This window comes from Rosa chinensis, chromosome 4 (genome assembly GCF_002994745.2).
Source record: "Rosa chinensis cultivar Old Blush chromosome 4, RchiOBHm-V2, whole genome shotgun sequence".
Classification (NCBI taxonomy): domain Eukaryota; kingdom Viridiplantae; phylum Streptophyta; class Magnoliopsida; order Rosales; family Rosaceae; genus Rosa; species Rosa chinensis.
Genome location: NC_037091.1, coordinates 47,376,329 through 47,448,417, shown reverse-complemented (window position 1 = coordinate 47,448,417; position 72,089 = coordinate 47,376,329). Strand labels below are relative to the sequence as shown.

General features: G+C 39.3%; 1 protein-coding gene, 2 long non-coding RNA genes and 1 pseudogene across 3 annotated transcripts; 2 read left to right on the top strand and 2 right to left on the bottom strand.

Moving 5' to 3' along the window:
* The first annotated feature begins 417 nt into the window (after positions 1–417).
* LOC112199432 lies at positions 418–1,421 on the top strand (annotated as a pseudogene).
* Positions 1,422–21,086: 19,665 nt separating this feature from the next.
* On the top strand, positions 21,087–22,316 carry LOC112200031. Its single transcript, XR_002936131.2, has 3 exons — positions 21,087–21,522; positions 21,785–21,941; positions 22,063–22,316. It is a non-coding gene; the product is annotated as an uncharacterized LOC112200031 (long non-coding RNA).
* Positions 22,317–32,244: 9,928 nt separating this feature from the next.
* On the bottom strand, positions 32,245–34,517 carry LOC112196846. Its single transcript, XR_002935406.2, has 3 exons — positions 34,153–34,517; positions 33,467–33,534; positions 32,245–32,498 (listed from the first exon to the last, which is right to left on the bottom strand). It is a non-coding gene; the product is annotated as an uncharacterized LOC112196846 (long non-coding RNA).
* Positions 34,518–53,976: 19,459 nt separating this feature from the next.
* Positions 53,977–58,621, bottom strand: LOC112200503. Its single transcript, XM_024341541.2, has 7 exons — positions 58,514–58,621; positions 56,789–57,625; positions 55,615–55,741; positions 55,449–55,526; positions 55,129–55,361; positions 54,621–55,054; positions 53,977–54,457 (listed from the first exon to the last, which is right to left on the bottom strand). The coding sequence occupies exons 1-6, from the start codon at positions 58,517–58,519 to the stop codon at positions 54,629–54,631; spliced, it is 1,707 nt and encodes a 568-aa protein (XP_024197309.1). The 5' UTR covers positions 58,520–58,621; the 3' UTR covers positions 53,977–54,457; positions 54,621–54,628.
* Between the last annotated feature and the right edge of the window lie 13,468 nt (positions 58,622–72,089).

Sequence of the window (72,089 nt, the reverse complement as noted above, 5' to 3'; positions counted from 1 at the left end):
TCTTGACCAGGATCCGTACCGGAGAACCTTTTTTTTAGGGAAAAAAGACACACAGCTTTTTGATATGGAATGGCAGACAATAACTTGGTCTATGTTGGTTGAGTTCTTATTGCATGAGATCATGAAGCAATGATGGCTCAAATCTTTTTGCATGAGATCATGAAGTAGAGAAATAAGTTTCCTCTTTAGAAAGAGAAGGCCGTGTTTTTACTTATATATAATTGACTCCGACGGATTATATTACCAACCATATTCCATATTCTATATTGCTTTTGATTCCAATTTCCATGTTGAAACCTAATCAAACTTCTTCACCCCAACTTGAAAAACATCGACTAAAATAAAAGAACAAACTTTTCCTGCTAATTATATATAGAAGCGCATTCTATGGACCAATCTCACCAAAATCTAACAAAGATGGCTGTCTTGATTACCAAGCCTGCGTTTAATCAATTTGATGTCGTTTCTAACCATTCAGACCACCACTTCAGCTGCGTGGAAAAGCAGGGAAAGGGGAAGAATAATAACATCGGAGATGAAGATTGTTTCACCAACATCGGCAGTACCATCTACAAGACGATCATGCGTGAATGGAAAATTCTAGAGAAGGACCTTCCGGACACTATCTACGTGCGGGTGTACGATACACGCATTGACCTCCTCAGGGCTGTGATTATCGGAGCTGCCGGCACACCTTACCACGATGGTCTCTTTTTCTTCGACATTAAATTCCCACCTGACTACCCAAAGCACCCCCCAAAGGTCCATTACCGGTCACATGGGTTATGTCTCAACCCAAACCTCGGCGCTGGTGGACACGTCTGCTTAAGCATTCTCAATACATGGATTGGCTGGAGATATGAGCGGTGGAACCCAGCTCAGTCGACAATCCTCCAAGTTTTGGTGTCTATACAGGCGCTCGTTCTCAACGAGAAGCCCTATTAATCTATTATAACGAACCGGGTAAGAGTTTCTTTGGCCTGAACCTTCACTCCGAATTTTACAACGAAGTTGTGTTTATATCAACATGCAAGTCCACCTTGTATTTGCTCCGAAATCCACCAGAGAATTTTGAGGCCTTCACTACTGAGCATTTTCGTGGGAGAGCAAGCGGTATAATGAGAGCGTGCAGCACTTATGCAGGTGGGCGCGTGGCAGTCGGTAGCATCAATGAGAATGAGGCTGCATGCCCACCTTTGTATTCTGTTTCCAAGAGGTTCAAGGGGTCGATGAAGCAGCTGTACCCACTACTCGGGGAGGCTTTTAGAAGGATTGGGGTTTCTCCTCAACATTGGGTAGAGGAGGACTTGATGGTGGAGAGGAGTTTGATGATGACGACTTCGGTGGAGAAGAAAGCTGTGCTACCCCTTTCGTGGCTGTTTCGTTTATTACATTGTTTACCCTGGGTGCGCCGCTTATGATCAGCTGAAACAACGGTGAGATTGATTAATTCAATTAGCGCGCAAGTTTAGCTGACCGCAGAGGTGTTTTACAATTGTTTGTGTGGTATCAAGAACGTTGAACTTGGGTTTTGTATCCTAAGACCTGGCTTCCTTACTCCATTAATTTTCCGTTAGTCTGTCTCCACAGTGTTCCAGGCGCGCCGGTTTCATTCTAAAATATAATCCTATGTAAATGTACTTTTTTATTTCATTTTAGACTTAATACTTATTAAAGGAGGTCCATCTTGATCTCTCTGTGTTCCTTGAGAATTGCCTACATTTGATGCACGAATGAGTGGAAAAGGAGGTGCTAGCTGCTATCTGAGAGGTCATGGAAGGTGATGCAAGAGCTTCTTGTACTCTGACAGACTTGAGGTGACGATTGGTTCAAATTTCTCTGAGAGGTCATGAAAAATCATTTTTTCGCAGTTCAGATAAAATAGTTTCCCATTATAATCTGATCATGAAGAAAGATGTGGAGAACCCTCATGAGAATTCTCCTTGAGAATAATCCAACATTTAAATTTTGCCTCTTATCCCCATTTATTAGTTGCCCTTAATAATTACTTTCAAGTTTCAACTTACCCTCTTGATAAAGATAAAAAATAAAAATAAAAAAACATTAAAGAAAAAGTTTCACGTACGCAACGTTATGTACATGGTTGTTGAAATTTTTCTGCGACTATCGTTGTATAATGTTGCAAACTGGTAAAAGATTTTCCGAACAATTTTCAGTGAATATAGAGGGCTATCTACTTACATGTTTGTTTGTTTGTTTTCCATAGCCGACGCTGAATAATTACTTAATGAAAAGAAATAAGAAAACACAGATGCCTTCAGTTCTCGAGAAACAGATGTTACATGAGCTAGCTAGTAAGAAAAATTACGACAGTTAATTGGTCTATAATCTCAAGTTCTCAACTAATTGAGTAGAGTAGAGTTGCTTGAGATTGATGGTCTTTTCTTATTTGATTCGGTTTCTTGTGCCCCAAACTAGCTGCTCTGTCAGTGACGACGTAACCGAGTGCATCACCTGTTTTCCTTCCATACTCTTTGTACGATAACACAAGTATTTTCTGATCACATTAAACTTTTGAGAAAACCTTTTATTTCGGGTTTCAATAGTTCAACACTTGGAATAATTTAAGATTGGATCCCAAATTTTGGACGTGTTAGTCTTTGAATTTAGGAATGTCATTTGACCTAGATATCATGGAGCTAGAAGGGCTACTCATATTCATGCATGTATGGGTCTAAAAAATAAAACTAGTTAGGTGGGAGGAAGTCAGATTGCTATTTCCATATCCCTGACCATTTTCTTCAGCATTAATGCCGTCAGTTGAAGTTCTTGCATCTTCCTGATCATGAACTCAGATTTAAATTGGCTTCAAGTCGCAGTGGCCCAAATTAAAGAAATTAATCTTGCTTCTGAACGTCTTTGATGATGTGATCTTGTTCAGTCTCCGGTCAACGTACTCTTCTGTGAGTTCTGTCCCAAATCCTATCCATACCTCCCCACCAAAAACACCAGTACCCTGAAAGGCAGAAGTGGAATAAAGTAAGTGAAAGTTGTACATTAGTATAAAAGGAATTCAGAAGCAGAATAAGTATGAATTAAACTAAAACTTAGAGATTTAAGGTTAAGTAAATAGAATGGTGAGTCAAAAGGTATGAAACCACAAAAAAGTCAAAATTAAAACTAATTTTTTTCAGTTTCTCTCACCACCTAGGCTAACCCCAAAAGACTAGCTCTTTATAATTAGCAAATGGGTCAAATGAAAACGAAAGAAAGCACAATTGTGCATGTGGTCTCAACAGAAATGGGTTCAGGCTAACTAGTTCTTATTCATAGGAATTTCACTTCAATATGTTGGGAAGACATCCTACATTGAAGTCCCCCTCGTTAAAAAAAAGGAAACAAACAGAAAAACAATGTTGCTTGTTAGAGCTAGTTTGTTCTGTTTGTGGCTATGTACTAATCTAGCTAAGGACGCTTGGTACCTCTACACTTGATCTAATTGGCAATAAAAGCGATTAGTAAAATCAATCGTTTTCTTTATAATCCACAAAATATCTTTGCAAAGCCACTTATGTCTGTCTTAAAAAAAATGCAACGTTTTAGTGATTTCATATATATATGTGTGTGTGTGTGTGTGTGTGTGTATTTTCAAATTGTGCAAATTAAAAGTTTCACTAACCTTGTGGCTGATGATAATTTGAAATTTCTTCACTGCAAAACAAAAGAGACATACAAATTAGCATATAAATTTCTCAGCAACAAAAAAGTAGTCAATAAGGTTTCTGAAAATTAAGAAGCACAAGTGAATGGAAGTACCAATGGACGGGAGAGACGAGAACGAGAGCTCGCTTCTGTGATTGGGAAGCGAGCCTTTTCCGTTGACTGTGGATGCTCCATCTCGCCATCTCTAAGGTGGGTCCCAGGCATCTCCTTCTCCTTCTTCTTCTTGCTCTGATCAGAATGGTGACCTACGGTTTACGTGGCCTTGGCTCTAATCGGAGAGAGATGAGGGAAATCGAAGTATCGAACTGCTCTATACGACGTCGTGGCACTGTTATCGGGTCATCCGGTTTGCCCACAGATACAGCCCAAGTCACAGACGGGTTTGGCGGGAACAAATCCACGAGATCCACTACGACGCGGACGCATAAAAGCCAATCGGTTTTCCCAACATTTTTTTTTTTTTTTATACTTCTTTTAGCACTAGCAGTCCATAATTAGAGCCATTTTGATTCCAATCAAAACGTCTCAAGTTGAAATTTGAGGACCCTCTTATTTTTAACAAGTATTTCGACTTCTTTTGTTTACCTTGAATATAATTTTGAATTTTAGAAGCTGCTTCATAAATCTATGACTTTAATACATGTAATTATTAGACTTAGCTTCACGAGAATTTGTCAAGATGTTAAATGGATTTTAGTCTTTGGTCTAAGGAGAAGACAGAGATCTGCAACATGATTAATGAGTGTTTTAAGAAAGTACGTTTAAAGAGGAATTTGTTGAAGACTTTGATAAAAATACTCCGAACTTGGAGTGTGAAATAATTGCGTAGTGGCTATTATATCCATCTTTCTCATTTGATGTCGAAAGAAAATTAAAAAAATCTTTTCTCTCTATTTTTTTTTATTTAAAAAAGGAAGCTTATTGAAACAATTAACGATTAATCGTTCTGAATGACATCCCTTATAATTTTGACAGCTGTGACAAACTTTATAGCTAAGATATAACAAACAAGAAGGTATACTAAACCATTCAATTTTCCATGTACACTAGAACACTGCTCTAAAGCACTAACAAAGTGGCTAGCAAAAATTGAAGTTATATCGTCAATCTCCTCAAGATATTACCAACAACAACAACATTTCCACAACCTTGAAATTTGTAAATCAAACCATCGGAATCTGCAATTTGGGCGTGCAAGAAAATGACAAACCAACCACATGTAGACTTGTCCCAGCCTACAACACACTGCTCGACAAGACACACAATTGTGATACTCATAGTGTGATTACACTGCGATTCTTCATAGAATGTAGAAAGGATCCTTTCACCCAAAATTAAGAACAACAACCCTAAAGAGTGAATTACACAAAGTATTTAGCACAACACCTCATGGGTCCCAAACAGGAGCGGATCCAAGATTCAATTGTTGTCTAAGCTAATCACAACATAATCAGAAGCCAAATAAAGCATCAAGAAATCCCAAAGCTAGCCCAACAAAATTACAAAAGCTCATTCAGTCATTCACTTATTGTTACTTGATTTTTTCTTATTTTTTTAGCCAGTAATTTATCATCAAAGACATGACTCATTCCATTCAGTCGGTAATTCTAACTAAAAATAGTTAAACTACAATCATCAATTCATCAAAGCATTCATTATCCACCGACTGACCGAGACCGACCATGATAAGAATTCAAGATCCTCAGTTCGGCAGTTCCAATCCTCACTCCTCAGCAGGCAGCGGCTCATCTAACATGGAATCTCTGTCTCTGTCTTTCTCCGCCACTGGCAGCACCGTAGCAAACAGAATCTGCGAGACTCTCGATCTGGGCAGACTGGGCATCTGGGCGAGAGGAGATCTGGGAATCTAGGATTTCTTTGAGAAAGTCAGAAAACCCCAGTTCGGCAAAAATAGAGCAGGAAGATCCGAAGAAGAACCGGGGAAATGGGAGATCGATAGAGCACGTACCTCGTTACGAGAAGGAGAAAGGTGTGAGCTTCAGCTGCTGTGACTCAGTGAGTGTGAGTGGGTGGCTGTGTGAGGGTAGTGACTCCCAGTGAGGCACTAAGGCTGCGACTCTACGAGCGGTGAGAGTGATACTGATGGGTAATTTTTTTTTCTACATACCTAAGGGTTTTTAGCCCAAAATCTTGTCTAGGCTTGAGCCCATATAGCCTTCCATGTCGGTCCGCCCCTGGTCCCAAAGACGATGGAAATAAAGCTTTTTTATTTTTTTTGTATTATAATCAATTACAACCATTAGCCAAGAGCATATGGCCATATGGGTGTGTTTCATCTTTATTGGATTGTGAGGATATCCAAGTCTGGTTGCATTAAAGTTAGTTTTGCCAAAATTTGAAGGAAGCAGAAGTGGCCTTTTAGCCAAATTGAAACTTAGGAGGATATAGGTAGCAGAACGCAGATGAAATTCAATTCCTAATAAAAGAATTCGAATTTGTAGCCAAAAATGAGAGATGTAGAACTACTGAACTAGTACGGTAGCCAGAGATTCGAAGGTATGCCTCATTCTTAGCACCAACTCATCTTTCGGTAAATTTTGTAGAAACCCATTTGATGGACTTCGGCTCTAGGTTGATAGCAGGTACCAATGAAATTCAACCTTAGAAACATCTACTATATCTTTTCCTATATTTTTCACATACTTATTAACTTGAGACATACATCCTTGAGAAATTTTATTATTCACAAAAATTTGACGGTACTTCCAAAGTTAATAACATAGTTAAAGTTAAGTGACTAAAACAATTAAATCAATGACCAAAGTGTCGAGCAAGTCATAATGCAGTGATGATTTATAAAATTCTTCTAAAGAAGAAATATTAATAAGTCGAACAAGATACTATTTGGTTAAACTTTGTGATTTTTTTTTTGGCAATAGAACAACTTAAATGTTTGACAATAGCGAAGTGGGGAATAGCCTTAGCGTTGACCGTCTCTGCTCCCGCTGAACTTGACAACTTGTAGTCTTGTGCAATAAATAAATTTTTTTTTTTAAAGGAAATAAATTTATTCTTTATTGGGAAAATGATTGGTTGTGTATAAGAGCATCTCCAACAGTAAAAGCTATTTTTTTAGCTAAATCATCTAAAAGTTAAATTTAGGTAGTAAATTTCTAGCTTTTCCTCCAGCAGTGTTAGCTAAACTAAAAAAATTGAACGTGGAGTGTTTAGCTTTTTGTTATTTTCTCTCTCCTCCCTAGCTAAATTTAGCTAGAGATTTTAGCAAAAGCCAAATTTGACTTTCATATAGCTATTCTGCTGGAGTGCTAAAATATCTCAAATTAGCCAAATTTATAACTTTTTGTTGAAATAGCTAGTCTGTTGGAGATGCCCTAAGACCAAAAAGAAACTGAAAGGAGTCAAGGAGAGAATAATTCGGTTAGAAAGAGAAATAGGTACGGACTCCGGGACCCACCAAATTTTTCGGGGATCCGTTGTTAGAAAATGTATTGAATTAATTACTATGGGAGTATGGGGCGTGATCTGCACGGTGCCTAGCAATAAGAGCTGTTAATTCCAAAGTGCGTTGGTGGTTTATTACTTTATTACATAGGGGAGGATTCAGTGCACCGTTGCACCGGCATAAATGGATGGTTAAATTATATTAAATAGACTCTTAAGTTATTAATAAAAATATTAATTATAATTAAATATTAAGGGTTGAGATCATTTTATAAGTGTTGAGTCATTTGCACCGTCAGTGCATAGAATAATTTTCATTATTTTTAATTTTTATGTTCAATCATATGTGTATTAAAAATAAAATAAAGATTCTTTTGAAAAAATAAAAAATAAATAAAAGATCATCGGATTATTTAGCCACTAGTCTTGTAAAGACCTCTTCATATGTCTTTTCAAGGCCTGATGGTTGACATTTTAGAAATATTGGTCTATTGTTAACGGTGATATTTGTCTAACAGTGCGCACTATCTTAAAAACTGGTCATTTATTATTAAAATTCAATCATTCTCATTTGGTTATGATTCCTAAAGTGATAGAACCAAATATAGCTTCTGATTTGAGGCCTATTACTTTATGCAATGTTGTCTACAAAATTGCAGCAAAGGTAATAGCCAATAGATTGAAAGCTATTTTACTTCAGATTATATCCCCTCTGCAAAGCGCCTTTGTACCAGTAGGGCTCAATTTACCTCATTTGGTTCGAGCCGTTACTAATCATGATTATGATCTCTCTATGTTGAGCAATATATCTTGTGGAGGACTTTCAAGACTTGATCAAGTGTTTCATTCACTTCTATTGAAATTTTACATGTAATAGGCTGACAAACAATGTTGCTCATAGGCTAGCCAATCTCAACTTTGAGTCTCACATCCAAGCTAAGTGGTTCACCTTATAGGCCTAGGACGGTTCGGGTTTAAAAAATAAATAAAAAACAGGAACTGAAACCGAACCTCTGGAGATGTTTTTGGTTCAGGTTTGTCAAAATTTAAGGCTGGAACCGACAACAAATCGAACCGGTTTCATTCGAGTCGGTTTTGTCGGTTATTGGTTCCTAAACAGCAAATTGCCAAAGTGCAAAACTGAAACATATTTCTTCCAAATTGGGCAACTAAAACTCACTGTTTTTTACCATCAAAAGTACAGAAATGTATGAAACTGAAATCCACCTTTCTCTAGCTCATGAATGCCATCAATTGATCAAAGAATGAGATTAAACTAAAGCACTGTGCTTATGTGCTACCCTTCTCTAGCAGCATATTTGCCATATCAAGTAATTATAGACTTATAGTATTACACAATCAAGCAGCATATCAAGCAATAATCAAGCTAGAACAACAACAAACTGTCAAACTATGAAACTGAAATAAAATGAGTAGTAGAGTACAGCAACATTATTAAAGGCTGAAACAGAAATGAAATAAAGATAGCAAGCATTCAAGTGATTCAACAAGTTCAACAAACAATTAGATAATCAAGTTCTAAAATAACAATGACAAAAATTTAAAAAATGCAGCAAACAATCAAACTATCAAACATCTTCTAGACTTCCACAATTCCACTTTCAAATTACATTCTTGATTCTTCCATAGTTCCAACTTCCAAACACAACCTGCTGCAACTCAAACAAAAAATAAAATAAAAAACTAGTAAGTTCACCAACTCACCAAGTCCAGAACTGATCAAACTCATCAAGGAATGCAAAGTGAGAAACAGCAACTCAGCAAGTGAGAAAACCTGAGTTTTTTTTTTTTTTTCACACTCCTAGTCTTTGACACTGATTTGGAAGATTTTGATGCATCACTACTCTTTGAAAGTTTGGAAGACTTTGTAGCCTTTCGGCTTTGTTGAGGGGCATGAGTTTCTTCAACTTCTACTGCTGCACCTGCATTGGCCTTCTCCAATCTCTTTCTCTCTTCTTCTGCTTGTTCTACATAAGTGCAAACAAACAAAGAACAGTTCACATTATTAAAGACTTAAAGTTGCAAATGAGTGGAGCAGTATTTACACTGAGCTCTCTTTGTACAGCCAACTATAGTCTCCTATCCATCCACAACCTCCAGTAATGGCTTGTCGAATTTGGTGAAATGTTCCCACACTTCGGACCTCTCCTTCTTGGCCTTCTTATCCCTCTTTCTCTTCGTGTTCTTTGCATGCTCAAACTTCTTCTTCCTTTTAGTTTTTGAAGCTCGAGTTGCTGGAGAAGGAGATGATGTTTAATTCTGTTCATCTCCATTTTGTGGAGCAGCCATGACCTCATTGTCAGTTACTGAATTAGTGGAGTGACTGGATTGAGCTGCTGACTTAGAGCCTTCAGAGGCCATTACTTTGGACTGGAATCAGAAGAATTAGGGATTTGGGGATTTTCGAATTGTTTAGACTTTGGACTTTTCGAATGGGGGATCGGTCGATTGGGTGAAGGCATTAAGGAATGGCATTTGTAGTGTTAACTATACATACCAAATTCCAATAATTTTCTAGCTACCAGACCAAAGATTTGTTTTTTTTTTTTTTAAATCTATCAAAATTTTCTCTGTGCGCAAAAAGGTTTTTTTTATCTATCATCTCTCTTTCTTGTTTCTTCTTATCTTTTCTCTAATCTTTCATGATATAAATATTTTTTTGATACCCAACATGTTCATTGCAGTTGTTGAATGTGATTTTTTTTTTGTTCAATTGTGATACATGGAACCCTAGTAGCAATAAAAAATTATTTATGAAACCATAAGACCCAAATATTGTGGTCTACCCCTAAAATCTTGAATAGTGTTGCTATGAAATATTGAGTTTTGTCTTATTAATTATTCTCATCGATTTGAATTTATATCATGGTTCAAGGAAAGCTTGAACAATTTAATTTCAATTGATTGATTATAGATCAAGACATTGATCAATATTTTTATGATATATATATATATATATATATGTTAATAGGTGAAAACAAAATTGATGAGAATAATTAACCATAAACATCAAGTGATCTATATTGTATCTTTAAGTTGATTGGGAGATTAGAAATGAGAACAAACTAGCTAGACAGAGTAATAATTATTCATTTGAGTCAAGTTCTACTAGAAGATACTTGACTATTGAAGAGACAACGAGTTATTATCGTGCTTTGCATTTGCACTGCATTGGTTGTGTTTTTTGTTTTTTATTTATTTTTATTTACTAGAAAATCTATAGAAGTCATTTATAATAAAGTATATAGATTTTCAAGAATCAATAGAAAGTCTATTGCTAAAATCAATGGTTTTAAGAAATCATTAGTAGTCTATCAACTTTTTAAAGAGTCTGTGGACTTTTCAAAAAGTTTGTCATTTAAAAAAAATCTGCACAAATCCAAATACAATACCCCCCCCCCCCCCCCGCAAAAAAAAATTTAAGTGAAACTTTAAGAAATGTTTATTCAACTATATTATCTACTCTATTTGAAAAGAATATATTGAACAAGCTTCATTTCATAGTGATTTGTAGTGATTAAGGGTTGAATTGGTATATATATAGGATCACTGACAAACAACAATTATAGAATTTGACTTAATACATCCTAAATATTTATTATTAATTATGAAAATAAATTATAAAAAGTAAATACTTAGTAACCTTGAGTAACTAATTTTTTATTCGAAAACAAAAAAATGTGAGTGAGGAAGTAGAAATAGAAAGAGTGACATAAATATGTTGAAATTTTTATATTTATAGAGTTAGAATTTCAAAAGGTAAGTTGAAAAATATTGAAGTGAAGTAAAGTGAATTTTGATAGTTGAATTAAAAATTTGCTGGTATTGTGCTTTGTTCTTGTTTTATAACAAAAAAAAAAAAGACGGATAATTCATCAATTTTATATGTCCAGAACATACTATATTAATAAAAAGATGTTAAGAACGAGGACAAGAGCATCCCAGCAGAGTTGGTCTTGGTGTTGGCTCTATTCCAAGAGGGCAGAGATTCAAAACCATCATCTGCTCAATTGTTGAGAATTTTTTGTTTGAGAGCAACTCATGAAAATTTCAAAATGTCGCTATATTTTCTATAATATCCAATATTTCGCAAAATATTGATATATTTAAAAATTTTCGGATGAAATAATCATGATATGTGGAGAAAATATCTCAGGTTCAAAAAAAATATTTTCGGCAATGTTTCACCGATTTTATCGAATTTTTAGTCCTTGGACTCTCTCTAACCCTCCTCTCACTTGTGCCTCCCAAAATGAAATTGGTTTAGGAATTCACTCTTTGTGGTTTTATATTATCAGTTGGGTGGAATTAGGGTTCAAGTTCTAGTGGTATTGAGAAGAACCCAATTCAAATCTTCTCAAGCAGGGGCTCCAAGGAAGATCATTAAAGCAGAGAGGGGTATTGTAATTGGTTTCAAATTTTGGAAATTTTAAAGAGTTCTTTACAGATTTTTTTAGAGTTAGAGTTCATATTCTCAGTTTCGATTTGCTGTCAGTGATTTTGAGTTCAAATATTTGAAATACATAGTACCCATCTTATTTATTTTGATTGTGAGTTTTCTTTATGTGCATATTATGTAGTATGTGGTTGGAGTGGATTTGGTGTGTTGTTGGATCCTGGTTCTGTTAAACAATTAAGAGGTAAGAGTTTTGACTCTTCCCTTTTTTGAACTCTTTTTACTGGTACAAGGGGAAGTTCTTCACAATGTCTTTCACCCGGTTGCTGTAAATAAATATTCTTAGGATTGTGAGGATTGTTGTGTGTTCTTTGTGTCTTTTTTCAAGTTTGGAATGTAACTTTTCATATTGGTAAAAAGAATGAAACTCATAATGATTTTATAATTTGATCAGTTCATATTGTTACTGACTTTGGGAACCCATTCATTTTCCTGACTCTCGTCTATTCTCATGTCTTTTCAGATCACACCAAAAGTGTTGCAAGTTTGGGCAAGATTTCTCATACCAAATACTTGCCTTGTAGTAATTGTAAGTATTTTGTTGTAGTATAACCTATTCTGAATTGAGAGATTGTGAATATTTTTGTTTTTTTTTGTTGTTATTAGAAGTCATGGATTGTGTTATTATGCAGAAGTTGAAATTTGGGGACTCGTTGGGAGAGGCCCAAAGGAGGTGCAAGATTCATATAAGAATAGGGAATACTTTTAACTGAGCAAAGATGAAAGGTAATCCACCTACATCAGACTTGGTCAATATATTGCATCGTCAGAGTTAATTTACATTCTTCACATATTGGACACAACAGATACCACAACGAAAAAACGTTGGGTATATGGGTGAATCATACTAATAGCACCCAGGGGAGGGAAAGCCTTCCATTCAACATACACTTCCGATGGGGTTTCTCATATGCATTTCATGTATGAGTTTGTTAGTCGTTTCTGTGAAAATCCGAGGATATTAACGTCATATTCGAGAACGAGGTAAAAGGCTGGTTAAACTTGCGGTGAAGGAGAAGCAGCCACACAGTAAGCTCTTTAGAGGGAAGAGGGAATACGGTGCTACATAGCAAAGTAGTAGCCGTCATCGATAAAGCATGGTGTAGATATGCAAAGCCGCAATGGTGTAGATATGCATAGCCGCATAGGAAATCGACGAAGTTAATGGTTCCAAAGTTAAACCTCCGACAGCATTGGTGGTTTGCATGAACTGGACTTGTAGTCCCAAAACACGAATCAAAATACGTTATAGTAAGGAATCGATCAAGAACAAAGATGAACGCATACAAAGTCTTTTTTACTTCCCTTAATTAAATTAACTAGATGAACGCATCATAGTTAACCTTATTAAGCATGCAATTATTAGTGGTAGGTAATCACTAACAAGAATGCGATAAACGCATTAAGTGCATATGGAAGTTTGATCAATTCAAGCAAAGATAATAAGTTGGAACGTTAATCTTATCATGCAAAAATCATTGTTGATTTACCTAAGGAATTATAGGTTTTTCACTTTAATTATTAAGACGTAGAACGCTAGCAATCTTAACATAGATTCAATCACATGCTCATCAATCAAAGTATATATGCATCCAAAGATCAATAAATAAGTAAATGATGAGATTGAAATACAAAATCAACAAACATGCATAATACATATGAAATCGCAAATCATACTTTGAAAACCTAAAACATGCTATAGTATTCAAAAAATAAACATCTAAAACCAACAATTCAATCTAACATGAAATCGCAAATTCCAATTCATTGAAAGAAAATCAAAACCTGAAATTGTTTTACAAAGTAACAAAACGGAAAACAAAATAAAGGTGGTCATTGTTACACTTCTGAATTCTTCACAAACGCAAGAAGCTTCAATTTATAGATTCAAAAGTATCTAAGAACACAAAACTAAGTTAGAAATGATAATGTTAAGGAGATAACTAAATAAAATGTAGAGAGAATAACATTAAAAACATAGCAAATATTGCTCTCATCAACCCAACACAAACACTATAGTAGCTTGGCCAAAAAGTCAGTTAATTTGTCTCGAGTTAACTTGACTCGAATTAACTCTCCTAGTTAAGTAGCTAGGACTACTTATTTTCTACTGAAGACAAACGGATCATATGCACTGTTCACACGCCTATTAAAAATTTGCTGAAGTATCCCAATGGTTTGTTCTCGTGCTCGTACTTACTTCACAGTCCTTTTAGAGTATATTGGATTGAAAGAAAGATTCAACAGGCACAGAAGAGTGTGCTTGAGGGGCTGAGGCACAAGAAAAGTAACTGGGCATTCTTGGTTCGAGCCACGTGGAGCTGGTTCTTTTTTTTATTTTAATGATTCATTTTTATAGTTTTTTTTTTGCTTACACTACGTGTCTACGTCACTTCCTTTTTATTCCAAATTACACTACAGGTTTTATTTTTAAAATAAATTATATAAAATTGAATGGAAAATATTTTCAAGTTCATAGACATTATATTTAATTTTTTAAATAAATATGATCACTTTAATTTTTAAAGTGAAGTTTTGATTTACTCCAGGTTGCTCCTTTTAATTTTTTTACAAGCGTAAACAAAACTTGAATACATTATAGTGCGTGATCGAATGACATGCCAACAAGAGTAGTGAGAAAGTGAGTACAGATATTTTAATAGTAGAGGTAACTAGGGCAATATATATTATTGATTGAGATCAAATCAAATGTAAGTGGATAATACTTTTAGCATCAACATTTTGACTCACAATCATCTTATCCGACGATTAGTGGATCAATTTATTTTTTCTCCATATTATTAGTTTTCAAATGTGTATATTTCTTCATATCCGATTAACAAGTTAAACCACACTGATAAAAAGTCAAGGAAAAAGTAAAAACTTAGAAAAAGAATAATGAGAGTATTGCTCGCGTCCATCTACAGAGGCCTCAAGAATTTAGAATTTCCTGAAAATTTTAACCAAATTTTAAGTGGCTCTTTAATTAAAAGCGGCAAAATATTCAGCTCAACTTAAAATTTACGCTATCTACTTTCATATTCCCTCCATTTTATTGAATTAAAGAAAAAAAAAATCAAAATGCGCGATCCCTAGCTTTCCTCTTTTGCTCAATTATCTTTCTCCCATTATACATCTTCTTCACACCCAGATTGCTAGGAGATTCTCTCTATCTTGTTGCGAATCCAAGGCACTAAGATTCCCATTATATTCAGGCCTAGCCAGGGCTTGTCTTTCTTGTTCTAGCCTTCTAGGAGTTACTGCCCCGGCCTAACCCAAATTCCATAATAAGTCCGTGTCCATATGTGCCACGGATCGAGTACACGTACAAGGAAGATTAGGCATGGTTCTCCTACATATAAAGTCCCTACTACAATTCTCGTTCTTGGTTGATTAAAACTTGTTCAAACTTTTTCATCATCACAATAAGCATTGCTTTGTATCTTGAGAGAGCACTGAAATCAAATTCCAAGTCATATGCGACACAAAACAAAAAACTTAACTTGGTACTTGATCTTGATCACACGCTACTGCATTCCACTTCACTCAAAAATTGACGCCCCTAGAAGAATACTTGACTAAACCAGATGATCCATCTCTGCAAGGTGATGTTTTCATGAATTCCATCATAATAACCAAGCTGAGGCCATTCGTGAGGACATTTCTAAAGGAAGCCGGTCAAATGTTTGAGATGCACATATACACAATGGGCTGTCAAGCCTACGCGATGCAAATGGCTGAGCTGCTTGACCCCGGAAAAGAGTACTTCTCCACCTCCACCTCCAGTTCTAAAATAACATCGCGTGATGATCATAGCTCCCCAGGACAAAAGAAGTGTCTAAATCTTGTGCGCGGCTGCCAAAATTCTAATTAATGTTTTGATCCTCAACGATATAAGAAACGCATGGACAAAGAAAAATCAGGACAATTTGATAGTAATGCAAAAGTACTATTTCTTCAAATCCACTTGTCATCTCAATAATGTTACCGGTCAATCTCATGCCGAGTTAAGGACCGATGAAAGCGGTTATCTTGAACACATTCTTCGGTGTCTTAAGCGAATCCATGGTATCTGGACCAACAATCCTATCGACATTGATGTAAGGCAGGCGTTAAAAATTCATCGGAAGCGGGTGTTGAAGGGGTGTGTGATTGTTTTTAACTCTCATAACACTAATCTGTGGAAAATGGCAGAGGACTTGGGAGCAACTTGTTCATCACGAGCGGATGCATCATCAGTCGCGCATGTGGTTGCAATAAATGCTCGAACGAAGAATGATCTTCTGGCACTGAAGAACAAGTTTTTGGTCTGCCCAGAGTGGATTGAAGCTGCGAGTTACTTGTGGGAAAAACAACCTGAACACAAGTTCTCCATCTTCAATTAAATAGTTATTGGTTATGTTGACATAATCACTTTTAATTATTTATTGTTAGATGAGTTAAATAGATTGTTTCTTTCTGATTAAATTTCATCTTCTTGCGTGTCTTCAAAATTTCATCTTCTTGCGTGTCTTCGAAGTTCGCAAAAAAAAATAAATAAATAAATAAAAATAATTTATTAAAAAAAAAAATCTCTCCACACGTTCCTCTTTGCTACCATCACTGACTGGGCGGTTTGGGCCTACTGCATGCATGCAAGCAAAGAATTAATGAAGGAAAAGAAAATGCCTATATGAGAACCAAAACAGTAAAATCGAGCCGGCCGAAAAAGGATGATATTAAAGAAAATAATTAGGGTGAACATATGCTTAAAGAGACCAGACTTACAAGGGATGCCCGAAAATTTTTAAAATGCAGGCTTCATTTTCCTCGGCCATTATGCAACCATTCCTATGATCAAAAGCTTTTTTTCTCTATGATTGATTGATTATATGCATGAAATATCTTTGCAGTAAATTTATCCAAGTTAGATTTTATTCAAGGAGGCAGATCAATGGCCACCTATTTTATAGTTAAAATTATACTGAAATTTTAATACATCGGTTTACATACTTGCCACCATGCAGCTATTTTTATGATTGATTAAATTTAAAATGATAACATGCACTACTACAAAAATTGAATCAGACGACGGCTAAAAACCGTCGTCTGATATGGAGGCAAACCGTCGTATATCGAGGCGCAGTTTAATGAAGGTTGATTGTAGGGAACCGTCGTGTGAAGGGCTCGGCAGCCTGTCGACAGCATTAGCTGTTGCGTGCTATTCTTCAGACGACGGGCGACTTTAGAAACTGTTGTGTGATTACAATTCAGAGGTCGCTTTATTTTATGCCCATTGTGTGACTTTCATTCAGACAACAGTTTTTCAAAGTATCCATTATCTATTTTAAATTCAGACGACAGTTTTTATTTTTGGGTCATTGGGACTACTGTGCACATACGACAGTTTTTTTGTGGGTATTGTTGTCCTAATAGAATGATTCAATGCATTATATTTGCTGGATATGGAATCAAAAATGACCAAATTAACAATAACTTATCAATATAGATATATATAGAAGAAATTGTTATAATCCACATCATGCACCAAAATGGATTGTGCAAATATAATCTTTTGTCCACAAAAGGAGTACATCTAATAATACATCGAGAAATTTACTTAAGAGTGTCTACCTTTGCAAGCTTTGCTGCTCTCATGGCCTCATTGGAGTCTAAGGAGCTTGAAGTTTGAGGAGCTCTACACCCTCAATGTCTTCTGGAGTTTCTTCAATGGCATCAGAACTAAGATAGGAGGCTCATTTGTACATTTGTCTTCTCTCTCTTTCTGTCAACTTTGGCTGTTTTCTATATCATACAGTGGTGTCATGCCCCGGACCCGGCGTTGGTGGATTCTAAGCACCTAACCCCGAATCTGAGGTGTGAGTGTTACAAAGCAGAATGTAAATAAAATCTTCCTTCTAGGCTCGTCCAACCCACTTCGGCTCGTCAAAACCTAAGTACTTCTCTGCAAAAAGTATTAGAGATGGGTGGGTAAGCAAAACCACGTGCTCAGTGAGTAGATCATGTAATATGCTAGTTAAACCATGTCATTTTACACACGCTAGAAAGTAGTATATTGTATACACATCAATTCACATCAATTCATCACATCGCATCATCCCTTCTTATTGATTATCCTTCAATTTAGTGACCACCACAGGCACCCTAATGGCCTTCTCTAGCCCTATACCACCGTGTGACACATCCTTACTTTGGCATAATCAATCAAGAAGTTCTCATGTTCCATTACTAATCAAACAATGGATCCAGCACATAATATATATAAACTCCGCATATTTCGCAAATAGACATGCTTCACTTGAAAATAGAGAGATATTTCGTAAATAGATAAAATCATGCTTTTCCACAATTTTTTTAGAAATAAGAATATTTGAAATATATTACACAAACCCACTCACCTCGATAATACAAATCGCCTCCTAGAATACCAATCGTAAACTGAGCCTCCCAAAAACGAGCCTTCCAGAAATCACCGTTCACTACTAGAATAATGCTAATAGACATCATGTCTTTAAAATCAGTTAGGATTTCAACTGATGTAAATTGTGTTTATAACATCGGTTCTAAAAAATCTGATTTCTATAAAATAATTAACATCGATTCTTATGCTGAACTGATGTCTATACTTTTCAAACAAAATTTAAAAAAAACGCGGAAATGTACTAAGTCAAAAATTAAGGAAGCGGGAGCAAAATTTTAACTCCCTCCCAACACTTAGTCTTTCCACGACTAATTGACTAGCTAGGTTTTCCTCTATTTTTCCCCACACCGGCCGCGATACAGAAACACCGTGACCGATCGTCCTCTTTCACCCACACCGCGACCGATCGTCCTCTTTCCCTACACCGCGACCGATCGTCCTCTTTCCCCCGTCCAGTAACCGACGACCTCTTTCGCCTTCTCTGGCTCCGATGGCTTGATTTCCTCCTCCTTGGCCGCCTCCTTCTCTCTCATCTCTCGTCTGAAATCCAGCGAATCTCCCAATTGCTGAGATCGAGAAGCCGAAGCCGGAGCTGCAGTGGCCGTCTGTCCTTTCTCTTTCCACGGGCCTCCCCTTCTCAGCCCCTCTCTTCGACCGTCGAGGCGGCGACTGCCATCGCTCTCATCGACGGTAATTTGCTTGAATCTATAGTTTTCTGGGTTTGTGATTTCGTAAATTTGATTCATGCTTGTGCTCTCTTTAATTCTGATTCAATTTTCGTTACCCATATAACGGTTGGAAATAAGATTAGACTTTTGTATTTTTCTGAATGTGATTTTAGGCACTTCTGAGGCAATCACGGCTATTAAGAAGCAAGAGAAGCAAATTAACGATTTTAGACAACATTGGTGGGATTATAAGACCTTCAAGGTACTTATCTAAGCTTCGACTAGTACTGAGTTGCTGGATTTTCAGTCCAGTGAACTTTAATAAGATATTTGGTGCTGTGTTTCAGATTGACGTTGTTATTGGGTCCACCGAGCTCCGGCAAGACGACGCTACTATTGGGAGTATTGGCTCTCGCCGGACGCCTTGGAACTGGTCTTCAGGTAGTGGTTTATCTTGCATACTCATGACCAAGGGATCTTACTGGTTGGCCCTTCCGTTTTTAATTCATTGTATGAAAAAGTTTATGGGGAAGCTTGAATATGAAAGCTCCATCTTACTCAATCAAAGTTTAGTTTCTCTGCAAATGTACGGGGCAGGATCTTACTGATCTTTGTACCACTTTCTTTTCCTTCTATTGTTGTTTTGGTTGCCGAAAATGTTGAAATCAGATATTATGTCGAAAGAAAATTTATCAATTTTCAAGAAACTACTAATATCCTAACTTGGTTCTTTGGACAGCTCTGAGAGGATTGGATCTGTGGACTGGCTTTTTTCACCTTGAGGCAAATTAAAGCTCCCACTAATAACTTTGATCCTGTAAACAACATTGGGGAAGGCAGTTTTGGTTGTGTCGACAAGGTACTGTAGTTTTCATTTACCATCTCTGATTATACGCCTTGATTTCATAATGATTGAAAATTGAATAACCTGTTTAATGCAGGGCATCTTATTGGATGGCATTACAATTGTAGTTATAAAGAGAAAATCATTTAATTAAACAGTAATTTTCTATCTTTACTTAGAAATCAAGCAAATTAGAGAAAATGAGAAAGAGAGTGGTTTTGGTTTTTGATTGATTAGTCAAACACAAGATTGGCACTCGGCCTTTGAAAACATAAATTTTGATATTGTCAGCTTTGTTGTTTCTAATTCAGCTAAGCAACTAGAAATGATTTGAATTAAGGTGTTTATATATGTATGGGGGATTTTGTGTTTGAGAATCCAGAGGATACTTTGCAGTCATGGCACATTGATGGTTATAGTTTTAAATGTTCATGGGTGAATCAACTTTTCTATTTCAAAAGTTCAGATTAACTATTTTCGCTGTTTGTTAAGTTTCTTAAACAATATGGTTTTGATATGGACTGTATGGATAGTGGAGATTGGATATGAGCAAGCAGATTAAGATACAATTTGCAGGACACTATTTCACATTGCATTGTTTAAATAAACTCAACTATTCTTAACATGACAAAATTTTTTTGGCAAACTTCAGTAGTAGTTGTCTTAATAACCATGTGTTTATGGTTCATTTTACTGTGACTTTTCTAACCTCAATTTGACATTTCACAGGTCTATCCAAATTCATGGACTGCAATTTACGTACCTTTGGACAATGTGGGAACGTGGAATGTGAGATATGAGAATTGAGCCCGACAGTACTTAGGCAGTCCTGCAAATTTAACTTTTCTCAATCATTTACTTTTAATATTTCTGTTTAGGATGATCTTAGCATATCATGAAGACCAATGCTGTGATAAGGTTTCTCTCATGCAATGTAATTTGGAATCAAGGTAGTTACATCTGTCTCTTACATATATTTATAAATTGTTTGTTACTTAACTCTAGTGTTTTTTATAAGCTCAGTGCAACTTCATTCTATTTTTATTCTTATTTTTTTAAGCGTGTTATTGGGGCTGTACTATAAGTCATGAGCTTATCTGAGTACTTTACTGGTTAGTGCTGCTTCTCAAATCTCAACTATATGTAGGATAGCAGTGCATTTAATTTTAGGAAGTCCCAGCTATGATGCATTAGCCAAACATATTACTTCTATGCACATCAAACATATTTTTTGTGCCTCCTTGATATGTTGATATGTATTACTGTGGATATTTACTGGGGATTTTTGGCAGGATATTTGTCTACTTATTGGTGTACCATAGAGTCCTATCGATCTCTTTAAGGGTTTGCATGTGTTTACTTACACATGTTATTGATCTGACTATTGTGTACTGGCCGGCTGCAGGGTTGGAGAGGTGTGGAAAGAGTTGCAGGTTGAGATGGATAAACTATTTGAGACCAGAACTTAAGAGAGGCTGAAATCTGAGAACCACACACAATGAAAGGAAGACATTGAAGATCAGTAGCTCTCCACTTGTTAATAGTTTCCAAAGTTAGTGATAGGTAAACAATTTTACTAGTTTTTGTTCAAGTGTTTGAGACTGAGAGGAATTTATAGTACTTGCATTGATCTTTTCCCCTTTGACGTATATGTTATAATAATGTTATAACAATTCAGACTTTAAAAATAAAAAACAATTCCATTTAGCTTGGCTTGGATAGTACTGTACCTCATCTCAACGGAATTTATGCTTCTGAAGGATGGTTCATGAGGTTGATGGAGGGAAACAGGCAATTTGTCACAAGAGACCCAGAAAAGGCTCACTTATTTTATCTTCCTTACAGCATGCGCCAATTGGAGTTGAAGCTTTATGTACCTGGTTCACATCAAATTAAACCACTGGCAATATTCCTCAGAGACTATGTGAACATGATTGCTGGGAAGTATCCTTTCTGGAATCGCACACATGGGACAGATCATTTTCTTGTTGCTTGCCATGACTGGGTTGGTAATCTTTGATCCTTGTTATTTCCTTGTTACTGTCCCACGAAGAGTACCAAATTCCTGATGATCTGTTGTACTGTTTTGTATGTCTTTAAATATTATGTGTGGATTGTAGTAATTGATCTAGAAAGTTGAAATACAAAATTAGCATTTTTTTTTCCCATCTTTTATTGCATATGTTCCTTGAAATTCTCACTTTATAGTCTGATTGGAAATGTCTGTTTGTAATTTGAGAATGATTTTAAAATTAAATATCATTCAGCCTATAGCTGTTTCATATGAAGAGCAACATATACAAGTTCATGCAGCTGTTATACAGTTGTTTCATGGTTAGTGTCCCGAGTTCTTTGAACTGAAACATGGATGAATATTTTCTGGGATGACGGGGTTGGATGCCAAACTGAAAATTCTTACTGCAGGTATGCTTTTAATGATAAATTTAAACCCAGTTTGTCTTTCTGCCTAAGTTTATGTAGAGTATGGTTTCCTGTTTCTTTTAAGTTTTGTTTTGGATTCTGATTTTGGGTCTTTTTGATGCAGCAAATCTGATATAATTAAAGAGCATAAAGGTGAGGCTAGGGGCGATTAAGAAGAAGAGGAACGCTGTGCTGAAGTATCTGAAGAATAATGTTGCTGTTCTTCTCAAGCCTTCATATTAATGTATATGGAGGGTTAAGTTTCATGGCTCATTAGTTTTAATGTATATGATGTGTCAATTTTATCATTGTTTTGCTTGGCCTTAATAGAAATTAATACATTCCCTAATATTTAAAGTACATTTGAATTTCATGTTATTTGTGGATCAACTTTCTAGTACCAAATACAACAGGAAAGGGATATGAAAAAAACATCAGTTACTTATGAAGAACTGATGTCAGAAAACACAAATTACATCAGTTTGAAAACAAAAACTGATGTCAGAAAAGAGAAAATATATCAGTTTGGAAACCAAAACCGATGTCAAGAATGAGAAAATACATCAGTTACCAAACAAAAACCGATGTCTAGCATTACTATGAACATCGATATATAAACAAAAATGATGTCTAGTATAAATATAGACATCAACATATAAACAAAAACCGATGTCTAGCATTACTATGGACATCGATATATAAACAAAACCGATGTCTAGATTACTATGGACATCGATATATAAACAAAAACCGATGTCTGGTATAACAATGGACATCGATATATAAACAAAACCGATGTGTAAAATAAGTATGGACATCGATATATAAAGAAAAACCGATGTCTAGAATAACTATGGACATCGATATATAAACAAAACCGATGTCTAGCATAAATATGGACATCAGTTCAAACTATACTATAGAATATAGATTGAATGTCTAGTGAAATATTATGTACCAAACACACGAAAAGCTTATGAACCACAAGAAAAAATTTATGAGAACCGATGTCTAAAATATTATCAGACATCGTTTCTAAATCAGAAACGATGTTAAAATGGATAATTGTATTGTTAGACCTATATTTCATTAAGCATCTAATGCCAAAATATGAAGGTTTGGCAATAGCTAAACACACCAAAATGGTGATCACATTAATGTTTTTACATCGGTTCTGGACCTTAAACCGATGTCTCGTTGTAAAATAGACATCAGTTGTGAACCGATGTCTTAGTTTTGGCGATCTTTAACATCGCCCACTAAGACATCAGATTTTTTTTTTTTAACATCAGTTGTGAACTGATGTCTATGAACTTTATCCTAGTAGTGGTTGGATCTAACTCAAACCTCTATGGATAGAAAGAGGACATCAAGATGAATCCGTAGCTTTTCGCGGATCCTAAATCGGAGTTACGGATCAAAAGTTTTGATCCGCCGAAGTTTTAGAGAGAGAAGCTCTCTCCAAAAAAATGGGTACGAAAGAATGGGGTGGCTGAATTCCTATTTATAGGGGAAAATGGCCAATCAAAAGTTGTCATGTGTCAAGATTAAAACCTTCCACCAAGGTGCTTGCACCACTTGTCAAGCATCCACCACTTTTCTTCCTTCCACTTGACAAATGTCAACATGACTCATGGGCTTGTGACTGACACGTTGGGCTGCTACTCTTGGTCACTAAGTAAACTCTTTGGCCAATAGGAAGGCGCCACGTCACCACATAATGCACTTTGCATCCAAACTTCAAAAATTCCTTAAAAATAGCTCGGGAACCCAAAAAATAATGTGAACTCATGGCGACATCTACTTTCCATTTCCAACCTCAAAAACAAAATTTGACTAACTTCAAAATTCGGGATCTCACAAGTGGCCGGGTACTTTACAGCTCCTTAATATAGTCAGTTGTCCATTGCCTGCTATAGTCACCTCCTTAATATAATCACAGTGTGTTCATAGCCTGATATAGTCAGTTAGAACCAAGAACCCAATCAATTTAATAACACAAATTCACATAAAAATGATGAGAAGAATGTTAGAAATTAGAGAGAACACCATGAAAACGTAAACAAGTTGAGAAGTGGGTCAGAGGGTGTATAAACCATGTAATGCACACCATCCTGCAGCAAAGAACCACAGACCATCAACACGACAATGGATAAGTACGTACAACATATACAACATTACAACTTCTTGTACTTGATCTCATGAAATGAAATTTTAAAACTGTTTACATTCAATTGATCCACTCCAAAAGGTACTAAACCAAAAGAATGTATACTAAAGACTTTGCAGTAACATGTAACATGTAAGTGAAAAAGGAGATGGGAAGTTCTATTTCTCTAGACTAAGAAAATAACCTTAATCAAGATCACTTTATTAAGCAGTGAATAACCTCTCATAAAATGGCAACACCTCAGGTTTGAATAGACTTTGTTCAACGACTTTGTTATACTTACATAATATATTTCCAAGTCCACACACATTTCTTTCTCTTTACTGTTATCATCCATCTTTAACCGTTTGACCTCATGAGTAAGGACAAATATATAACATGAAAATTCATATATTGTTGAGACTCACCAGCAGTGTTGATCATATCATCTACCATTAGTAACTTTTCCTTTTACATCGCCAATCAAGTTCATCACCTGGGAAGGCAAATATTAAATGTGCAACAAATCTTTGCTTGCCATTTTTCTAAACTAGTACTCGTACAAAAAGAATATTCAAGATTTCGATCAGCTAGTAACATTACTGTGACCATAATGTTGAGACCCATGTTGATATGCAACTGCCCCCAACAGTCCTAACATAATATATTCCCAAAGAAACTAACACGCAGTACAAATTGGAAGACTAATGAAAGGCATTAACACTGCTGAAACTATTTCTAAGAGGATGGATTAAAATGTGTAGAAAGACAAGGCATTAACGAAGACATGTGAAAACTGGTTTGACATTGACATAAAACTTCTTGATAACTTCTTGATATCAGTTTTGTTGCAGAAGTATGGAGGTTGACAGGTATGCCTGCAACTTTGAACTGGAATGAGGGATATCTCAAAGTCTTCCATGATTTGTTCCTTTCTCAACCTTTTAACAGTAGCCTTTTTGCAAAAATAATCACCTCCTGTTAGAAAATCTGGAAAGCTAGAAATGATAAAGTGTTCAGAAATGCAAACCCAAACCCACAATCTGTAGTAGCAGCTTCTGTTGCAAATATGGGTAATGTCAGATCTACAGAGGGACAAGTAAAGAGAGTTTTTTCCCAAAACAAACAAACTACCATTAGGTGGACAGCTCCTTCTGCTTGTGCATTTAAACTCAACTTTGATGGATCAGTAAATGGAACCTTCGCTGCTGGTGGTTTTGTTATATGTGATGTTCATGGAAAGCCCCTGGTAGCTGCCACTAAACAAGTTGGTACTACTACAATTCCTTTAACAGAAGCTATTGCTCTACGTAACGGACTCGTCTGTGCTTTAAAACGAGGACATAACCGAGTTGAAGTTGAGGGCAACTTCAAACTTGTCATTGATTTTGTAAATAAAGTTATACACCCACCCTGGCGCTTACTCAAAATTATTCAAGATATCCAAGCCATTGCTACAAGTTTCAACTCAATTTCATTTCGACATATCTTCCGGGAAGCAAACTTTGTAGCAGATGCTATAGCTAATCTATGCCATAATTGTACTAGTGGAAATGTGTGGACAAATAGAGTCCCTATGGAGGCTTCAAGAGCCTTAATGTTCGATTTTGTAAACTCAAGATGCCAGAGAGGCTTCCATCTTTAATCTATAGTCTTTTCGTATAAAAAAAAAAAAAAAACTTCTTGATATCACTAGATAGCCGACCTTTCAAATTAATTATTAACTGTCATAAAACTTCCCAATTTAATAGTTACCAATAGTTTAACAATATCCATCTTACTTTGTCTATGTTCTATGGGATCGTAAAGTTAGTCAATTCTTTAGTTTTTTTTTCATATGGATCTCTACATGAAACAAAAACAAACATATAAGAAAGCATCAGACCAAATAAGAAAGCATTACCAGTACGCAACCTTTCCCCCTCATTCTGAAATTTCTTGTTCTGGCACTTGTAGCAGCTGTATAGCCTTGGCCATAAAAATCACAAATAGAAAAAAAGGGGAAAATTATAATCAGTACCATAAGAATCTTCCAGCTAATATCCAGTATGCAAGATAGATAAGAAATTGCACATATAGTCAACATAACATGCAAGTAGACAACAATAAGGCAAAACCTCAACCAATAGTAATAGATAGTCCTCTGTCTAAGGTAATACAAAACTGATGCTATATAAAACATGAAGCTGCAATAAACCAAATTTCTTTCAAGTATAAAAGAAATTTATACTATTCTGGTCCTAAGCATATATATATATATATATATATATATATATATATATATGCAAACACAAACACCTATATTATCTTTAATAGAAATGTTGTCTTTAAACTTTTCCTCCTATTTAGCTAATCTTGAATAAGCTGAACGATGAACATATAACTTGGCCAAATAATGGTTTTATACCTTTGTTGTTACAGGTTGGCCCAATAAAAGTGGACGAACAGTGATCATGTCATTTAGGGCCTCCTCCAAGACAGTAGCTGACATAGTAGTCTTAATTGGCACCCCGAGTTTACCGATGTGTAAACCATAAGTACGTAAGACCCAATCAGAAAAGTTTTCACACTTACAGCCAAGAGACAAAAACTTTGAAGATTAAAAAAGCAGTAAATAAGCCAACCAAACCTAAAAAAGGCAGCAAACATGGTATTTACAGCACCTAAACTTGAAAGATCCAGCTCCAATTCTTGGCTTTCTGATTCAATAGCCTGGGTAACAAACAAATGAATCATGTTCAGCAACAAATACTAATGCTAAGCCCAGTAAAAAAAAATGTATCAATGGAATCTGTATTAAATGCAAGCTAATAATCTTCAAAGTTTGGGTGGTACCTGCAATGATGAATTGTGAACACTATCAGTATATGTATTTTCTTATTTCTCCACTCTTTATTTGAACCCTCTCAAGACAACTCAAAACAAAACCTTAACACCTAAACTACTATAATTTCCTTTGCATTTGCAAGTGAAGTTCTTGTAAAACTCAGTCAATCAAATTGGTAATTACTTTGAACACTACAAGAAACACTACAGGAAGGGTCTCTTGGTTAGGGAAGAATGTATAGAACTTTAAAGAGAGACTACGGCTAATCAAACAAGATATTATATTGAAATCAACATACAGATGTGCCTACATATTTAAACTCTACACACATCGAGCCAAAAGAATCAAGTCATAAGTAGATTTTTAGTGTGACAATGCCAATAAGAGAATAAAATCCCTTCTCAGGATCTGGTTCACAAAGTTCAATCGGCTATAAGAATAACTAATCATACAACATCAGTTGATTATAAGAAATAATGGCTTTATAATCAATTTGTTAAGTAAGTATCATAACAACCTGCAAACAACTACTACTATCCCATTAGCACCGTCACTTGGAGCTTAGCTTACAATTTCTATTATCCCTATGGCTGGCCTGACTAGCAGTTTTTGTCTTTCCACCATTTCCCCCGTGTTTTCTCCTCAATTTAGAGTGAACTGGATACTATATTTCATAGGAAAGAGAGGGGAAGAGAGATTGGAGATTGCTGAGAGGGGAAGAGAGATTGGAGATTGCAGAGAGGGGAAAACGCAACCAAACCAATCAAAACGCAGATTCTCAAGACGGATTGAAGAAAACCAAACCCTAAAAATCAGATTTTGAAACTGAACAGATTAGGGAGCACCTCCATTTCGAGGAATTAAGCCAAGCTTTCGATTGAGATGACATGGGTTTCTCCAGTGCATTTCCGGAGTGCTTGTAGTGCTGAAATCCCTCTTGGTTCCTCACTACAACAAAGAATACAATCGCATCTGAGCATCCCCTGAATTCAAAAACCCCAAACCCATAAGTTCACACAAAAAAACACACAATTCAATTCCTAGGTCTCATAAACAAAACAAGAAGACGGCGATGAAGAACAGGCGTCCGCAATTACAAGAGAGAGCGGGGTTGTTAACAGAGATTGTTGGATTTGATGTTGGCCTGAGTGCGGTCGGAGTAAAGCTCGGAGTTGTTGGGGACCATAGCAATTGTCTAGGTAGAGGTCGATGGCGACAACGAGCTCAAAGTGGTCATCGATGAAGGCCTTCGCTATTTCCCAGATTGAATAACCCATTAGGTTTTGGTCTGGGTTTGTCGAGAGAGAGAGAGAGCTTTGGTTGGGGGTTTGTAGAAGAAGAGATAGGGTTTGACGAGAAAGGGTTTGTCAAGGGGAGAGAGAGTGTCGGGGTTGCCAGTGAGTGCCGAGTGTGAGGCAATGTCGAGTGAGGATTTTGGTTTTGAGTTTGGGTCTGTCGAGAATGAGGCAAGTCCAGAGTGAGGCGTTGTCGAGAGACGGTTTTGGTTTTTGGCCTTTTGGGTATCTTTTGTTCTTTTTGTGATTTTTTTTACTTAAGTGTTAGGGTTTCAAGCTCAGCCCTATTAATTTGGACAATGACTCACACAACATATTTGTGTAAAAATGTGGTCTGAATGTAGCCATTTAAATTTGGGGTTTTTCTCCTATTAATTTAACTTCTCTCTTTAGGGAGTTGGAGAAAAATAATGTGGGAAATCTCCCTCCTTTTGTATCAAACATATTAATCAGACCACAGTTTTATTGTTTCTTGTCGAATGTTTAATATATGTTGGGGGGAAATGTGGAGTTTGAGATGGGATTTGACACCACAGACATGGTGGAAAATTTGCCGCTCAATTTTTTTACGGTCATACAATGGTTTTGTCCTTAAACGTCTTCTGAACTCATTCGTAATTCCTTATCAGACGACAGATTTTATAAGAACGACATCCAAAAAAATAAAAATCAATCAAACAACGGAAAACTATGATACGTCGTCTGATTCAATTTTTGTAGTAGTGATGGCTCTCAATCGGACTACTTCTTAGCATGCAAGAGTGATTTTTGAAGAGGACCAAAAGAAAGAAAGATTTTGATGATTTAATGAGGATTGGGAAAAATAGAACACACTAGGTTTCTTTGTTCCGTGTCCAAATATAGTGTTTTAATGTTTTAGTTTTGTGTATGAATGTTTTGTGGAATCATAGTTCTTTAAAAAAAAGTGTCTCTGCTCATTTCCTTGAAGGTCAGAGGCATAGGCCTAGCCTGCTTAGATCCAGAACCTGCCCTGCATTTCATTCTGAGTTAGACTCACACATGTGTGTTGTGTATTTTCAGTTGCTATACGATTTTAAAATAATAAAGGGAAATGATGGAAAAGGTCACATTAGATAGTAAAATGATAAAAATGTCACCTAGTTTCCCACTTGATAAAAAGATCCATAATAAATTGTTAATAATATTAATTTAGTCCTTATGAATAATGAGGTGATGTTAAAACAAGTCAGTTTGTAATTTTTCTGATTCCCATTCTGCCCTTAAAGCCTAAAACACGTCTATAACTTTATATTCAAAATCCCATAGCTTAATTTTTCTCTATTTTTGATCAGAAATCCCAAAACCTTCGATGAAGACGTGGTGGCCGATGAATACAATGACATTTTTGGCGAGATGTTCGACGAGCTCGAACAAAGCGACGATGAAATTGAAATGGAGTCGTCTGTGGCTGATGCACAGTCAGCGATTCGGGACGAGGAATTCAGATGGCAGAGAGTGGAGAAGCTCTGCGAAGATGTGAAGCAGTTCGGCGAGGAAATGATTGACGATGGCTCTCTCGCCTCTATCTACGATTTCCAAATCGATAAATTTCAGGTCTGTTTTGATTTTTACTATACACATTTTCTGATTTTATGTATCAAACGATTATGAGTTACAAATCTATTGGTTAATTTGGGATAGGTGCATTGGATTTGATGAAGATATGCTTTAGTCTGCGAGAGTTTCATCTGTTTTGCTTGACTGAGTGATTCAAATGATGTAATGATCTACCTATGCCTCTGCATTGCATTGAATTTCCGGCTTATATATGCCGCCATTGATGGAATACATAGTCTCCATGCTCTCGGTTTTGAGGTGCGGTGAGGCGTTTCTGCCTCTGGACCCTTCCTGGCCAAAACAGAGGCTACTCTCTGTCATTGCTTTGGCCAATGTCGACCTAATAATCACCTGCAGGACTCCGTTTGGGTACATATTGGACTCTAATTGGCTCGAGCAGAGTTGCAATCAAATTTCTATGTGGTTTTCCATAGGTAGAGAGTTTGTGACAGTGAGTGATAGAGGAGTCTAGGCATGAGAGTGAGAAAGAGGATGAGAGTGACAGGACCCGACCCAAGTTTCACCCCAAAACCCAGATACGAGCCTGTGAGGCCTACTTCAGGTGAAATCTTACTGAAAAATCGACAGAACCTCCCCTAAAATAGACTACCCAAAATTTCACAAAACCTGGACATGATTAATAATAAGCTCCTACTCACATGCACAATCCAATATTTACATTCCTCGTGTATAGGTTACATTCAAGTTGTACGAATTCCACATTAATTTCAATACGATAACAGATTTTCAAACATTAACATTCCCCAAATTAAAAAAGGTTATCAGAGCAGTTCTACATAACTAAGCCGATATCATACAGGGTAGGTTAAGTATTAACCTACAGTCAAAAACGGAAGTGCTGATTTCTATGCCTCGAGTCCAGGACGCGATCTCAGCCAATCTGAAATCTGGGCATTTGAAAACGAAGGGCCCAGGGGAAAACATTTAAAATCCGTTAGAATGAGTGGACAAAACTGAAATAAGTTATGAAACAATTAATTGAATGCTTTCCCATTTCTCTTGTGAACAAAACCAACATGCAGCGAGATTCGACAATATTTCCAACTCAATCCTTTTCAAGAAAACTCATTTGATGATTAGAAATGACTACTATCTAATCATCTCATGCCATCTGGGAGGGACTGCCACCCAAATGTCGCATCGGAAGAGACTGCCAACCGGAATAGGAGGATGTGGGTAGAAGGGACTGCCAACTAGCCACAGGTAGTTAGAAGGGACTGCCAACTAACTCCTTGGCCAGCTACTGATCTGGCCAGTGATGTCACAAGCCTTGTCAATGACAATGTCAGTGACATGGTCAATTACATACATTGTAAGTTACATGATCAGTAACATACATTATAAGTTACATGATCAATAACATACATTGTAAGTTATATGATCAGTAACATACATTGTAAGTTACATGATCAGTAACATACATTGTAAGTTACATGGTCAGTTACATGATTAGTTACATAATCTGTGACATGAGGTTAACACACGTTGCCAAGGAGTTGGCCCAGTGAAGTCACAGGCCATGTCAGTGACATGATCAGTTACATACATTGTAAATTACATGATCAATTACATACATGGTAAGTGACATGATCAGTTACATAATTTGTGACATGAGGTTAACACACATTGCCAAGGAGTTGGCCTTTTCCAATGACTTCTCTGGCCAATGACTTGTCTAGCGACCTGGCCAGTGAGGTTGTCACCGACCATGTCAATGACAATGTCAGTGACATGATTAGTTACATACATTGTAAGTTACATGATCAGTTACATATATTATAAGTGACATGGTCAATTACATAATCTGTGACATGAGGTTAACACACTTTACCAAGGAGTTGGCCCAGTGAAGTCACAGGCCATGTCAATGACAATGTCAGTGACATGATCAATTACATGGTCAGTTATATACATTGTAAGTTACATCGTCAGTTACATACATTGTAAGTGACATGGTCAGTTACATGCATCCTATAAAGTATGCATTTGAACTAGCAGCACTTCCATTTTAGTAAAGCATACAACCTAAACAGCATCACACACAAGGCATAATGAAATGTGACAATTACATGGTCAGTGACATGTTCATGACTGTAACATGGCCAAAGACTTTGCAGTGATCACTTGAGGTTAATAATTACCGAGTCAGTGACTTGGCTAGTTACTTGAGGTTAATAGTTACATGATCAATGACATGAGGTTAACAGTCACCTGGCTAGTGACTTGAGGTTAGCAATGAAGATTATCAGTTACTTACTGACTTTGACAATTACATGGTCAGTGACATGTTCATGACTGTAACATGGCCAAAGACTTTGCAGTAATCACTTGAGGTTAACAGTTACCTGGTTAGTGACTTGACTAGTTACTTGAGGTTAATAGTGACTTTTCTACTTACTAGTGATTAACATTGGAAATGGCCAGTAACCTGGCCAATGATAATGACTTGGCCAATTTATAAGATGCCTAAAACTTGAATTGTTACAAAAGATCTATAAAGGAATTTTTCATTAAGGAATTTTTCAAAAGATCTATAACGCCATAAAAAGTTACAAAAAACTAATTAATTTAGTAATGTTCTTCATCACTTTCTTCCTAATTTTTTCTTTTATCATTGCTAGAACTTCTTCTTCTTCTCACTTTATTCCTTATGTCTTCTTTTATCCCGGCATGTCTTCTATTTGTAAATCCTGTATAAAGTTGTGAAATAAGATCATCATCAGTGACTTTGATAGTGACATATTCATGACTGTGACATGGCTATTGACTTGAGATTAATAGTGACTTCACTAGACAGTGACATGGCCAGTGACATTATATGAAACCTGTTCAGCATATATTGGACCTCAACACCATCACATCTACTTTAGCAAAGCATAAGATAGCGTCACCAATATAAAACACCATCACATCTACTTTGCTCAAAGCATAGAAACTAAACATTAACTGTCACCTAAAAGGTGACCTCAAATGCCTATGTCACTGGCCAGTGGCCATGACTTCAAAATGTGACTTAATCAAACCAAAACCAACCACAAATTTACAAGTTATATGACATCTACAAAACCAACTATGTCATTGTAGGCTTTATGTCACCCAAAACAGAGTGAGCAATTCTTACCAAGTCGCACTTGATTTAGCAACTGTTCTGGAATTCAAAAGCAACTGATATAAATACTCAAATAATCAAATGTATAATTGACCAATGACAACTGATCTATATCTGCCAAGACCCTTAGTTATCTGCTAAATGGCTCAGTTGTATGATAGCCTAATGAAACTGTAATGTATTGAATCTGTTAGTTCAGGTTTAACTGTACATATTTCTAAATGCTAAAAATATAAATCAAAGGCCAAATGCAAGTTAAAAGGTAAAATGACGGGGAACATCATTGATTGAAGTTATGCTTAAAAACAACACAGAGTTCCTTTACCTATGATTAAGTTACAAATTAAATCAAATCTCAATGTTATGGTTTTAGATTACATTGGTCCCTGCCATTAATTTGTATGGAAGCCTCGTAAGCTGTATTGATAATTAGCTATGGTTACGCAAGTTTGCTATTAAATAATATTAGAAAGCTCATATATAATCATGAAAAACACGTTCATAAAACAAAAGAAATGCAAAAGTGAGAGTTAGAAAGTTGTGATTTACCTTCTTTAAGGTATTGCACTAGTCGCTTGAAGTAACTGGCTTCTGCCATATGAGTTGCAAAATCATCCCTATGACAAATATATATTACACCAAATAATGTTACATGAGTTGGAAGCAATGCATGCAAGTTTAAATAGTTATCTAGCACCGTTTGTCACAATTGAAAAGGAACAACAGTAGAAGAATCAGCAAGCTCTTCAAAATATAAAGATGTTTCTAAAGAATAAAAAATAAAATGGAGAACAACTATACATCTATAACCAACAGAGATTTTAGACTAATCAAACCTCGTGTACTCAATACACTTTATGCAGAAAGATAACCAAAATCATACCCGCAGAACACTCGGAATCAAAACTAACATGCAACTGCAGCTCAATTATGAATATTAATGATGCCAATTAGTTTTCTAGAAACTGTAAATAAAGAGTAAAGCTAAATTTCATCAGAGCAACCAAATCCAACAAGAGGATCAATTTCCAAAGAGTGATTCAAACTTTCCTAAATACAATGATCTTTCCCACCAAAACCGATAACTATACATTGATCTATAAACAAGAGTGATTCAAACTAATCGACCTGGCGTACACAATTAAACCTTAATTAATTCAAAATTCTCAGAGATTTCAGATTAAGAAAAAGAAAAAAAAAAGCAAAAAATTAGATAGAGATGGAAGGTAACCAACCACTAACGCTGACATTGTTGATGAGGGCATCGATGCAGCCAGAGAGAAATCTGTGCAGTTGGACACAGTTTTCAAGGGCGCGACCTTATCGGCGCCAATGCTTGCAACGGGAGGATTGGCCTGACGATGATGAGAACCGTAGGGAACGAGAGAGCTGAGGCTGACGATGCCTCCGAGGCCGGGGATGGTGACGCGGCGAGAGTAGAAAAGGCCGGGCAACACGACGCCGACTCTGGAGACGGCAAGGGTGTCGGTGGAAAGGCGGAGAGCACTGGATGGAAAGGAGCGTGGGGAGGATGGAGCCGGAGGAGATAGATCGGAGTTGGAGAGAGAGAGAGAGAGAGAGAGAGGTTTTTTTTTTTTTTGATGTATAACATGGTGTTTTGTAATTATTCGTATATTCAGTGTCAGGTTGTAAACAGGTGACCTTAATTATCATGAGGACATTTGTGTGTCCTGAATTATAATAAGACACTTTAAAATGACATTTTTTTTATCATTAACCCTAATAATAATAATAATAAATTGATCCGATCTGGCCTAATCCGCTAATCCTAACCAATCTTCCACCATCATGAGTTCATGACTTTCCAATTTATTCATGGACGAATTTGACCTATATTTTTCATGTTGAAGAAGTCATTACGATAATTCATTTTTAGGTATATTGAACTTCCCATCTAGTCATGCATTTGAAAATGGGCGGTTCTAGTTGGACCTCCGAATTTAATATTTGGACCTCCATCTTTTTTTAATTATCAATAGATTTTGTTAACTTATATGAAAAGACAAATAAAGACAAAGAGAAAAAAAATACTCTTCTTACCTCCCCTATAACATTCAATTTTTCCCTATTACCTATATAACTATATAATTTACCTAAAATAATTAAGTAAAGATAATTAATTTCTATACAGGGACCTATCCTTAAACTAAATTTATTGAATATCTTGGTGTACGTACGTAGTTTATTACTAATTAAAATCCAAGCTTTTAATTAGATTTAATCGATGTATATATATTATTTTTCTGAGAACCAAAGTCTTTTCTAGAACCATCCATATTGCAAAACAAACAAACAAACAAAAACTATAATCTGGATTAATAGAAAAATCTTTGTAATTGTCTACTTGTTCAGATCCTCCAAGAATCACTTTCTTGTTTCGTCACTGAAAGTACACCAAAAATATAGGCAGCTTACTCACACAATTCTCCATGATTGAATTGATAGAGATAAGAAAAAAAAACAACAAATTGTTGAAGATATATATTTAATTGTTCAAGGGTGTTTTGGTAAAATTAAGGAGGTTTACTTAGTTATTTAAGTATTCAAAAAAGTGAATTGGAGGTTTAATAAGTAGGAGAGGTCCAAATATCAAATGAGTGTTGCTATTGGGACCTCCAAATCTGCTCACTTGACCTCACTCAATTATGAATTATTAAATGACATATATAACCTATTATAAAATTACTATTAAGGACAATAATTATACCAAAAAATATTACATTGATTTTCTATAGACTTTCCAATTCAATAATATTAGATTGCATTCTTTATTATTTTCCTTATCTATTTTCATTTTCCAATTTCACTACATACTCATTAAAGCATTCATATATATTTAATAAGAATTAAAACTATGATTATGTGACATAAAAATGTATGATATAAATATTGAACGCATATTGGTGAGGGAAAACAAAACAAATCATATTATAACCTAAATCTAAGTCTATCCATTATATTTGTAAAAAAAAAAAACAAAAATGAGCTAGCAATTAAAAAAACTAAACAAATATTTAAATAATTAATCATGAGGTACATAAAATAAACATTAAGAAAAAATGATTAATCTTCATTTTTTTTACAGAGCTCAAACAGAAAGAAAAAAGTTAAAAAAAAAACACAAAATAGTTCATGTTATTTTCTTGTTGATTATAAATTAATTTTTAAAACTCAATACCTTGTGTTTAATTTTTTTTATTGAAAAAAATATTTATGTTGTCTGATAAAGGAATGGATATGTAATTAAGATTTATAGAGTAATTAATCATTGAATTAACTAAGTTTTTTTTTTTTTTAAATAATAGTTTGTTTGCAAATTATATGAGTGAGGTTATTTGAGGAAATTCAATGAGGTTTAATGAGTAAATTTAGTATTTGAAAATTTGATAAGAGATGTAAAAAACATAGGAGGTCAAGTGAGTAAATTTAGTATTTGAAAATTTGATAAGAGATGTAAAAAACATAGGAGGTCAAGTGAGTAAATTTGGAGGTCTATTAATATCAAATTTGGAGGTCCAACTAGAAACCTCACTTTGAAAATACGTACTTCTTTTGCTTGGATAAGGTTTGGTTAAAAAGGAAAGAAGAAAAAAAGATGTTTCCTTTCATGTACATTAGGAGAGCTTCAGTGTACATTAACTATGCCAAAAAATGCTTCAGACCATACCCCTCAGACGACAGAAGAGGTTTTTTTTGTTGTCTGATTTTTTTGAACGTCTTCAGACGACAGTTTTAACTATTTCTGTTGTCTAAATAGTATCAAAATCAATACTAGATCAATTTTTTTCAAGTTTGCTGTAATTTAGAAAACTCAGACAACAGAATTCTGTTGTCTGAGTAAATGAAGAAATTACTTCTTCTTGTGTGGACAAAAACCTCTTTTTGGCTGAACTAAAACTCATCTTTTAATAGACCTAGACCCGGCCCCGTGCTTTCCCACACTTGGTGAAAAAAAATCAGAAAACTCATTTTCCATCTCCCAGACCCAAACCTAGCAGCACCTCTTCTTCGATGCTCTTCCACCCTCGTTGGTCTTCCATATCGGTCTACAAACCAACAACCAAAGTCGGGTCAAGTCAAGTTCTTCAAGGAAATAGAAATTGAAGCGTAGAGATGAGAGAAGACAGTACGAAGAGAAAGAAAGTAGATCTGGTTTCTCAATTCTCCATCTTCTACCTCCAAGCATCATCCGGCGATTTGGGGATTTAGGGTTTCGAAATCGAAAGCGTCGTCGTTTTCTAAATGGCGTTGGGCAAGGTGAAGGAGCTCGTCTCGTCCAATCCGGTAGTCATCTTCAGGTTCTCTCTACCTCTTCATCTTCTTCTGTGTGTCTATATATATAGAATTGTCGATCGTTTTGAACCAATTTGGAAATTTGACAATAAGATTTTGTTTCGCAGCAACAAGCTTTGTCCTCACTGTGTTTGCGTGAAGCAGCTCTTCGTTCTAAAATTAGGAGTCCAGTACAATGCCATTGAATTGGACCAAGAGAGTCAGTACCCACTCTTTTTTCATTCGTTCTAAAATTACGGGCTTTGCTATACTTGTATCTTAGTCCTCCCCCTATGTTCATTCTTTTTTCTTCTTCCCCTTATTATTTTACTCTCTGGTGCTATTTGGTTGCTCGAGTGATTAAAGGATTGTAATTGTTGACTACAGGTAGAAGAACCCTTGGAGTATCAGTAAGATAGACCAAGCCGTGTCAGATCCAAAAGCACTTGCTGCATTCCAGGCTGTGCTTTTAAATTTGGGTGATCCAGAGCATCTGATATTTCCTGGGTTGCTATAATATGTCAATTAGTTTCTATAGCTTCTGCACAGTCTGGTTTTGAAATTTCAGTTTTCGGACCTCCTTTCTAGGTAACATTTCCTGGATCCTACATATCTCTTCTCGTGTTCTTATAATTCTATGCCTACATATGACATGCCTCAAAACATTTTAAGTTTGTTGTTAATCTCAGAGTTTTGCCTTTCTAACATTTGACCAAGTTGCATGTGCCCAACAAAAGTAGTTCAATATGTAGTGAATAATTAATATCAGCCAATGAGTTCTGTGCAGCTGTGATCACTTTCACTTAGAAGTTGTTCAAAATGATATATGCTGCATATATACAACAAACATTATTTCCAATTATATCAAGGTCATGACCGTGTATTACTTCTTTTAGGTATTTTAACCAAACACTTGCTACCATCTTTAGGAAGAAAGCAACAAACAGACATCATTGCCTTCTGTCAATCATGAAGTAATAGATTGAAAAGCTAATTAATCATATTAATTGTTGACTAGAATGTTGCTGTAGTTTAATCAAACTATGGAAGTGTCATTTAGGCAAATAGTTGAAAACAGTGAGCTACAATTTAAAGACATAATGGTTCAGTTTCTGGAATATCAGAGTGTTGACAGCAAATTATAATTGTCTATTAAACTTTTGTTCCAATCAAAAGTTTATACAAGTAATTAAAGTTGGTAGCATGTCAGAACACTCCTCATAAATCCAGCTATCTACCAATTACGTACCAAACAATAATTTATGATATTAAGCTACTACTTGAATTCATGAAAATCCCAACAATGAGAATGTATCCTCTTTCAAAATCAAATATGTCCAATAAGAATTGGTATTAGAACCTAGTTTTACTACTTAATAACCCTTGTGGACATCCACCACCCTCTATTAAGAGAGGCCAATCATCAAAATATATTTTGTGACTACTTTAAATGGCCCTGACCTTATATTTATTTTGAGCAACAAATTAAATAGCACCATTGTGGTGTAGGTCACATAATGGATTCTTTCTTTTCTGTAATATCAAGCAGGCGGAAGTGGATCATGGAAATTTGTTGGAAACTTGAAACCACCTATCTCTGGGAAACCCTTTCTGAGAAAAAATTCTGAACCATTCATGAGTTCTTGTACAAGGACCTTATCATGGAGTGAAAGATCGCAATATAGCATTTTTGGACACACTAGCTTTCAACTGTCATCTGCGACCTGCCATTCCATTTAGACATGCTTTCTTTGTTTGTTTAAATTCTTAGCAAGTAACTCGAACTAGATGCAGTAAAGACTCTGAGGCTAAGATTGGCTGAGGATGTATCTCTTGGAGGTCTGCTGCTCTGAGGTTCAGTATTATTGCACAGTTGTTTTTGTTTTTGCACATTTGATCTCTCTGAAACATGCCTCATCATTTATGATTTGTCTTGTTGAATTTTGATAAGTCAAGATTCATCATTTGAATTTTCGTTGGTCAATTTGTTCTTTGATGTGATTGCACTGTATTACAGGTTGTTCCAGTATGCATATGTATATGTACATATAGTGACAAATAGAAAAGTAGCCACCTTTAAGTAGTTCACTATCTTTCTGTTGCAGCTATCAAAATGATCATAGTAAGTTTTATTCCCTTAAGTATTTTTCTGGTGCTTGAAGCCAAAAGCTACCCTTAAATTCCCCCTTGGTGAAGTTACTTTGGAGGAAAAAGAAGAGGAGGAGACGAACAAAATGTTGTCTATAAATGGCATTGTTAAAGGCCAACTTTTGAACGGGCTCTGCACTGCTCACTATGTGGATGATGAGTTGAAGTAACAATACTCATTCAAGGTAAGGATTATGTATTATTCTGGTCTCCTCCTTTTTTTTTCACTTGCAAAAGATGCTTGGATTTGTTGCGTTGATATGCGGTCCAGAAGACTGCTTTCTCTGCAAACATATTCTGTTTCTCTTAGTTGTATACTCTATTCGGTTGTTTCCTCTTTGTGAAAATTGTTGCTGATAGTTTTTGAATTTATTATAGGATGAGTTGTCGTCTTTTATCCCATTTATTTCACTGCCTTCAAATGCATTGTCATTTCCTTTTAAGCGTCGCTTCGGTCCTTCAGACAAGTTGAGGTTAGTAATCTCTTCCATTTTTCTTTCTTCCCTGTAAGCTTGCAATTTTTATTCATTTCTTTTGGTTTTGTCTGTTGGGTTCATGATTCACTTGCTTGGTGAGTGGTGACAGATGTAAGTACTTATTAATATATATATATATATATATATTTTTGGAGGATAATGGAACGCTAGATATGAATGTTGTGTGAAACAAATGAGGTGCTTTATTTTGTGCTTATGAAATCCAATTCAGGTTGAGCTGGCCACTTAACATGTTCTATGTCCTTTGCTACATACCTAATATTGTTATTTCATGCGTGGTCCTTGTAATGTTGCCAAGCAAATCCTATCTCCAATAATTAATCGTTTTAGCATGAGTGATTCTTGTAAGTTGTTCCTGTCAAGCATTTAAGAATGGAAGTTGGAAATGGATGATTTGCACCTATCTGAAGCTATTCTGAGTAGTTTGAGCAGTTTCTGCGTAAATTTTGGTTCCTAATTCCATTGACCTTTTTTTTGCTTTTTATCTTGGTTTTTATTATATGCTGTTTTTTTTGTGAAGAACACTACAGGTATGTCAATGAATATTCCAATTGGAACACTGCCAATTGTAACTTGATATGTGAAAGAGGTGCACTTTTCTTTCAGGTATCTCATCCCTAAATTTTGGTAGAGCTTTTGCAGATTTGCTCTCTTAAATTATTTTAGTTTCAGCTATTTACATTATTCCGTAGCATCCCTTGACATGTTCTGATTTGACCATTCTTATGAAACCAACCATTTGTCTGATAAACACTGTTTTGCTTCTTACTCATCAGGAAGAGCTATAATTCACACCTTGTGTACAATGGTGAAATCTTGTTTAGAGGTAAACAAAACTCAAATTTCTTCTCATGTAGGTAATATGTGGTCTTAAAAATCTAGTTTAGACTTAGTTGGATGAGGACTACTTAGCAATACCATATATGTCCAGGATTTTTTTTTTTATCTATTTCATCTTGTTCAATTTATTTAATTTGACTTTATTTCTACTTGAATATTGTTGCTACGCTATAGTGTACATGCTGATCATGGTCAGGGGACAAAGGTTTACTTTCCTTCTCTTTTTGATTGTTTGTTGAATTGGACGTAGATTCAGCTCAAAGCACCGGCCTTTTGATCTATGTTTGGTATAAATTGTACTTTGTTGTTTGACAAACTATTTTCTCTCATTTGCTAAAAGTGTAGTTGTCTCTGCATATATTTTTTTAAATGCCTTCATGGCAAAGATAAGTGTTATGAACCCTTCAACAGAGGGATCAAATGTATATGATAGAAGGTTCAAATGTATATGGCAAAGGAATTTATTACTAGTTTCACCTAAAGTATAGGTCTTAATTGATCGATCCTTTTATTCATTTTTTTCTCAGCACAAGGTTCTTAGAGTTTCAGTTAGTAAAATCATTATCATTTCTGCAACTCTTAGAGGTATTGCTGCTCATACAACTTTCTAATTTAAATATACATGTTTAATTGCAATTGGTACCTTGGCAGCTGTCATCATCTTCATGTTTTGGTTTTGTATACTACATTAAACTTTCTTGTTTAACTCTTATCTATAGGTAACAGATATACGTCTGTTTGTTGAGCATGAAAAATATTATTCATTCCCATTTCTCTTTTTGAAATTTTTCTCCAGTTTAGTATACTTTTTTCCCCTATGTGCAGGTCTGCTTAAAGAAGCTTTCTGGATAAAATGGTGAAGCTGTTTATCTTCGCAGATATCCCCTTTGTGCATTTATATACAACTGATGGAAAGTGTTGATGAACTTAAATTATGCATGCAGTTGCTCTGTCTAGCTACTCTTTCTTTACCTTATAGGTTTTTGACTTGGTGCACAAGGTAAATGATCGAGATAAGATGGTTTTTTGGTTCTCTCGATCATAATGTAACTGTTGGCTAGGTTTAGAGTTGGAACTATGGATTGTATTTTGGATGATGTTGATGCAATTAATGAAAGGTAGCCATCATTTTCAAAGCTGATTTTAGTCCAATTTTATGGTTTTGATGATTGTAAATGACTGATGTTGAAATGGTTGAAAGACAACAGATATATGAAGGTTTATGTTATATCAAGAAAATACAGCACAATTTATGTTGTATCAAGAAAATAGAAACAACATAAACAAATGATCATCTGTTGTTTCTATTAAGTTCAAACAACAGAAAATTAGAGTTCAAAGAGCTCTCAGACAACAGAAATAGGTGGTTGATATGTTGTTTCTACCAAGTTCAAACAACAGAAAAGTAGAGTTCAAAGAGCTCTCAGACAACAGAAGAAGGTGATTGATATGTTGTTTCTACCACGTTCAAACAACAGAAAAGTAGAGTTCAAATAGCTCTCAGACAACAGAAGTAGGTGTTGATATGTTGTTTCTACCACGTTCAAACAACAGAAAAGTAGAGTTCAAAGAGCTCTCAGACAACAGAAGTAGGTGGTTAATATGTTGTTTCTAGCAACTTCAAACAACAGAATTATGTTGTTGCATACGAAATCAGTCAACATATAACTGTCGTTGTTCTTCAAATCAGACGATAGAAGCACCAACTAAGCTTAATATTAGTTCAATCAAACGACAGAAACAACAAAAACTCCGTCATCTTACATTAACTACATCGACAGTTATTTTTTGAATCCGTTGATGAAGTGAATTTCCAACAACATTAATATGTAGTTGTATGGTGTTTCAGACGACAGATAGACTCCGATTCTTCAATATTAGGTACTTCAGACGACAGATTACTGTCGTTTGAGTGCATTATCAACGACGGAGAATATCTGTCGTCTGAATGGCTTAGAGACGGCAGCCACCTAGACAACAGATTTTTACTTCATCAGACGACAGATATAATCTGTCGTCTGAAGGCTTTTTTGGCATAGTATATATATTCACTTCTGTAGAGTGATACTTGGAATTATAGCTTTTGTTGAAGACCATGGTTATCAATAGCCGGGATTATCTCTATACTTCATCTAAATCTATTCACATATTGTTCTAGAATGAAACTAAAGTCCATGCATGATTGGGATCTGAATATCGATATTGTAGAATTCCTTGAGAATGATGATCTTTACTGATTTCATTCGATTTCTTGTGCGTCAAGTCACCTAAAACTGTCATGGCTTCTGCTTAATCAATGACGAGGTACTATCTATTGCTGGAACCATTAGGTTTCAATCCAATACGAAATGCAAAATGGGAAGTTTTTAGCTTTATGCTTCATACATTGTCTTTTGACTCATTTATGGAGTTGTTCTGAAAAACATCATATTCAAAAATCAATAAAGTGGAGTGTGTTGAATTTAAAGTTTGTGCCGTAATTGTCTCTAAATTATTTCCCCAATTATGTGAGTAGAATGTATGGATATATTTTTGAGGGAGTTGATTACGGCACAAACCCTACACTTAATACTCTCTACTCTATTTTTGAGTTGGGCGAGTGCTACCTCAACAACAAAGTGTCTCAGGGCACCATGACTCAGTATACCAATTTCCGATGGCAATACCTATGAGATCTTTTACCAATTCCGACTGCCCGTACAAGACAATATTCAATCCAACCGTAGCCTTCAAAATGATTAATGCATATTCTGGTAATTGATGGTGAGGGGGCCGGTAATTTTCACAGATTTTGGGAGAGCAAAAATCGTATCCCATCACAAATTTAGAAGTACAACCTCCCTGCTATCCTCCTTGGGAGTTGGAACCTGATCTATTACTATGTTCGATCAGACCACTTACAACTTTCTTCTAATTATAATCTTGTTCAAATTTAGACTTAAGAGTACACCAATTGAACAATTTTATAGATTTTGATCTTAATCGATTATGAACATTGTTGAGGCCGGCATCTCAAGAATATGTACAGCAGATATGGAAAGATTACCACTCTATCTTAATTTAAGCTCAATGCCTTTTACTCTTTTACTTTTGGAAAAGGGGTCAGTCTTCGGACCTTTATACACAATCGTGAATGAGATACTAACAGCTAGACTGACTAACTAGTTGGTACAGATCAGTGTCTATTATTACTAAATAGCTAGCTACGGGCATCTTAGCCTGCGCTGTTGATAGCAGCCCAAGAAAAAGCTCTAGTACGTACTTCAAATTTATGCATCAACCTAATTTCAGGCACTATATAGTTATTGATTCCGATTGGAGGATCCCTGTACTGTACACACCAGACAAGTATGAGTTATCAGAGTTCGGGTTATCATATATATGAGCTGAGAAGAGCTTGTACATCAAATAAAAGACAGATATCGAGGATGAGGCGTGAACCAGCAGTGGGAGATTAGTAAGACAATGAGGAACAAGAAGAAATCTGTTCCTCTTATTTAAACGAATCTGATAACAATACTTGAGGCTAGCAAGAACAAGTATAGAGCTTCATCAACTTTGCCATCAAACATTCAGACCCAAGAAAGTAACAACTGTGAAATGAAACATTACTAATTTGACATATCACCGCATATTGTTACATTACAAAACAATGTCAGGCATTAATTAAGCAAACACTATGAGCTCCCGCAAGAAAAGACTGTGTACGTAGGATAATTTCTCAAAAAGTACCTTCATTAGGAACCATGCCACCCGCAAAAGACCATCAAAACCCTTAACTTTCCCTCTCCTAGAGTAGCATTCAATCCTCATCAGAAGATCAAGAAGGAAGGGGCATGACTTAACGGGTCCATGAAATTTTTCTTAACATGCCTAAAACCTTCCAATATTTTTGGTAGTTCCCTAGAAACAATGGCGGAAGTAGGTTGAAGAGTCATCCTCTCAAGGACAGGTGAACTTGAAAGCAGAAATTGGATGAAATTTATTGATAGTATTGTAGATAAAATGGAAAATATGAAAAATAGAAATATATTGCAGAGGCAAAGAAAATGACAGTCTTCGTTACCACTCTAGAGCTGCACTCAGCTATCTATTTATACTAGGGAAGCATCACTAGATGAGTGCCACGTGTAGATGAGCTGTAGGCCATAACACAACCTAACATGCATTAACCTAATTAGCTAATTAAGAAACGTAAATTAACTAACTGTAGCAGGAGGCTTAGATTAAGCAAGATGGCAGAAAGAAGACCATAGTTATCTCATGTAATCCTAATATTTCATTTTTGGCACTACCACAAAAGCTAGTTATTTTCAAAAATCGCAGTTGGGTGGATGTGCAATTCCGGTTGTCATCTAACCTCATCATGTTCTTCTCCTGTCCAAAGTCCAAACTACAATTTTTATGAAGGGTAGATTGAGTTAGGTGAAATCTGTTTTCAGTCTTCAATTTAGGTGCATAGAAAGTGAAAATACAAGGACATAATATGATTTTCTGGAAAACAGGGATTGCAGTGCACTGATCAATCCTTACTGGGCAGATATCAGAAATAACGAACCAAAGACCAGATTTTGGTTACACAGTGAAAACCTCAAGTATGAGATTAAAAACACTGCGGGGCTCTTACTCTTGAGAACCCAAAATAAAGATCATCATATTGAAAAGGATATGTTCTTTTACAAACTTTGAATAGCACTAGCTCGGCTATAAGATTCACACAAAATCTAATACAAAGTTTGTCTTCCTTCTAGAACTCCTTCACTTGAACGATCTTCAAATCTTGTTCTTCTTTCTTCACAGTCTCCCTACTGATCTCGAGAGAGTATTATGCATATGAAACTATGATCACAAACACTTATACATGGACCAAGTGTTTTGGCTCTTTGTGAAGACACAAACTCAAAAAAAAACATGCAAGACACCTACACTTATTCTTGCGTTTCTCCACCCTTTTTGCCGTGCATATTTCTGCAATATATATTCAACCAGCAGCCACCACTCAAACAAACCAGAAACAACCCTAATTAGACTTCTATTAGGAAAGAGCTTTTATTCCAAGATATCCATAAAATCCTAAAAACCCTAGGGAATCAAATACACAATTTTATAAATAGAAAAATATCTTTAAATAAAGAAAGTTAAACCTCAAGGATATTTTCCCGTTTTGTATGGAATGCCAACACACCAAGTTAATCAAAACTTGTACCTACAATCTCCCCCTTTGGCATTCCTATACAAAACATAAATTAGGACAAACTCTCCTCCTCAACAAGTACAGGAGGAACATCACAACTCTTCATCCATTCATTCCTGAAACATTTCTCACACATTGGTTAAAATGCATATATAAGATAGAATAACGTTATCACAGTTATGAATCTGCTTTCTCCCCCTTTTTGAATAGGAATGACAAAGGTAACTTACGTAGCGGAAGCGATAGACACTAGCCCAAGGCGAATCAATCAGAGGAAGATAGTTCAAGTATTAATACTCCCCCTAAATGTGATCATGTTATGAAAGATGCAATAATGAAATGCAAACACACAATGAGTGGGTTGTATCCAAATGCTAAGAATAGATTTAATTCGCATAGCTTTTCCAACAAGAGCAATACCACTTAACCATAAACAAGAGTGCAACAAAACAAGTTCACACGAGTGAATGGATTCCGACAATCACAAGGTAAGATAGAGAGTGATCGAGTATTCTATACCTCTTGTTGTGAATAGTGAACATATCTCAAGATGGGGTGTGTAATATTTGTGGAAACCTGAAAAGCAAGGCTCACATACGAAACACATTTAAGCACATAAACTTTATTCCCCCTTATAACACCGTGTGGGCATGATTTTGAATTTTTCTTTTGGCCTTTCACACAAAGTAACATTTTTGCTCAAGAAGACTACGACCCATGTAACAAGTATTATGCTAGCAACTCCCAAGTCAGATGACTTTAGGGTACTAGATGTAACAAGGACATCCCAAAGAGCACATCTACTTGAGTCAATAGTTTCACAATCCACCGGGGTGACCAAACCATTCCCGTTTCTTCCCAATCCTCACATCGTTCGTCACGACCGAAGCCTGTTTACTTTGGGAATAGCCTAGCCATGCTCCATTAACCAACTACATATATATATTTTTTTTTTTTTGTTATATAACAAGGAGCAACCAACAAGAGTAATTTCGTACATGAGCAATGAGAACAAGCCAACCATCAATTAAGACTTACCACCACTTAGAGTATGTGTGCATGTGAGGATTAATTCAAGGTGATAGAGAATATGTTGTTCAAGCTCATAATTACAGAGTGACGCAAAAGCAAATTCAAAACGTGCTAGGCACCTTATTGCACACACATTTAAAGAAAAGAGTATGGCCCTTGTCAATCTAAGTTCAAAATAATCTGTCAGACACTCGGGGATACAAACCACTATTTTTCAATCCTAAATTTCTAGAAACTGAACCTAACAATGCAGAAACTTAAAGAAAATGCACATATACTATCATGAAGACATACACCATGAATGCATGCAAAATGGATCAAATGAAGTGAGAGTATCAATACTTAGAGCATCCACCAACGGTGCTTCTAAGTGATTCAAATTGAGATATGTCTAAAGGCCTAGTAAACGAATTAGCTAATTTGTGATCAGTAGGAACAAAAGCACGCTCAAGCATATTATCAAGATTATCCATATAAGTAGAAAAACGATTGTTTGAACCTTTTTTAATCCAGATTTGCTTCTGCTTCGTTTTTGTTTCCAGATCCACGGGGATTGAAGCCAGCTTTGCAATCCTGGTGATCAGATTCAGACCCTCTTTGACAGGACCCACCCCGAATTTCACCCTGAAACCCGAGGTGGCCCTGTGGGGCCCACCTTAGGGATAACCCTACCAAAAATTCGGCAGAGTCACCTCTAAAATGGACTACCCAAAAACCTGTAAAACACACTAAACACTTCAAGCAAACCAACCTTATACTCCTGGAGCCACCCTGCTCCCAATTACCAACAACTCCACTTTCACAAAACACAAAACTCAAAAATACTAATCCCAAGGTTATGCAGAGCAATACTACAATACACAGGGATATAACAGAAGAGTAAAGGATCAAGTGATCCTACACTGCGGAAGTAGTGACAACTATGCCTCAAATATCATGTACGCCCGACCTCCACTAATTCGCCTGCAAACTGGGCATTAGAAACCGAAAGGCCCAGGGGAAAGTAGACGAAAAACGTTAGCGTGAGTGGACAAAAATAAACAATTTAAAGGAAAAAAATGATTTCCTACTTTCCCACAATTATTCTCTTTAATAACCGATGCACGCAACAATTAGAAAAATACATTTAGCTTTAAATCCAAGAATTCCAAAACGATAAATTGACTAGCCTCGCTAGTCGCCACATTCGAAAACTATATCGTAAAACCGAAATCTCATTTCTCAAGAAAGTAAGACCAGCCCCGCTGGATACAGTGAAAATCGGACTAGCCCCGCTAGTCAAGCAACAATAAAATATGGGGAAGAAGTTTCACCATACAAAAGAAGGGAGCCTTATTGGCTCGGGTCGGAGTGTCCCACACTCTAGAGCATCCCATGCTCTCCTCTACTCACCTACAAACACATAGTAAGTAGGGAGGAGTACTAATAGGCTAGCCAGTAATATAATATATATATGACGACCCTGGGTATGGTGGTTAAAAACCGATAAATCAATAAAGCTTCCCCATGTCCCACGTATAAAGACAACACGGGTACGATTCCCAACCGTACCCGGAAATACTCAAAGAGTCGTATAAATTAACAGCGTGTCCCACACGCTAAAGAAATAAGTAGATTGTCAATGAGGCATTCCCAATGCCAAAAATCGAATAAATAAACAAGAATTTATTCCATCGAAATCCCATTTCGAAAATCTTTCAGAAATCTCAAATCGACGATTATAAAGATAATATAAACAGTATAAATCTCGAAAATTACCTCGAAAATCAATTCGTCGAAAATCAACATCATTTATAAATTCGAATCCGAGCATAACAACTTCATAACCAAAACTCACAACCGGTATAGAACTTAAATACTTCATGAGAATCATTATTTAAAAGTAAATCCATGAGATAATTCGCAATTAACTTTATATGCTCGGAAAATACGTTAATAAAATAGAACACGCTTTAATAAAATAAATGCATGCATCACTTATTTAAAACAAACGTCCACTCACAGTACTATTGGCAACCACGCAAACGAGTTCCTTCATCTAACCGTAGCTCGCGACATTGCCCTGTACACAATTATATTTCCGTAAACGGCAATCCGATAAAATAATTACGAACTTAAACTAAATCCGAAAATCCCTATCTCCAATACTTCTCAAATTCAACCCAAATCTCTTCCACAATTCTAATTCCTCAATTTACATATTCCATAATGAAAACGAGGGAAATCCGACGGCCGGATTTCCCATAATTCCACCACAAAACTCCAAACTTCGAAAATTCACAAACAATTCCAAACTCCTCCAAAATTCACCAAACTTCATATATAAGCTCTATGATAATTATAGAATTTAACTAGCTAAAAATTGAAATTTATAAACTACCCTAGCCGCCGCTACCGCCGCCCACAGTGGCGGCGCCGCCGCCACCATCTCCGATGGCCACCAAAATTTGACAGTAGCACCTTCTCAACACACTGATTCAACTTCTCAACTACAACATTCCCAAATAACAATTAAAAACGGCCGAAATCGATCAATGAACAAAAACCCAGAAATCCTCAAGAACCCTAGAATTTCAATTCGTCGATTCGGCATCTACACAACAAATCGTGATACAAGGCCATAGGGGAAATGATCAGTGATGAAAACCGAACCTTCGACGGCGAGATGGGGACCGGAGGTGGCCGGAATCGCCGGAAATCGGCAAAAGCTTCAAACTGCAGCCGGAGGGGTTTTGGCTTCGATCCGTGGTTTTCCGGCCAAATCGTGGAAAACCAAGGTTGCTAGGGTGCTCGGAGGGAGGAGGCGCTCCTCTGGTGACCGGTGGCACGCCCTGTGGTGGCCGGAATCGCCGGAAATCGGAGGGGGGAAGGAGGAGGCCGAACCGGAGAAGAGAGAGCTCGGGGGGAGAGGAGAGAGAAAGAGCTGGGGTGGTTTCCGGAAATGGAAACCTACCCGGGTAACTTTCCATTTATATCAAAAGTTACCATGAACAGTAACTTTACAATTTTGGTCATAACTCTCACATACGAAGTCCGATTTTTACGTACCACATATGCACGCGCTCGGTTTAACGTCCCCTACAACTTTTATGAAGAACATTTTCTCAAATTTTGACCCGAACAAAAAGTCAACTTTTAGGGCCACTAAAAGTACTAAACCGAAAGTAAACGTGAAAGTAAAGGTCGTTTACCGTCCAAATGACTAGTAAACACGTGGATTTAGGTTCGGGACGTTACACTCTTTCAACTCAGCTTGCAGCGAGGCATGTGAGTTAATACCCATCGTTTTCCTCTAATTTTGAGTAACCCTGCGAAGCATATTGCACCTAGGACGTATGTGTCCTAATTTTCCACAATAATGACAAGTAGGAACAAAGTTTTTGGAGTTGTGAGTATACCTGGGCTGACAAAGTTTGTCAGGACTTACCTGAGCAACCTTTTAATAGGTTTGAAGGTCCAATTTACGTTCTGGTCTTTTGGGCAATTTGGGACCAGAATCAATGTCTTCTGAAGCATGTGATTGACCCAGCGAATTTTCACCTTCCACACCTTTTACAAAGGTCAAAGGCTTGCACGACTCACCTTCAAACCCTAACCCTTCTTTGTTGCCGTGAGTTTTACCAAATCCTATCATCTTGGAGACCTTTTCAGACCCTATGGAGAACTTGTTGAAGTTTTCCTTGACTTTAAGCAACTCATCCTGCAATTTCTCATTTTCAAGGGTTAGTGAAACATTTAAAGTGGATTGAGCCTTGACTTCAACCTGCAAAACTTTAATTTTATTAATGAGATCACCATGTTCCTTGTCCCCAACTTCAGACTTAACCTCATCCTGCAAAACTTTTATCTTATCAACAAGGTTAATACGCTCAACATTCCATTCTTTTAGAGAAGTTTCAAATTGTAGCTCAATTTTCTCTTTTTCTTCTCTTAAAGAATCAACTTCTTTTTCAAGTTTATAATTTTTTCGAAGAACAATTTTCGAAGCTTGATATAATTGCTTACACTTGACATTTGTTTCTTCATCAAGGGTATCATCTTCTAAGTCAGAATTATCAGAAACATCAATATTAAGAGAGGAAGTAAGAGCAAGATTTACCTCTTCACCATCTGACTGAGAGCCTTCATCACTATCACTCCAAGTAGATTTTAGAGCCTTGTTTCCACGCAAATTATACCTTTTATTGCCACAATCGGCAACAAGGTGACCAATTCCACCACACTCAAAGCATTTAGGTTTGTTAGGCAAAATTTTCAAAGAGTTTCCAAAGGATTTTTTATTTTTCAGAAAATTTTTGAACTCTTTTGTCAACAACGATAAATCCACATAATCATCAACAACATCTTTCTTTTTAACAGAAGAGAAAGCAATATTTTTTACTTTTTTCTCGGGCTTGATCCTCATCTCAAAGGTTTTGAGATTACCTATAAGTTCGTCAAGAGAATAGGTGTCTCGGTCTTGAGTCTCCTCTATTGCAATTTGCTTGGCTTGAAATTTTGAAGGAAGAGCTCTGAGAAATTTCTTGACTATTCGATGCTCCTCAAATGGATCATCAAGGCTACAGCATTGGTTTGTCACATTGAGAAGTCGAGCATGAAAATCATCAATTGATTCATCTTCCCCCATGGTCATGTTCTCAAATTCCAATACGAGTCTTTGAAGTTTTTGACCTCTAACCTTCTTGTTTCCCTCATAAGTAACTTGAAGTAGATCCCAAGCTTGTTTGGCTGTGTCACAGTGGCTAATTCTCATCCTCTCTTTCTTGGACAAAGCTGTGAATAGTGAATTCCTTGCCTTAAAGTCACAAGTTCTATCACGAACTTCTTCTTCTGTCCATTCCTTCCTAGGTTTGAGAACCCTTGCAGAGGACCCTTCTACTTTCTTTGATTCTTCGGCCTTGGTTGGGTGTTCCCATCCATTCTCAACTATATTCCACATGTTTTCATCTTGAGAGTAGAGAAAAGCCCTCATCATAATCTTCCATTGTGAATAGTCTTCACCATCAAACAAAGGCGGGCAATTTATAGAACTAGAGGCTCTGTTATATTCACGTTCCATCCTTGACCACGGATCAACTAAAAAAGCTTTAGAACCTGCTCTGATGCCAAGTGAAAATACAAGGACAGAATATGATTTTCTGGAAAACGGGGATTGCAGTGCACTGATCAATCCTTACTGGGCAGATATCAGAAATAACGAACCAAACACCAGATTTTGGTTATGCAGTGAAAACCTCAAGTATGAGATTAAAAACACTGCGGGGCTCTTACTCTTGAGAACCCAAAATAAAGATCATCATATTGAAAAGGATATGTTCTTTTACAAACTTTGAATAGCACTAGTTCGGCTATAAGATTCACACAAAATCTAATACAAAGTTTGTCTTCCTTCTAGAACTCCTTCACTTGAACGATCTTCAAATCTTGTTCTTCTTTCTTCACAGTCTCCCTACTGATCTCGAGAGAGTATTATGCATATGAAACTATGATCACAAACACTTATACATGGACCAAGTGTTTTGGCTCTTTGTGAAGACACAAACTCAAAAAAAACATGCAAGACACCTACACTTATTCTTGCGTTTCTCCACCCTTTTTGCCGTGCATATTTCTGCAATATATATTCAACCAGCGGCCACCACTCAAACAAACCAGAAACAACCCTAATTAGACTTCTATTAGGAAAGAGCTTTTATTCCAAGATATCCATAAAATCCTAAAAACCCTAGGGAATCAAATACACAATTTTATAAATAGAAAAATATCTTTAAATAAAGAAAGTTAAACCTCAAGGATATTTTCCCGTTTTGTATGGAATGCCAACACACCAAGTTAATCAAAACTTGTACCTACAGAAAGGAAAGTGAAAATGTTCTTGCAGGAAGTTTAAATCATATTTCTCAGGATACCTCTATCAATTTTCCCGTTTGGAATGGGAAAGAGATGAGAACTTGCGAAAATTCACTTGTCAATCAAGATACCTTATGAATTGTCTATTGAGGGGTTTACTAGAGGTGTTGATTTGAATTTAAACATACATGCACCTAAATTGAAGACTGAAAACAGATTTAATAAGTTACGAGAAAGGATTCAATGTGTCATGCCCCTTGGAAACATAAGAAGTCCTCGTTTGTGCAGCTGAGAGTCCTAGCCTGTTAGTAGAGATAGTCATCTTATTCATAACTTGACCATACTTTAACAAATACTTTGCCACAGTAATCTCATTTTGTAGTCCCGTGCAACCTGTTATGAACACGTTCTTGAGCCGTGAAGACAAACAAATTCCAACAAACTCTGATGGACGGAAGAAAGTGAGTTACATATAGTTGTAAATTCTAAGACAAAATATTCAATATTAGGCGATATGTTGAGCAGCTCTGGTAGCCATTTCCAACAAGAGTCGTAATAACACACTAGCTCCAACTTGTTCAAATTATTGAAAGCAAGCAGACACCCAGGCGGCGAGAACATGAAAAGTCATATCTTTAACAGTAGTAGAAATTCCAGCCTTCAATGCAGCAACATGGTCAGCAGTCAGCACTTGAATCACGCGACCAGAAGTGAATTTTGGCCACTGACTTCGAATTCTACATAAAATAATTTGGACGATTATTTATCGGTGACGTGAAGATTTTCTAGTTTTGGGGCACTGACGAACACATTGAATCCTTTCTCGTAACTCATTAAATCTGTTTTCAGTCTTCAATTTGTTGCAAGCAGTGTTGAAGTTTTGCAATTGAAACGGTTAATGCTTCCGTAGTTGTGGTGGTGTACTAATTGGAGATGGTTAATCTAGTAAATATGATGGGCAGCGGAAGGGGCTTTAATAGCACAGAGGTCTGGGGTTTCTTTGAAGCTGCATAGTGTACTGAAGTTCAGTTCAGATTTTGGACAAAGACGAAACAGAAGCTTCGAAATTTAAAATAGGGTATAGTTTGATATGGAGTTTAGGGTTTATTGTCTCTGAAAAAATCTCTTCCTCAAGTATGAAGTGGTACGGCCAACACATACTAAACTATCAGCAAAGCGAGACAAAGAAACTATAAGGGGAGCAACATGGAGGAGTTGAACTCTCAAAATTCCACAGTGAAACAGTTTAGAGAAAAGATTAGCCGAATGGGGGAGCTACAACAACTATAAAACTACTCAGTGAAACTATCTCTTTTACGAATTTCCCATGGAAATGCCTGTGAGATCTTTGCTTCCCATTACCAATTCCTACTGCCTGTACAAGAGCATTCATTCCAACTTGTAGCCTTAATGCATGTTCTTCTAAGTGACATAACTAACTATAACCACTACACATATACTAGTCAGTGAAGGAATAAGTACTTGTATCACTCACTTTCTTGAACAGTTAGGATTGCGTGATGATCTTGGCGCATCATCTTCCTCCCCAAATTTCTTCAAGACCAGACAACTGATCAAACTAATTATAAAGGAGCCATATCCTGAGATGCACAAGGAAAAGAACAGGCACTATCATGGCACCAAAATTCAGGACACATCTCTTCGATCTGCCCAACGTTTGATTATCTGCATGATATATGGTTCTCTTTGGTCAATCACAAGTTACTCAACATTTGGCTATATAGAGTAATAACATTTGTCTTCATTAGAAATCCGAAAAATTCAAGTGATATACAAAATGAGAGTTCCACATGCATAACATATTTTGCATTCATAACAGATGAAATACCTGGCCAGTCACCCTGCTGATTGCTTCCTTCGTGTTCGATCATCCTCTTTCGCCTCCAAATCTTTATCATCAGGAGGTGGACCATCCAAGCATTTCCATTCCAGGTTGGGGAAGTAGGCATTCATGATATTCATACACCGAATGATCCCATGGTTAATCAGGTCATTTTTCATCTGGGTAAACTCCTTGGACTTCTTGAAGTGCTCTACGGCAGCCTTATACCTCTCCTCTGCACCTCCTGAGCCACAGATGAGCTCAGCATTCAGCTCATCCACCTTAGTCTTTGTCTTCTCCAAGTCTCTTTTGAGAAAACCAAGCTGTGCCTCCAGATCTTTCACTTTGGCCCGTTCCTTCTCCAGCTCGGCTCTTGTAATGCTCTCCTTCTGCAACTCCCCAATGACATCTCCATAGGCATGAAATTGGTCGAACAAGACCTGAAAAACACCAAGCAAAGCACATTAGTAGCAACTGAGACAGGTTTTTTTTAAGTAACTTGATGGGTTAATACCTGCGCAGCCTGGGCATAGGACCTCTGGAGATGCTCGATAGGGTTCATACCCTTGGCTGGCTCTCTAACAGACTTCATTATAGAATTGACAAAGGGAACCAGAGAAGCTTGATCTGAGCTGGTTGTAGAAGGCCCAGAGCTCACCCTTTTATCTCTTCTCAGTTCAGCTTGGGCGACTTCGTCAGCTCCTCGCTTCTTGCCCTTCTTTGATCTTTTACTGGGAGTCATGGCAGCTACAGGATAAATATTATACCAAGTATGAAGGGTCAGCACCACCAATAGAGAAAAGACACCTAACAGAGTTCAGAGCTTATTCTTACCCTTCAACTCTGGAGAAACTAAACCACAGTTCGCCAAAGGGGTACCGTGAGCTAAAGGAGCCGGTCTTTTCCGAAGCACTGCAGTAGAGAGCAGAAGTAGGTAAGCAACAAGAAGCAACAAAAACAGGAAGAACTCGATTTTAGTTTGAAGCCTCCATGGAAATGCCTGTTAGATCTTGCTTCCCTTTACCGATTCCTACTGCCTGTACAAAAGCACTCAATCCGACTTTAGCCTTTACAATGAATACATATGCTTCTAGTAACATTTTTTCTTCTCGATATGTCTTCGATACCTGGCAATGAAATGAATTAACAGGAATCATACAGAGATATGAATACATGAAGGAAATGACACAATTATAGCATTGAAATCCAGAAAATATTTCTGCCCGAAGAAATGGTTATCTGCATAATAGTATTTTTTTATGCATAGTTACTGTTCTAGTGTTCTATTGGTCATTTGTACTCACAATTCCCTACTACAGATAGATCATATATCTTCACTAAATCTAAAGCAGCAAAATGAGGGATTCACATGCATCTTATATGTGCATATACTTCCCTTTCATCAGAAAATAAAAAGTCTTATGTTGCACTGGTACATTTTCTTTAGTTCATTCTTTTATTGTCTTTAGATGGATTTTTTGGCTAAGATTTACACAATATAATGTATGATCAAACAAAGTTACCTATAAAGTCTAATAATCGGCAAGAATCCCGGCAGTGTTATCAGTTATATTTTTGTGATGCTCAGACTGCTATCCCCCAATTCCAAACTTAGATCACATAATACTACAAAATCTTTTCAAGTGTTGTACCACACATCAGCTGATAAGAGCTTCACGTCCTACTCACGATTAGACCAATTAAAAGAATTTCCGCATTGTAGATGTGAAATAGCTGATAAAGTTGACCAATCAGTTCCATGTAACTGGAAATGACTGCGATAAAATAAATAGGCAACCAGAATTTACTCGATGAAGAAGTTATTGGAAGGATATGTTTTTACTTAGAGAAGGTTAAGGAGCTTTACGAAATAAAACTAATAGAAGAGTTATAGGGGTAGCTTTCCAAGTATTTAGTAATCAAATAACATCCTGATCTACAATCTCCCGCCCGAAAAAAAAAAAAAAAAAAAAAAATAGAAAAGAAGAGTTGCTAAGAGAGATTCCTCATAGGATTGGAAGCAGAGTACTTATAAAAGCAAATACTAGTTTAGAGAATTATTTGCATATCACAGTATTAATGTGAATGTGCGGACAAGTTCATATAATACAAACAAAGATCCTCCACACTCCAAAGTAAAATCTTATCTTAGAGATTTGGTATGATGAGATTACCTCAAGTAAAGTAGTTTGGTCTTCTTCTGACAAGTGGGGAAGCAAACGAGATAACAACACTTCTTGCCTTAATCCTGTAAATAAATTTTCTCCTAGTTTACCTCTTTTGCTCTTCTTTCTTTTACGTTCTGTCCATCTTATGTAGCTGCAAGACCTATAAAATTTTCCATAGTAGAATGACAATATATCGCCCATCTGTTTACTCCCAATAAATTTCTTCACCTGAAGGAGGTTCTTCCCAAATATATATAAAGCAAGAAGAAAACTATCTTTTTCTATGTCACTCCAGTGGTCAACTGAGGAACCAGGAACCAGACTGTACTGTCTGCCCTTACGCTTTTCATGCATTTCACTCGTCATTTCTTGTTTCAAACCCAACTTCACTGACTTACTTGATATCATCCCATGAGCAGACTTAATATCCATTGGCTCAGCACTGAGTTTTGAGTTGTCACTGTCCATCTGTTTGACGCGTTTAGATTTTAAAGAACCATTTTTGTTGGCTACACCAACTGCAACATCAAAAGCTACCTCTGAATCATGCTTTTTACTCTTAACTTCCTCACATATCCTCATTACTGGAATGGGTAACCCCATTAGAAACTCAAAGGGATCATCAGCAGTGATTTTTGGATTAGTTTGATGGTTTATAAGCCCAGAACAGTAAGATGCAGCTGATAGAGGGGAAATTTCAACCTGATATTCATTTCCTACTCTAGGGAGTACCTGAGGATCACTAAAGACGTCACATATAGCAGAAGCTTCTAGAGACAATGAGGGCTCACCATATTCATCCTCATTGAAATCCACTTGGTGGTTTTCTTCAACCGATTCCATCTGTCAAATGAGAGGGAAAAACAGGTAAAAATCAGTTATGAACTTAACAAAAAATAAATATATAAAACCTAAAGTTATGCCAATTTCAGATTTCATATCGGCTGATACTACTGTGATAGCATTACACCAAGATATGCGCGCTAAAATCTAATAAGTAAAACCCATGAAGGACACTTTGCCTTCATCACACAGTTATAAAATGTAATGCTTTCTACATAAATGAAAGATAGCTGTACACTTCTCTGAGTCCCTTCCTTTCAAAATATGGCTGGCTCAATTTTTCATTCTGTTCAATGTAACAAGCTTAACAACTACTATAGCAGGGATCAAAAGGAGCAAGAAAGATATGATAGTTCAGTGATACATTGTTTAAAGTCCAAAAGCATTAAAGCATTAGAGCTATTACTTTTGGGGCTGAGGTTAAAATTAACAGGTACAGAACTGATTCTTATCATAGAAATTTTGCAATACAGATTGAAGAACTGATATCAAAGGAAAGAACTCAGTTTTCACTAACCAATCCTTTATAAAGTATACAACACCCAGAATAAAAGCATGAAGCAGCAAACCCATATACAAACCCAATTATTCTTATTTTTTATCAACTAAATTGATGCCACCCCATTCAAAGACCAAAACTTTACAACAAATTCCTCAAAACCCATCAGCCACATTCATCTCATAAAGCAAACCCAACATAATCTCTACAAAAATCAACAGCATTCCAAGTTTAAAACTTCAACAAAAATAAGCACTCAGACATACAAAAACCACTGCTCCCAGTAAGAATTCCAATAATACAACATCAAATTTCACTGTTTTACTGTACAAGGAACAATAAAATACAGAGCCAAATTCAAAGAAAAGATTTCGGTTTGATCAGTATACCTCCATGAACAAAGAAGCAAACTTTAACGCCAAAACCCACTGAGAAAATGGGTCGTCAAATGCTAGCACCTGTGGACAAGTTTGGTTCAAAATTGGACCTTTGATATAGCCAAGCCACTTTTTATTTCACTTCAAAAGAAATACTGCCCAAAATGCTCTCTTTATTTTTTATTCTTTGGTGATTCTTTTAAATTAAAAGGAAATGACCAAAATGTCATTCTGCACTTCTCATTAGAATGACACAGAAATTCTCTTGCCTGGAATGTTTTGATTTACAATGATTAGAAACTAGATATTGATCTGTTACTGCATAAGCCAAACCATCTTTGTGAGCATAGGATTCCTAGCTGAAGAGCTTGATAGAATATGGGGCTTCGAAAAACCAGTCTCACAATGTGGAATTCAAAGGTTTAGTTATAAGTAATCACAATAATTGAGTGTGATTCAGCGGTAGCAATTCACTTTCTTACCACTAATAATTGCTTAGTCCCTTGGCGTCTATCTGTTGATTGGGTCAATTGTTGTACAATTCTCTCCTCTATGCAGATACGTTTTTCACATATTTATCGTGAAAGGAATCAAGTGGCTGACTGCTTAGCTAACTATGAGGTGGATCATGAGGGGCATTATTGGTGGGACTCTTGCCCTCCTTGTGCTTTGGCTGCCTTTGTTCACAATCTGCAAGGTTTACCGAATTTCCGTATTAGCTAATTTTGTGGTGCTTGATAGACTTCATGAAAAGGTGGGTTTGGGCTATGGTGATTTCTGCTGCATGGTTGCTGAAAATTGAAGTTCAGGTACCATCGATAAGATAGAGGATAAGTTCAGGTACCATTTGTGATAATTACCCTAAATTCTAATTTGACTTATAAGAAGTCCAAGTCATTATGTGATTTATGTCACCAAGTTTCTTCCATATGAACAGGGAGATGAATGATTCTCATTCTGAACTTGTTTAAGAATAAACCGAATAAAAAAAAAATATTAATGGTTACAGAATTTGACTTATTTTACACTGGATTTATTAAATTGTTTCAAAGATAGATCATTAACCAACAAGGTAAACAAAAAGTGTTCTTTTTATTTTTTCATCTCAACTTAAAAAAAAAAAGTTTCCAATATAGGTGTTGTACATGCATGTCCATTTGCAAGCATAATTAGCTATAATGAGCCACGCTCATGGTACCACCGGGGGTACCAACGCCCACCATATGAGTGACTGACGTAAAGACAGTTAGCCGGGTTACCGCCTGAGCCCCGGATCAACCCCAAAGCACCGCCGACGCGCCGCCACGCGCCGTGTCAAGATGGCATCAGAAGCTACTGAAACTGGGAACTGAAGCACCATCAGTCCCACATCGAAAACAAGGAGAAGATCATCCTCTTCCTCACCTATAAAAGGTCCTCTCCTCTCTCCTCATTTATTACGCATTCAATACTTACCTACTGTTACTTTGTCAACATAAATACATTGACTAACTTAGGCATCGGAGAGTTGAAGACCGCCCGGCGCGGTCTCCCTCTGACGCCCATTGTATTTTATTTGACAGGTAACGGGAACCATTCACAACAAAGGTATCGATCCGCCTGCCGGATCAGCGTTAACTAAGGTCCAGCTACCGCTAGACTTTTAGACATTAACATTGGCGCCGTCTGTGGGAATCCTTGAACGGAAGGTCATCCCATCACAGTTACCATGACTAACGGTAGCGGGGGAAATATCGGGGAGCAGGCAGACCAGTCCGCCGTTCCCCAACCCGCCCGCCCAGCGGTAAGCATCAACCGCGCACTATTCAACACCCCGGTCAACCCAGGCGGTGAAACAAATCCAAGCAGCAGCCGTCCCCCAGGTCAGGACCTCACCGCCTTGTATGAATTGGCGCTGGCGGACCTCCACAAAGCAAACAGAGAGCGCGAGCAGGAACGCAAGGAGAAGGCGGAGGCCCAAAACCAAGTGGCCACGCTGATGACACGTTTCGACGAACTAAGGCGAACGCTGGACGCAAACGCCAACCCCGCACGAAGTGAGCAGTCACACAGCACCAGACACAGCCGGCCTACCGCTGGTATAGGACCCATCGTGCAAATGCAGGTACCGCTAAGCCCACCTGAGCTGGTAGGAATGGGACCACCCCCTATCCCACAACTGCCGGAGCAGGAGGCGGAGTCATCGCTGCGCACCCACCACTCGAGGACTAGAACAAGGACTGAGGGTAATCTACCCATTCCCGGGCGGGTGTTCGCTCCGCGGAACGCCCGAGCGGGCCCCGCTGGCGACGCAACCACCCAAATTTTGGAGAGGATGCAGCAGTTAGAACGGAGATTAATCCTGGCGGAGGCAGGCACCCCGGCGCCAGCCCCAAACCCACTCTTCGCGTCCAGGCCAGGCCCATTCACCGCCACAATTTTGCAAGCCGTCAGACCAGCGTTTGCAAAGACCCCAAAAATGTCACATTATAGCGGTAAGACCGATCCCTTCGTCCACATGGACACGTTCAAGAAGGTCACCAACAACAAGGGATTTGATGACGCCACCCTGTGCCACTTGTTCAGCGAAACGCTGGATAGTGAGGCAATGAGTTGGTTTTTCGAGTGTCCGCCAGGGTCCATCGACTCATTCCACGCATTATCTCATGCTTTCCTCTCTCGATTCATCTTGTTGTCCGCCGGTCATCACAACACGAGCCAGTTGTTTGGCGTCAGACAGGGAGGGGACGAATCATTGAAGGCATTCGTCACAAGATGGCGAGCGGCAGCATCTCAGTGCCGCGATCTCGATAAAACAATGGCTTCGGCGGCTTTCAAGCAGGGACTCCTCAAGGGACCATTCCTATATCACCTCAACTACAATCATCCAAATGCGGCGTATGATCACCTTATGAGTGAGGCGGTCATTCATGCCCAGGCAGAGTTTATCACATATGGAGAAACCCCACCGCCACCAGCAACACCAACAAAGTCATCTCAACCCTCCTCCAGCCATCAAGAGACCGCCAGCAAAGCCCCCACTGCACCGCCAGCTGACAAGAAGAGGGAGTGGCAGCAGGGCGGTTACCAAAGCAAGAGGCAGAAAGACAACCACTACAAGGGCAACCGCCAATCCCAGGGGGACAATCGCAACAAGCAGACGGAATCCTCTCAGCGGTATGCAGTGTTCACCGTCCTCACAGCCTCGTACGAGGAGATTTACAATCAGTGCAAGGATCAGATACCACCGCCACCCTCGCCGAGATTCCCCAAAAAGGGTAAGCCAAGAAACACCGGCATGTGGTGCAAGTACCACGAGGACAGCGGTCACAATACCAACAGTTGCAACGCTCTCAAAACAACCATTGAGACCCTATACCGGGACGGCAAGATGGATCAATTCAAGGTGCGCCAACCGCCACCTGTGATTGCCAACATTGAGCCACTGGGCCGCATCAACACCATCGACGGCGGGGCTCCAATCACCAACATGTCTCACAGGGCAAGAAAGCGTTACGCACGCGCCAATCACCCAAAGGAAGTCTGTAACATCCGCTACAAGAGATCCACCAAACTCCCAAAGTCTGGTTGGGAGCCCATCACCTTCTCAGAGGAGGAGGAGCGAGGAGTGCATCTACCCCATGACGACCCATTCCTGATCGATGCCATTCTCGACAGATGGTCAGTAGGAAGAATCTTGGTGGATAGCGGATCTGCTGTCAATGTCATATTCAGCGGTTGTTACAACAACCTTAAGCGGAACAAGAAACTACTACAAGACCATGAGCCGTTGCTTAGCTTCTCCGGCGATATCACTCAGCCGCTGGGCTCTGACTACATGCGGTTAACCATCGGCTCCAGTCCATGTATGGCGGAGGTACATACCGAATTTATAATTGTGGACTGTTTCAGTTCGTATAACGCCATCATAGGACGGCCGGCACTCAACAAGCTCAAATGCATCATCGCCGGATACATGCTTCTCATGAAGTTCCCCACACCCAACGGCACAGGCTGTGTCAGGGGAAGTCAGCAACTGGCACGAGAATGCTACTCTACCACCATTGCGCGGTCAACCCGCCGCCACGAAATCCTAACGGTAGGAAATCAGGCACCGCCACCGGATATCTTCGAGGATCCTAGGGATGAGGAGGAGAAATACGTAAGGAAGGAACCGGTCAATCCTGAAACATCGTTGAAGGTCATCAGCATCTCTGACGAGCACCCAGAGCGGACAGTCCGCATAGGAGCTCAGCTAGACCCAGAAGTAGCCGCAGAACTCACTCAATTCCTGCGGGACAACGCCGCCGTTTTCGCATGGTCATATGCGGACATGCCAGGTATCTCTCCCGAAATCATCACACACAAACTAACCATTAAGCCATCCTTCCATCCCATCAAGCAGAGGCGAAGGGCCTTCGACGAGGAGAAATACCGCGCCATAGGAGAAGAGGTCGCCAAACTCCAGGGCATTGGATTCATCCGCCAGGTAATCTATCCCCAATGGATCTCCAACCTGGTCATGGTCAAGAAGCCTAGCGGCAAGTGGCGGATGTGTGTCGACTTCAAAAATCTCAACAAGGCGTGCCCAAAGGACAGTTTCCCTCTCCCACGCATTGATCAGCTGGTTGACGCAACCGCCGGGCATGAACTCCTCAGCATGATGGACGCTTTCTCCGGCTACAATTAGATCAAGATGCATCCCAGCGATCAGGAGTGTACCACCTTCACCACCGACAAGGGCCTCTATTGCTACAATGTTATGCCTTTCGGTCTGAAGAACGCCGGAGCAACTTATCAGCGGCTGATGAATGCTATGTTCGCTGAACATTTGGGCAAGATAATCGAGGTCTACGTGGACGACATGATGGTCAAGAGTATAAAAGCCAGCGGACACGTGGCAAACCTCAAGATCATAGTTACCATCCTCCTGGCCTATGGCATGCGCCTCAACCCAGAAAAATGCTTCTTTGGCGTCACCGCCAGCAAATTTCTGGGTTATATCGTCAGTGAACGAGGCATCGAGGCTAACCCGGACAAGGTGCAGGCCATACTCGACCTGGCAGACCCTGAGTATAAGGTACACGTCCAATGCCTCCAAGGCAAGTTAACCGCCCTCTCTCGATTCATCTCCAGGCTCACTGACAGGTGTGCCCCATTTTTCAAACTCCTCAAAACAACTCACAAGAAAGTCATCAACTGGAACCCAGAATGTCAGGCGGCGTTTCAGGGCTTGAAGGATTACCTGGCGGCAGTCCCACTACTCTCTATCCCTGTGCAAGGAGAGACACTGTTCATATACCTAGCGGTATCGGTATCAGCGGTGAGTTGCGCCATTGTCCGGCGGGAGGGACAGGACGAGCTCCCAGTTTTCTACGCCGGCAGGGGCATGAACGGGGCAGAAACAAGGTATCCACCCTTAGAACAGCTAGCTCTTGCACTCATCGTTGCCGCCAGGCGCCTCCGCCAGTATTTTCAAGCGCACACAATCCACGTGCTGACCAATCAACCACTGAGACAGGTAATGCAGAACCCTGAACATTCAGGGCGCCTCAGCAAGTGGGCCATCGAGCTCAGTGAATTTGACATAGACTACAAGCCAAGAACCGCCATGAAGGGTCAGGCGGTAGCGGACTTCATCGCCGAGCTCACTGAGCGCCAGCCCAGTCCCAGCACGGAGAATGAGCCCGGGACGGAAATGGTCACCGCTAAGGAGCCAGCTCCCCTACAATCAGATTGGAACCTGCATGTGGACGGCTCCGCCAGCGCCAAGGCCAGCGGCGCAGGAGTCATCCTCACAGGCCCTGGGGGCTGAATGTGGAATACGCACTAAAATTCAACTTCAAAGCCTCCAACAACATGGCGGAATACGAAGCACTCATTGCCGGCCTACTCCTCGCCATCGATTCAGGGGCTGACAGCGTCAACATCTTTAGTGATTCCCAGTTGGTCGTTAATCAGGTCAATGACAGCTTCCAGGCCAAGGACCAACAGTTAGCGGCATACTTGGGGTACGTTAAGACACTCCTCAAGAAATTCAAATTTCATATCACACAAATCCCCAGGGAAAAGAACGCCAAGGCTGATTCACTGGCAAGGCTAGCAACCGCCCAGCCACATCAGAGTCCAGCGGACACAAGAGTGGAATGTCTTGACAAGCCAAGTATCACAAAAACCCTGGCGGAGATCTTCAACATTGAGGTCAATACCAGCTGGATGGACGAAGTCATTGAGTACAAGCGCAACGGCACATTGCCGGACGACAAGGTTAAGGCGCGACAACTCCAGCGGAGGGCAACCCGCTACAACATCCAGAACGGCAAGCTGTACCGCCAGGGATTCACCCATCCCAACCTCCGCTGCCTAACCCCAGAGGAGGGAAAGGTCGTTCTGGTAGCAATTCATAGCGGAGAATGCGGAAACCATTCAGGCGCCAGATCCTTAGCCAATCGCACAATGCGACAAGGCTATTTTTGGCCTACTCTCGGCGACGATGCCCGCCAGGTAGCAAGATCATGCCACAAGTGCCAACAATTTGCTGACATCCCGCATGCACCGGCGGAACCACTATCGGTCATCGTCGCCCCATGGATCCACTCAACTTGGGGCCTGGATCTGATGGGAAAATTTCAAACCGCCAAGGGCCAGTTCAAGTACATTATAGTGGCTATCGACTACGACAGCAAGTGGATAGAGGCGGAACCACTAACAGCAATAACTACCGCCAAGGTAATTCACTTCCTCTGGAAGAACATCTACTGCCGTTACGGTGTCCCACACACGATAATCACCGACAACGGCACACAATTCAACAACAAGGAGCTCATCTCTTTCACCGCCAACTTGGGTACTAAGATGAGTTTTGCATCTGTCGCCCACCCCCAGACCAACGGTCAGGTCGAAGCAGCAAACAAGATAATCAAAAGGCTGCTGAAGAAAAAACTCGACAAAGCAAAGGGTCTATGGGCGGAGAAACTCCCGGAAGTTCTATGGGCCATCAGAACAACCCCAACTTCCGCAACAGGTGAAACTCCCTTCTGCATGATGTTCGGAACGGAGGCTGTCCTGCCCAATGAGGTCTCTCAACCTACCGCCAGAGTCGAGGGCTACCGCCCAGAGACCAACACTGACGGCATCAACCTGGACAAGGACCTCCTGGAGGAAAAGCGACACAGGGCCCACCTATGCAACCTGCAAAACAAGCAGCGGGTATCGCGTTTCTACAACGCCAGAGTCAAGGCCCGGAACCTCCAACTGGGGGACTGGGTAATGAAGGAAGTCATTCCACCGCCAACAAAGCTTCGCCCAACTTGGGAAGGTCCATACAAAATTGTGGAAGTCGTTAGCCCGGGCACCTTCTACTTAATGGACAAGGACGGCGTCACAACGACCCACCCTTGGAATATCGAACACCTTCGGTATTATTACAAATAGTCATGCCGCTACCCAAGAGCATCTTGACTTAGCTAAATTTTTGTTCAATATTTAGCTAAGGGAAGCTACCCAACGGGTACTACCCCTCTTTTGTAAACGCTGATCAGTCAGCTATCAATGAAACGAGGAATTATTCAAACCATTGTTACCAAGTCTAGCACTGAGGGCAACTGGCAACGCCAGGAATCGTCAGCGGACCACGTCCGCTACGTGGTGCACTTGGACCATTTTTAATTCCTTTAATGTTTCATTGCTTGGCAAAAGAAAAATCTCTACGTCAAAACTCTAGCGGTACAAACACATCATGACAAACGTCAAACTCTGAAATTTCATTTCAGGGCTGGGACTCCCCACCCAAAATAGTTCATTATTACAGTGTAAAAAAAAACCCTATGGAAGTCTCAGCTGGCTTCAGCGGTTGTCTTCGGCTTCTCCGGCTTCAACTGGCGGCGGCACGACCGATCGGCTCGCCTGATCGGACCCTCGAGCTGTCGGACTGGGAGTCTCCATTGTACCATCCGCCCGGGTGTGTGCCTCCAGAAATCCGGCACGTGACACCTCCGACGGGGTCTGCTGGGGAGTCTGCCGGGACCTTTCCGGCGGATGGGAGCCACTTTCCCCGCTGCCCGAATGGGTACCTGCCGCAGTGGGAGGCACGACTTCTGTCTCCGGCGGGACACCCTCGACCACCGGCACGTCGGGCTGTGACGCCTTTACAAAGTCAATGGCGCCCTTCCGCGTCAACATGTCTATATTTGCCCGGGCCCCAGACTTCGCCGCTTCGGTCAATGTCTTTTTATACTCCGCCGACATCTTGAACGCTTCAACGGCGGCGGCTGCAGAAGAACTCTGTTCATTTTTCAGGCGGTTGACCTCCCCGTCCAGCCGCTGCATCTCACCCAGTCTGGCGGCAGACTCCCGCTGCACAATGATGAGCTTCTTATCTTTAGCGGCTATCCGCTCCTGCAGCAATGCGATCTCCTGCTCCAACTGGGAGACGCGTTCATTCCTCTCCAGGTCCCGCCTTATGGCCGCATTAAGCTTGCCGCGGGCGTCCGCATAGTCACACTCCGCCTTGGCCAGCCCCTGCTCGGCCTCCGCCAATCTCTCCTTGGCCTCCGCCAGCTCCCTCTGGAGACCTCCGATCTCCCCCCTGAGCTCTTCCTCAATCCGGGGCTGCTTAGACGCCGCCTCGAACATATCATGTAACCCCGCAGATATTTGACCAAACGCCGAGCTGAAGGGCGATTGGTCAATTGCCGTCGGGCGCGATATGCCCGCCAGACCCCCGAACCCCAGCCGCTCGCACAAATGGAAAAGGAACGCCCGCTCCCCTTCTGTCATGAATGGCGCATACTCGGCAAAGGAGTCCAGATCACTGACGGCTGCTGCCTCCCCCTCCGCCACTGCACCCTTCGACGCAGCTTCTCGAGCCTTCTTTTGTTGGCGGACTCCGATCACCACCTCTTCTTCCTCTTCCTCGACGGGGGAGTCAGGCTGCCGGCGTTTTTTCTCCAACGCCCGTTGTGTCCCAGCAGCGGTCCTCGTCACCCGCACCGGCGGCTCACCCCGGGACTCGGTGGCAGTCCCCGTCGGCTGCACCGTCTTCTTTTGAGGACCGCGCCGGGTGGTAGGCATCCGCTCCCGCGGCCTTGTACCAACATTCCCCCTCTCCCCGCCACCCACTTGGGTGTCCGCCTGCACTACCGGCAGGCCATCCTCACCCAGATGGGAGTGGTGCGGCATCGGCAGCTCCACCGCAACCTCAGACTGGCTCAGCACCAGCGTCTCCGGGTTCACCACCGTCTGCTGGGCCGCCAACCCCTCGGCATACATAGCCTCCAGAAAATTTTCTATCTCGGCACGATCCATTGCTTTTTCGAAAGCGTCGCGACTAGATTTGTTACCGGGCGGGGTTTCTGAAAAGAAAAACACAAACACCCGTCAGTCCGGATCAAAAAAAAAAAAAAAAAAAATGATGAGGTGTGGCGGAGTGGCTCTCACCAATAGAGCGAGTTAGCCCCAGGTCAACCAGCAATTCCCAACCGGTCAGAAGACGGAAGTCAAGCAAATTGCGGTTCCGCCAGCAGCCGCGGATCCTCGCCACGCGACACTCCTCTTCGCGCGTCAGAATATACCTTAGTCCCGCTGCACAAACACAATAATCATTAGCAAAAACCGCAGGTTTGCAAAAGTTTGAAACCGCCAGTTAGTTTTAGCGGAAACCAGTTGCCAACCTCGGATGGGCTGGAATTCCGACTTAGTCTTAAACGTCGGCCCCTCCACATTCGACCTAGTATGGTACTCCCAGCCATCTGTGGCGACGCAGAAGGTCCCCCGCCAGTAGGACATTGAGTCCCTTAAGTTCTCAATCAACTTGGGCGCTCCCTGGCGGCGGCTTAGGTTCACGCACCCTCTGCAACCTCGGCGCTTCACATACACTAGCTCGTAGAAGTGAAGCACTTCCGCCACGGTAGGCCCCTCGCACCCCGACAAGCGCCACAGGGAGTTCATCGCCAACAGCAACCGCCACATGTTGGGACAGATCTGCCCAAAGGCAAGCCCAAACTCGCACACAAGAATTTGGAGATTGGGCACTAGCGGGAATGTCACTCCTTGGCGGAATATGGCCTCGTGCACGGCAGCACATCCCGCTGGGAGCATCGAGGCCTTCTCATCCGCTGTCGGGGGGCGCAGCTTCACCGAGCCCGGCAACCGGAACGTCCGCTTCATCCGGTTAACAGCGGCGGCATCCATCCGCCCACCTGCCTCGTCAACGGCGGTGCCATCTGAGAGGTACCACGCCGACTCGACATTTTGGCCCGGCGCTTCCCCTTCGCCAGCGGAGCCGCTAGCAGCGCTATTGCTCGCCAAGCGCTCGTCACGCCTAGCCAACTCACCCGCCCTAGAGCTCTCTGGACGCGAGCCACGATCCATAGCTATTTCCCAGGGGATGGTCCGAAGTGGCTCAACTTCAAGCGGTTCTGGCAGTGAGGTTCCTGCATGGGCAGACGGACGCAACGAGTCAATAAAGGTCATATCCGCCACGCTGAACGACACGTCAGACCCGGAATCCTCACTGCTCGAAATATCTATGACGTTGGCCATCCCAAACCCTAAAACCCACATCAGTTAGCACAAATACAGATCTAACCTACTCTCACATCAGATACAGCCAAAGATGCCAAGAACAACTACCCACAAAAATACCAAAACAAAAACAACCGCACGCTCAACCCAGATTAGACCGTCTAGCAAAACCCAAAACCCCAACTTTCTGTCAAACACCATAACCTCCCTCAAATCTCTCCCTACACCCTCCGAAAACAGCACAGAGGCAATATCATACCATTAACAGAAATACCAAAACCCAGAAACCACCATTGCAGATTCAATGAAACAGGAAGAGGATCCGAAATACCAACCTCACGTCGAAGACTTTGGAGTGCAGTTCGTCTTCACTAACAGTTTTCGTCCTCTCCAGTCCGACTACTCCACGCAAGCCCGGAGATCTCCTTCGCAATTCGCAGGCGAACAAGGCTCGAAGCAGGCAACTCAGATTTGAAGATTTTCCAGAAATGTCGAAACTCGCTCAGTTCCCCCCTTTTTATGTCAACATCAAATAATCCTGAGCCGTCCGCTACAAAACTACATCACGTACCAACCGTACACGTGTCCCACGTCTTCATTAACTCCCTGGATTAACCGAGGCGTCGCCTCGGTTACGAGATCCATCATTACTCGCATTAATGACGAGAAGACGGCTAGGCTTAGGAGGCAAGCCTCCAGACGCTAACCCTCTCAGAGTTAGCCACGTGTCCACCGTCATCATTCTTTGGCTTCCAAGGGAAGTCACCACCTGACAAGTAAACCCCCCAACCATGGCAAGTCTCCGCTGAGCGAAAACCCCGCCCAGCGGATCCATCCTCACTTGTCATCTCCCAAGTGACGGAGTCTCCGCTGAGCGAAACCCCGCCAGCGGATCCTCACTTGTCATCTCCCAAGTGACGGAGTCTCCGCTGAGCGAAACCCCGCCAGCGGATCCTCACTTGTCATCTCCCAAGTGACGGAGTCTCCGCTGAGCGAAACCCCGCCAGCGGATCCTCACTTGTCATCTCCCAAGTAACGGAGTCTCCGCTGAGCGAAACCCCGCCAGCGGATCCTCACTTGTCATCTCCCAAGTGACGGAGTCTCCGCTGAGCGAAACCCCGCCAGCGGATCCTCACTTGCATCTCCCAAGTGACGGAGTCTCCGCTGAGCGAAACCCCGCCAGCGGATCCTCACTTGTCATCTTCCAAGTGACGGAGTCTCCGCTGAGCGAAACCCCGTCAGCGGATCCTCACTTGCATCTCCCAAGTGACGGAGTCTCCGCTGAGCGAAACCCCGCCAGCGGATCCTCACTTGCATCTCCCAAGTGACGGAGTCTCCGCTGAGCGAAACCCCGCCAGCGGATCCTCACTTGTCATCTTCCAAGTGACGGAGTCTCCGCTGAGCGAAACCCCGCCGGCGGAGCTTCTCTCCTCATTTGGTAAACGGGGCGTCCTCCGCTACACAGCGCACCGCTGGCTGACCCCATTTCTCATCTGACAAGCTGCGTACTTTATTCAGCGCAACACCGCTCAATAAAATACCAAGCACGTCTACTTGACGCTGCTTCCTGCTACATCTAGCGGGGGGACTTCCGCCAGCGGCGGATCCCGAGGCCACGCCTCTCTGACAACGCCGCCACGCGGAGTTACGGTCAGAATGTCCCTACGGGACACGGGGACTAGTCAACAGTCTACGACAGCCCTGATCAGGTACGTTGACCCCCGTCACCTGGGTGCTAAGATTGGGCTCGCAACCCAACACCCTCTGCTCCGTGCAGCTCCCCCTCAACAAACAATAACAACGACCATCCGGAGGTCCATCTTAGCCGGGGAGTGGGGGACTCCCTGGGGGCCTAGCAGGGGCCCACCCGAAAGGGCACAAAGCGTTTGCTCAGTAAATCCATGGTTGACAACGCACTGACGCTAATTATGCTTCTGCAAAGTCTAGCGGGAGAAACGCTTCAAACCGCCGATCAACTCCCCAACCAAGATTGCCCTCCTTGACTGGGGATTTGGGGGACTTGTACATGCATGTCCATTTGCAAGCATAATTAGCTATAATGAGCCACGCTCATGGTACCACCGGGGGTACCAACGCCCACCATATGAGTGACTGACGTAAAGACAGTTAGCCGGGTTACCGCCTGAGCCCCGGATCAACCCCAAAGCACCGCCGACGCGCCGCCACGCGCCGTGTCAAGATGGCATCAGAAGCTACTGAAACTGGGAACTGAAGCACCATCAGTCCCACATCGAAAACAAGGAGAAGATCATCCTCTTCCTCACCTATAAAAGGTCCTCTCCTCTCTCCTCATTTATTACGCATTCAATACTTACCTACTGTTACTTTGTCAACATAAATACATTGACTAACTTAGGCATCGGAGAGTTGAAGACCGCCCGGCGCGGTCTCCCTCTGACGCCCATTGTATTTTATTTGACAGGTAACGGGAACCATTCACAACAAAGGTATCGATCCGCCTGCCGGATCAGCGTTAACTAAGGTCCAGCTACCGCTAGACTTTTAGACATTAACAGGTGTGTTCCATATATGTGGTTGCTACGTGGTCACATATATTTGCATGGTTACTGCATGTCCTTCTTCTTTCCATCAATTTGTAACTATTGCTTACTGCTCACTTTGAGAGTTTGAGTACTTTACTTCCTTTTGTTCTCAGAGAGGTTTTGGTTCATGTCCCCTATCTCTTCTTGTAATTTCTTTTCTTTTATTAATAACATAAGATAGAGAGATGGGCGGTGGGTTCCCGGTTGCGATGGCCCCCTTTCTTTTGAGATTGTGGGTGGGTGCCATCGTAGAGGAACTAATATCGCATAATCCTCTATTTAATTTTTTTTTTTTTTTAAATCACAATTGGTGCAAAAGTGACATAATAATGCTGTCCAAAAATATATACTACAGTACGAAACGAAGTTCATAACAAGAGAAAGCCAGGCATGTTGTTCAAGGAGACCTATATGGCTATATTTACAAGAAACAAGAATGTCATGACACATATAACTTGTTCAAGCAGTTGCACCATCAGTGTTGCCCAGGCTTCCATCCTCTTATTGACATTTTTTTACCT

Coding starts and splice junctions, on each gene's coding strand:
- LOC112200503 (XM_024341541.2), bottom strand. Junction 55,742..56,788: donor ACCAAACTACTTTACTTGAG/GTAATCTCATCA, acceptor TTTCATTGCCAG/GTATCGAAGACATATCGAGA. Junction 55,527..55,614: donor AGGGAAGCAAGATCTAACAG/GCATTTCCATGG, acceptor TCTCTACTGCAG/TGCTTCGGAAAAGACCGGCT.